Here is a 72,089-nt window from a genome sequence, read left to right on the forward strand (position 1 = left end):
AGTAGTGTAGCATGTTAATGCTTTCCATAAATCCTATCCTGATGCATAGCCTGTCTTTGTTACTACTGTTGTTACCTTTACCTGCAATCCTAAATGCTTGATATAGGATGCTAGTATTCCATCAGTGGCCCTACATTCTTGTCCATCTGCCATGCTATACTATCGGGCCGTGATCACTCGGGACGTGATCGCGGGTATATACTTACATAATAATATGTGATACTTGGTGACCAAAGTCGGGTCGGCTCGTAGAGTACCCGTGAGTGATTCCGGTGTGGGGGCTGAAAGGGCAGGTGGTTCCATCCCGGTAGTGGTGGGCCTGGGTTCCTGACGCCCCCCGACTGTTACTTTGTGGCGGAGCGACAGGGCAGGTTGAGACCACCTAGGAGAGAGGTGGGCCTGGCCCTGGTCGGCGTCCACGGTTACATCAATTCACACGCTTAACGAGATCTTGGTATTTGATCTGAGTCTGGCCACTGGCCTATACGCACTAACCAACTACGCGGGAACAGTTATGGGCACTCGACGTCGTGGTATCAGCTGAAGCCTCCTAGACGCGAACGACTGAGCGGCGCGCACCGGGTTGGACCGCGTAACGCAACTACCTTTGTAATGGAGGTTGCCAGGTCTGCTCACCGGTCACGTACGCAACGTGCAGGTGTGCAATGGGCGATGGGCCCAGACCCCTACGCGCATAGGATTTAGACCGGCGTGCTGAACTCTCTGTTAGGCCTAGGTGGGGCTGTGACGTGTTTATCTTCCGAGGCCGGACATGACCCAGAAAAGTGTGCCCGGCTAGAGTGATCGAGCATGTTGGGTAATGTGGTGCACCCCTACAGGGAAGTTTATCTATTCGAATAGTCGTGTCCCTCGGTAAAAGTATGACCCGGAGTTGTACCTCGACCTTATGATAACTAGAACCGGATACTTAATAAAACACACCCTTTCAAGTGCCAGATACAACCCGGTGATCGCTCTCTAACAGGACGATGAGGAGAGGATCGTCGGGTAGGATTATGCTATGCGATGTTACTTGGTGAACTTACCATATGCTCTCTTCTACATGCTGCAAGATGGAGGCTGCCAGAAGTGTAGTCTTCGATAGGACTAGTTATCCCCCTCTTATTCTAGCATTCTGTAGTTCAGTCCACATATACTACCCCCTTTCATTGATGCCAATGCATATGTATTGTAGTTCCTTGCTTGCGAGTACTTTGGATGAGTACTCACTGTTGCTTTGCTCCCCCCTTTCTATACCTGGTTGTTGTGACCAGGTGTTGGAGTCCAGGAGCCAGACGCCATTGTCGACAACGACTCTTACTACACTGGAGGTGCCTACTACTACGTGCAGGCCGCCGCCGACGATTAGGAGTAGTTTAGGAGGATCCCAGGCAGGAGGCCTGCGCCTCTTTCAATCTGTATCCCAGTTTGTGCTAGCCATCTTATGTCAACTAGTTTAACTTATGTCTGTACTCAGATGTTGTTGCTTCCGCTGACTCGTCTATGATCGAGCTCTTGTATTTGAGCCCTCGAGGCCCCTGGCTTGTAATATGATGCTTGTATGACTTATTTTATTTTTAGCGTTGTGTTGTGATATCTTCCCATGAATCCCTAATCTTGATTGTACATGTTTGCGTGTATGATTAGTGTATGATTGAATCGGGGGCGTCACACCCGCGAGCAGCAACTCTACCCGAGCCGCTCCTGTGCGCCTCCCTGCACGAGCTCCTCGACCTCGCCACCGGCAGCAGCAGCAGCTGCTGCTGCACCCTCTCGGCGCCGCCTGCACCACGTCGACCCCGTCGGAGCTGTGTCAACCCGGCGACCCCAAGGCCGATCTCGCGCCCCCTTCTTCCTTTTCCTCCCTGGTTTCCCTCTCCCTCACCCTTTCTCTATTTCCCCATGGACAGGAGCTCTCTGTCTTGGTCTGAGCTCTCCCACAAGGTCCCTTCACAGTCGTCCTCTACAGCCGCTGCACCGCCGCCTTGCCCGTTGGTCGCCGGAAGCCGCCTTCGTCCGCGGCCACAGAAGCCAGTAGCAGCGCTGCCCCGTCCGAGCTCCTTCGCCCGAGCACCCATGGAGAGGGCCTCCCGAGCCTCCTCGTGCAGCTCCACCTTGAGCTTCCCTGCCCTGGATCTAGCCGCCCCTACTTCTCGTCGCGCCTCCCCGCCTTGGATTTGGTCGTCCCCGCGACGTCCCTGCCGCCAAGTCCACGCCACAGCCTCTGCTTCCTCTTCATCGAGCAGGAGCTCTGCTCGTCCTGCGCGCCTGGAGATCGAGAAGCTGTGTTCGTTCTCGAGGGCGTTGACTAGGCCCACCCGCAAGCCCCACGGCCCAGCTCCCACCTCACCGACCGGGCCGAAGCCCATGGGTGAGCAGCCCCCTCCAGCCCCTCTCCCGTACACTTTTGGCCCAGTCAGATTCGGCCCGATGTGGTTTTTTTTTCCTGCTGCGAATTTAGACATTATCCAGAGAACGTCAATTTTACAGAAAAGTCCTTCATGTTCATGCATTTAATATCTCACAAACCGTGCATCGGATTAAAATGTTTTATATATGTAAAATGCTTAGAATTTCATCTAGTTTCATAACATGCAACTTTCATCCATGTTTGAAATGCTTAAATTGATGTTTGCATTAAATTTGCTCAAATGCCATGCTAAAATGATGTATTTCATAACTAAATAACCATAGCTTTGAATTAAATAAATTATATATGTAACTTGCTTGGAAAAATGCATAGATTAACATGGTGGCATTGCTTTGCATGTTTAACAACTCTAAAATATGGTTTAGGGCAGAACAGTACCATAACCAAAATATGTACATGGGGATTTTCCGGATTTGTTGTTTGTTATATGCAGCCCCATTTAAATTGCTTAGATAGTATACTTTTGTTATGCTTCACCTCTCGTCATGTTTAACAACATTTAATATTGATGGGTAGCATAAACGGGAGTGAACTAAATGATTGAATGTGGTGTTTCGTCAATATGCAACTCGTTGCATATTGAGCTCCACTTAATTTTCAGTATTGTTTGTTGCACTTTGCCATGCCATGACTCATTAAACCGGACATGCATCATACTTGATTGTGCATCATGCCATGTTTATGTGATGGTTGTTTACCCTGTTGTTTGCTTCTTTCCGGTGATGCTTCTTCTTGATAGTTCCGGTTATGTTGCGATTGTGAGGATTTGTTCGACTATGTTGGTTCGTCTACTTCATGGATTCGGTCTTCTTCCTAGCGGGATTTTAGGCAAGATGACCATCACCTTGGATCTCACTACTATCTTTGCTATGTTAGTTGTCTCGATGCTGTCGCTATGTCGCGCTACCCACCACTTGTTTATCAAGCCTCCCAAATTGCCCTGATAGCCTCTAACCTTTTCCACCATCCTAGCAAACCGTTGTTTGGATATGTTACCACTTTTCTCAGCCCCTCTTATAGTGTTGCTAGTTGTAGGTGCAGTTGTAGGTTGTTCCATGTTGGGACATGGATATCATGGGATATCACAATATCTCTTATTTAATTAACGCATCTATATACTTGGTAAAGGGTGGAAGGCTCGGCCTTTTGCCTGGTGTTTTGTTCCACTTTTGTCGCCTTAGTTTCCGTCATACCGGTGTTATGTTCCTTGATTTTGCGTCCCTAACACGATGAGGGTTTATGGGGCCCTCTTGACAGTTCACTTTGAATAAAACTCTTCTAGAAAGGCCCAACATTGGTTTTACCATTTGCCCAACATAATAACTAAACCTGGTAATTAATTAATTAGCATAGGGGGTCGCGTCCCTGAGGATTATTTCAACATAATACAGGGGGCCAGTGTTGATGGTGTTGGTCCCAAAACAGAGCCACTTGCGGTGCCGCCCCTTCACCTGGGGTATTTGGTTGCCGTATGTAGTGTTCATCCGGACGTGGCCTGAGACGAGATACACGCGGCTACTATCATGGTGTCGGCACGCCGGGAGGTCTTGCTGGACTTGTTTTACCATTGTCTAAATGTCTTGTGCACCGGGATCTCGAGTCTGATTGGATGTCCCGCGATGGAGGATTGTCTCCGCGGAACATGAGCTTGTCATGGGCTAAGTTGGGACACCCCTGCAGGGTTTAAACTTTCGAGAGCCATGCCCGCGGTTATGTTGCAGATGGGAATTTTTAATATCCGGTAGTAGAGAACTTGACACTAGATCCGAATTAAAATACACCAACCGCATGCGTAACCGTGACCGTCTCTTTTCGAGTGAGTTCGAGAAGAGAACACGGTGGGTTTATGTTTGACTTGTAAGTAGTTCAGGATCACTTATTGATCATTACTAGTTCACGACCGTTATGCGTAGTGCTTGCTGCAACCTCACCACTATCCATTCCATACCCATTAAGCTTTGCTAGTCTTGATATCCATGGTAATGGGATTGCTGAGTCCTCGTGGCTCACAGATTACTACAACAATAATTGCATGTATGTGTAATGCGATGATCTAATGTGAGAGTGATGCTTGATTGCTTTTGGAGTTCTTCTTCTTCTTCGATCAAGGGATTAGGTTCCGGGTCGGGGAGCCTGGGATTAGCAGGGTGGATGTCGTTCTTCTTTTTTGTTTGATTTCATCTGTAGTCGGATCCTGCTCTTCTGTATGACGATTGCTATGAATTGATGTATTCATGTATTCATGTTGTGTCTTGTGGCGAGTGTAAGTCTTTATCTTGTATTCTCATCTATTCAGTACATGGTATGTTGTAATGATATCCACCTTGCCATGTGATACGTCTCCAACATATCTATAATTTTTGATTGCTCCATGCTATATTATCTACTGTTTTGGACATTATTGGGCTTTATTATCCACTTTTATATTATTTTTGGGAGTAACCTATTAACCGAAGGCCCAACCCAGAATTGCTGTCTTTTTGCCTGTTTTAGGGTTTCGAAGAAAAGAAATATCAAACGGAGTCCAAACGGAATGAAACCTTCGGGAACGTGATTTTCTCAACGAATAAGACCCAGGAGACTTGGACCCTACGTCAAGGCACAAGAGAGGAGGCCACGAGGTAGGGGGCGTGCCTGCCTAACCCAGGCGCGCCCTCCACCCTCGTGGGCCCCCTGTTGCTCCACCGACGTACTCCTTCCTCCTATATATATACACGTACCCCCAAACGATCAAATACGGAGCCAAAACCCTAATACCACGCCGTAACTTTTTGTATGCACGAGATCCCATCTTGGGGCCTGTTCCGGAGCTCCGCCGGAGGGGGCATCAATCACGGAGGGCTTCTACATGAACACCACAGCCCCTCCGATGAAGTGTGAGTAGTTTACCTCAGACCTACGGGTCCATAGTTAGTAGCTAGATGGCTTCTTCTCTCTTTTTGGATCTCAATACAATGTTCTCCCCCTCTCTTGTGGAGATCTATTCGATGTAATCTTCTTTTTGCGGTGTGTTTGTTGAGACCGATGAATTGTGGGTTTATGATCAAGTCTATCTATGAACAATATTTGAATCTTCTCTGAATTCTTTTATGTATGATTGGTTATATTTGCAAGTCTCTTCGAATTATCAGTTTGGTTTGGCCTACTAGATTGATCTTTCTTGCAATGGGAGAAGTGCTTAGCTTTGGGTTCAATCTTGCTGTGTCCTTTCCCAGTGACAGTAGGGGCAGCAAGGCACGTATTGTATTGTTGCCATCGAGGATAACAAGATGGGGTTTTCTTCATATTGCATGAGTCTATCCCTCTACATCATGTCATCTTGCTTAAGGCGTTACTCTGTTTTTAACTTAATACTCTAGATGCATGCTGGATAGCGGTCGATGAGTGGAGTAATAGTAGTAGATGCAGGCAGGAGTCGGTCTACTTGTCTCGGACGTGATGCCTATATACATGATCATGCCTAGATATTCTCATAAATATTCTCAATTCTGTCGATTGCTCAATAGTAATTTGTTCACCCACCGTAGAATACTTATGCTCTTGAGAGAAGCCACTAGTGAAACCTATGGCCCCCGGGTCTATCTGTATCGTATTGATCTCCTACTACTTAATTATTTACTTTGTTATTTACTTTGCCTTTATTTTACTTTGCATCTTTATCACAAAAAAACCAAAAATATCATCTTTATCATATCTATCAGATCTCACTCTCGTAAGTGGCCCTATAGGGATTGACAACCCCTATTTGCGTTGGTTGCGAGGATTTATTTGTTTTGTGCAGGTACGAGGAACTCGCGCGTAGCCTCCTACTGGATTGATACTTTGGTTCTCAAAAACTGAGGGAAATACTTACGCTACTTTGTTGCATCACCCCTTCCTCTTCGGGGAGAACCAACGCAGTGCTCAAGAGGTAGCAAGAAGGATTTCTGGCGCCGTTGCCGGGGAGGTCTACGCGAAAGTCAACATACCAAGTACCCATCACATACCCTTATCTCCCGCATTACATTATTTGCCATTTGCCTCTCATTTTCCTCTCCCCCACTTCACCCTTGCCGTTTTATTCGCCCTCTCTCTTTATCCTCCCTCTCTTTCTCTAGTTGCCTCTTTTTGCCCGTTTGCTTTTTGTTTGCTTGTGTGTTAGTTTGCTTGCTTGTCACGATGGCTCAAGATAACACTAAAATGTGTGACTTCACCAATACCAACAACAATGATTTTATTAGCACTCTGATTGCTCCTCTTATCGATGCTGAATCTTGTGAGATTAATACTGCTTTGCTGAATCTTGTCATGAAAGATCCGTTTTCCGGCCTTCCTAGTGAAGATGTTGCTACCCATCAAATAGCTTTGTTTATTTGTGTGACATGCAAAATAAGAAAGATGTGGATAATGATATTGTTAAATTGAAGCTATTTCCTTTTTCGCTTAGAGATCGTGCTAAAGCTTGGTTTTCGTCTTTGCCTAAAAATAGTATTGATTCATGGAACAAGTGCAAAGATGCTTTTATCTCTAAGTATTTTCCTCCCGCTAAGATCATCTCTCTTAGAAACGATATTATGAACTTTAAGAAACTTGATCATGAACATGTTGCACAAGCTTGGGAGAGAATGAAATTAATGACACATAATTGCCCTACTCATGGTTTAAATTTGTGGATGATTGTTCAGAATTTTTATGCACGATTGAATTTTGCTTATAGAAATCTTTTAGATTCGGCCTCGGGAGGCACTTTTATGGAAATCACTTTAGGAGAAGCTACTAAAATCCTAGATAATATTATGGTTAATTATTCTCAATGGCATACTGAAAGATCTACTAATAAAAAGGTGCATGCGATAGAAGAAAATAATGTTTTGAGTGGAAAGATGGATGAACTTATGAAATTATTTGCTAATAAGAGTGTTTCTTCTGATCCTAATGATATGCCCTTGTCTACTTTGATTGAAAATAATAATGAATCTATGGATGTGAATTTTGTTGGTAGGAACAATTTTGGTAACAACGCGTTTAGAGGAAATTTCAATCCTAGGCCTTATCCTAGTAATCCCTCTAATAATTATGGTAATTCCTACAACAATTCTTATGGAAATTATAATAAGATGCCCTCTGATTTTGAATCTAATATTAAAGAATTTATTACTTCGCAAAAGAATTTTAATGCTATGATTGAAGAAAAATTGCTTAAGATTGATGATTTGGCTAGGAACGTTGATAGGATTTCTCTTGATGTTGATTCTTTGAAACTTAGATCTATTACACCTAAGCATGATATCAATGAGTCTCTCAAAGCCATGATAATTTCCATTGATGAGTGTAAAGAAAGAACCGCTAGGATGCGTGCTAAGAAAGATGCCTTTATAAGAGCGTGTTCTTCTAGTTCCTATGAAAATAAAGATGAAGATCTAAAAGTTATTGATGTATCCCCTATTAAATATTTGTTTTGCAATATGAATCTTGATAATTATGGGACTGAATATGATCCACCTTTACCTAGGAGGCGTTCTAAGAATTCGGAATTTGTAGATCTTGATGCTAAATTTGATAAAAGTGGGATTGAAGAAATTAAAACCCTAGATGTTGCTAAACCCACTATTATAGATTTCAAGGAATTTAACTATGAAAATTTCTCTTTGATTGATTGTATTTCCTTGTTGCAATCCGTGCTAAATTCTCCTCACGCTTATAGTCAAAATAAAGCGTTTACTAAACATATCGTTGATGCCTTGATGCAATCTTATGAAGAAAAACTTGAATTGGAAGTTTCTATCCCTAGAAAACTTTATGGTGAGTGGGAACCAACTATTAAAATTAAAGATCACGAATGCTATGCTTTATGTGATTTGGGTGCTAGTGTTTCCACGATTCCAAAGACTTTGTATGATTTGTTAGGTTTCCGTGATTTTGATGATTGCTCTTTAAACTTGCACCTTGCGGATTCCACTATTAAAAAACCTATGGGAAGAATTAATGATTTTCTTATTGTTGCAAATAGGAATTATGTGCCCATATATTTTATTGTTATTGACATAGATTGCAATCCTTCATGTCCTATTATTCTTGGTAGACCTTTCCTTAGAACGATTGGTGCAATTATTGATATGAAGGAAGGAAATATTAGATTACAATTTCCAATAAGGAAAGGCATGGAACACTTTCCTAGAAATAAAATTAAATTACCTTATTAATCTATTATGAGAGCCACTTATGGATTGCTTACCAAAGATGGCAATACCTAGATCTATTCTTGCTTGTTATGCCTAGCTAGGGGCGTTAAACGATAGCGCTTGTTGGGAAGCAACCCAATTTTATTTTTATTCCTTGATTTTTGCTCCTGTTTAGTAATAAATAATTTATCTATCATCTGTTTTGGTTGTGTTTTTTGTGTTTAATTAGTGTTTGTGCCAAGTAGAACCGTTGGGAAGACTTGGGGAAAGTCTTGTTGAACTTGCTGTAAAAAACAGAAACTTTAGTGCTCACGAGAACTGCTGCCATTTTTATTTGGAAAGTGCTATTTAGTTAATTCTTTTTGAATATGATTAATAGATAAATTCCTCACGTCGAGCAATTTATTTTAGAATTTTTGGGGTTCCAGATCTTGCGCTAGCTACAGATAACTACAGACTTTTGTGTTTTTGACAGATTCTGTTTTTCGTGTGTTGTTTGCTTATTTTGATGAATGTATGGATAGTAAAATAGTTTATAAACCATAGAGAAGTTGTAATACAGTAGTTATAACACCAATATAAATAAAGAATGAGTTAATTACAGTACCTTGAAGTGGTCTTTTATTTTCTTTCGCTAACGGAGCTCACGAGATTTTCTACTTTAAGTTTTGTGTTGTGAAGTTTTCAAGTTTTGGGTAAAGATTTGATGGATTATGGAACAAGGAGTGGCAAGAGCCTAAGCTTGGGGATGCCCATGGCACCCCCAAGATAATATAAGGATACCTAAAAGACAAGGCTTGGGGATGCCCCGGAAGGCATCCCCTCTTTCGTCTACTTCTATCGGTAACTTTACTTGGAGCTATATTTTTATTCGCCACATGATATGTGTTTTGCTTGGAGCATCTTGTATGATTTGAGTCTTTGATTTTTAGTTTACCACAATCATCCTTGCTGTACACAACTTTTGAGAGAGCCATACATGATTTGGAATTTGTTAGAATACTCTATGTGCTTCGCTTATATCTTTTGAATTATATAATTTTTGCTCTAGTACTTCACTTATATCTTTTAGAGCACGGTGGTGGATTTGTTTTATAGAAACTATTGATCTCTCATGCTTCACTTAGATTATCTTGAGAGTCTTGATAGCATGGTAATTTGCTTAAAATCCTAATATGCTAGGTATTCAAGTTAGTAAAATTTTCTTAAGAGTGTTTTGAATACTAAGAGAAGTTTGATGCTTGATAATTGTTTTGAGACATGGAGGTAATAATATCAAAGTCGTGCTAGTTGAGTAGTTGTGAAATTGAGAAATACTTGTGTTGAAGTTTGCAAGTCCCGTAGCATGCACGTATGGTAAACGTTATGCAACAAATTTGAAACATGAGGTGTTATTTGATTGTCTTCCTTATGAGTGGCGGTCGGGGACGAGCGATGGTCTTTTCCTACCAATCTATCCCCCTAGGATCATGAGCGTAGTACCAAGGTTTTTGATGACTTGTAGATTTTTGCAATAAATATGTGAGTTCTTTATGACTAATGTTGAGTCCATGGATTATACGCACTCTCACCCTTCCATCCTTGCTAGCCTCTTCGGTACAGTGCATTGCCCTTTTCTCACATTGAGAGTTGGCGCAAACTTCACCGGTGCATCCAAACCCCGTGATATGATACGCTCTTTCACACATAAACCTCCTTATATCTTTCTCAAAACAGCCACCATACCTACATATTATGGCATTTCCATAGCCATTCCGAGATATATTGCCATGCAACTTTCCATCATTTTGTTCACCATGACACATTCATTATTGTCATATTGCTTAGCATGATCATGTAGTTGACATAGTATTTGTGGCAAAGCCACCGTTCATAATTCTTTCATACACGTCACTCTTGGTCCATTGCATATCCCGGTACACCGCCAGAGGCATTCATATAGAGTCATCCTTTGTTCTAGTATCGAGTTGTAATCATTGAGTTGTAAATAAATAGAAGTGTGATGATCATCATTTTCTAGAGCATTGTCCCAAGTGAGGAATATATAAAAAAGAGAAAGGCCATAAAAAAAGAGAGAAGGCCCAAAAAATGAGAGAAAAGGAGAGAAGGGACAATGTTACTATCCTTTGCCACACTTGTGCTTCAAAGTAGCACCATAATCTTCATGATAGAGAGTCTCTTGTTTTGTCACTTTCATATACTAGTGGGAATTTTTAATTATAGAACTTGGCTTTTATATTCCAACAATGGGCCTCCTCAAGTGCCCTAGGTCTTCGTGAGCAAGCAAGTTGGATGCACACCCACTAGTTTCTTTTGTTGAGCTTTCATATATTTATAGCTCTAGTGCATCCGTTGCATGGCAATCCCTACTCCTTGCATTAACATCAAACGGTGGGCATCTCCATAGCCCATTGATTAGCCTCGTTGATGTGAGACTTTCTACTTTTTCTCTTCTCCACATAACCCCCTCATTATATTCTATTCCACCCATAGTGCTATGTCCATGGTTCGCGCTCATATATTGCGTGAAAGTTTATAGGTTTGAGATCACTAAAGTATGAAACAATTGCTTGGCTTGTCATCGGGGTTGTGCATGATGAGAGCATTCTTGTGTGACGAAAATGAAACATGACTAAACCATATGATTTTGTAGGGATGAACTTTCACTACTAGGGAAAACCTTATACACAGAATCTTAGCAACAGCGCGGTCTAAAAACAGACGCTACTACTAATTAGCAGCAACGAGCTTTAGAAAAGAGCGCTGCTAATGACTGAGTAGCAGTAGCGCTCTAGGTGAAAAGAGTGCTACTACTATAATTGCCACGGTGTTGCCTCCAGGCTAGATATAGTAGTAGCGCCCTTCCCGTGGACGCGCTACTGCTAAAGAACTTAGTAGCAGCGGTTTTTCTCAAAACTCGCTGCTGGTAAGTATGACCGCAACTAATTAAGTTTAGTGCCATACTGCTAAGCGAACAAGGTGTTTACCACCTTAAATATGTTGCTTCTCAACCTATCTCGAGCACTTGGTCTTCATTGAACTATATGTGTATGATTTGTGGTTGCAATATGAATCCTCGCCTATACCTATACAGGTACAGTGAGGATTCATGTTGACTATTTAGATTATACACAAAAAGATCAATGATGACCAATGTATATTTTTGATGTTTTTACTAAACAAAAGAAATAACTGCTTTCATTAGCAGTAGCGGTTTTTCCCAAAACGCGCTGTAGATAAGTTAGCTATAGCGCGTTTTCTATACGTGCGCTACTGCTAGTTCGAGTTAACCACCCCCCGCATCAAAATTTCGCTAAGTCCTCCTTTCCCCCCCACCGGCCTGTTCCCCTACTCCCTGTCGCCGCCGCCCGAGCCCGAGCGCGCCTGCGCTCTCACCGCCACCGCTGCCGCCCGCCCTCAACCTCACCGCCGCCGCTCTCGACCTCACCGCCGCCGCCCTCGACCTCACCACCGCCGCCCTCAACCGAGCCCGCCGAGCCCGCCGCCCAGGACCGCCGCCCTCCCGATCCCGAGCCCGCCCTCGCCGCCCCTCCGTCGCCGAGCACCTCCCCGCCACCGTCTCTCCCTCTGTAAGCCCCCCACCCCTCCCTACCCCCTCTCTCTTTGCTTAGTTAGTAGATGATTTTAGTAGTAGTAGATGTTAATTTAGGGTTCATAGATAATGATTTTTAGAAGTAGTGGATATTAATTACTAGTAGTGATGGTAAACTAGTTGTATAATTAGCAGTAGTACATGTTAATTAGTAGTAGATGTAGTAGTTAGATGTTAATTAGTAGTAGTAGATGTGCTAGTTTCTTTCTATTTATAGTAAGTTTATATTTAGTAAGAACTAGTTGAATTAATAGAACTAGTTTAGTTTTAGTTGAACTAGTTAAGTTTTAGTTGAACTAGTATAGTAAGTAAATTAATAACTAGTTGAACTACTTCATTTTTAGTAAGAACTAGTTTTTTCTTTTTATACTAAGTTTATATTTAGTAAGAACTAGTTGAATTAATAGAACTAGTTGAATTAATAGAACTAGTTGAACATGCCATATTTGGTGTTATTTTTTAGTTTAAGCAATTATTTCATGTTTTGGTTACACCTCCGAGTGGCCTATGTTTTGCCGGAGTGTTGATTAATTTCCATTCCGGCAAATTTCAGGCGCTCGATATGTCCTTTTTTAGCAAAGGTCATGCCGGATTTTTCCGTGAATTCTGGCATGACTTGTGCTAGAATATGTGGGAAATATCGAGTGGTCTGGATTTTCTTTGAAAAATAATGATCTAATTTAGGTTTTTTACTACATATATTTAATTGTACAAGTTTAATCTTTGAATTATGAACGTAGGAAATGTCGTACTCGGACAACGACAGTCTCCCGGGGGAGTGTAGCTGGTGCCACGACGATCGAGGTATGTGCGACAAGTTCGTTGAGCTGGACGAAGATCGGCGCTTCGGCATTAAGCTCGAGGAGACCTTCGATGTTGAAACGGTACGCAACAACGACAAGTGTTTTTTTTCATAATTAAGCATGACTTCAACTATTTCAACGTCTAATTTTCATCTTTTACAATTCGACTAGCTTATCCCATGCCATGCAAGACGCTATGTCTTGGATAGGATGGGTTTTGAAGACCATGAAAATTTTCAAACAAAGAAAATACACCTAAGGACCCATCATGATATCGATTTTGAAGTAAATCTGTATAATTCTCAGAGCGTAACCCATTTTGGTTGTCAAAATTGGAAGCACTTTGCAAAATGTATGGTTCTTATGAGGGTATGATTGTCACCATGGATCTTGGTCATCCTGACATCGAGCAAGACAATATGGACATTTGGGTCCTTGTTGATACGCTTCCGATTCTACCGCAATGTGAGTTTCTCAAACATAGTTATTAACTAATTTATATTGTTTATTTCAAAATAGTTGACAGCTTATTTTGAATCTTCAAAGAATGTGCAGAAGATGGTAGACAAAACCCACTACACTGATGGCTCCGAATTAACTTATACGGAGAAAAACCATCTGATTGCTTATTGTACTTTTTTTGAGAATTACAATACCTATTATCGAACTCCTCCAAATTATGGTGAATACGTGCCACTAGTGCACGTGTTGAACCACGATAACTTCTATGGAGATACCCTGGTAAGATATTTTACTATTACGACATCCGTGCATCTTTTGCATACTTCTAAAACTAGTAAATCATTGCTAACTACGAAGTTATTACTATGTTTTTCAACAGAAAATCCTGATGGATTGTGTGCCTCATCTGATGTATTACAATGGTCGCCTTGAAGTTCTGAACCTACAGCCAGGTCATCCTATGGATCTCACCTGTGCATATCAAATTTCTGAAACCGGTGAACACATGCTAATCAAAGAGTGGAAAAAATGTTTGGACATTCGTAAGGAGGTTCTTGGAAGCAACATTAAGCGAAAGGCAAGAATTGGAGACAGGATAATCTGCATTATCCATAATGGAGAGCGAGGGGCTATCTTGTTTTTTGCTATTTTACCTTAGAGAATATAGTAGGTCCTAAGAGAATGTAGTAGGTCCTATGATGTACAATATGTTTATTATGTGATACAATGTGTTAGAGTTGAAGATGTCAGGAGTACTTGTGATTACGACTAGTGACCAATGATATGATGATGATGATGATAAGTTGTTAATGATATGATGATGATGATATTTATTATATCATCGGGTGAAAGAACCGCGGATTAGTTTCAAGTGGATGTCCGTCCACTTGAAACTAGTCCACACGGTTCTTTCACCCCGTGATGTAATAACTCGTTATGATGTAAAAACAATTTGTAAATTCCTGTTGTATGAAATTTTTTGCAAAGGTGTATGAATACAACATGAAATAAAAAATAAATAAAATACGAAATAATAGTAGCAGCGCGGGCAGAGAGAAGCGCTACTACTAATTACCAGCAGCGCTCCTCCTGGAACTCGCTGCTACTAAGTCGATTTAGCCGTAGCGTGGGTGGAGGCACGCTACTGCTATTCGTTAGCTGTAGCGCCTTATCAGTAGCGCACCACCCCGCGCTACTGATAGGTCTAAAACCTGCGCTGCTGCTAGCCTTTTCCCTAGTAGTGTTTCTTTGGCCATGTTATTTTGAGAAGACATAATTGCTTAGTTAGTATGCTTGAAGTATTATTATTTTTATGTCAATATGAACTTTTGTCTTGAATCTTTCGGATCTGAATATTCATACCACAATTAAGAAGAATTACATTAAAATTATACCAAGTAGCACTCCGCATCAAAAATTCTGTTTTTATCATTTACCTACTCGAGGACGAGCAGGAATTAAGCTTGGGGATGCTTGATACGTCTCCAACGTATCTATAATTTTTGATTGCTCCATGCTATATTATCTATAGTTTTGGACATTATTGGACTTTATTATCCACTTTTATATTATTTTTGGGACTAACCTATTAACCGGAGGCCCAACCCAGAATTGCTGTTTTTTTGCCTGTTTTAGGGTTTCGAAGAAAAGGAATATCAAACGGAGTCCAAATGGAATGAAACCTTCAGGAACGTGATTTTCTCAACGAGTAAGACCCAGGAGACTTGGACCCTACATCAAGGCACAAGAGAGGAGGCCACGAGGTAGGGGGCGCGCCTGCCTACCCCAGGCGCGCCCTCCACCCTCTTGGGCCCTCTGTTGCTCCACCGACGTACTCCTTCCTCCTATATATATTCACATACCCCAAACGATCAAATACGGAGCCAAAACCCTAATACCACCGACGTAACTTTCTGTATCCACGAGATCCCATCTTGGGGCCTGTTCCAGAGCTCCGCCGGAGGGGGCATCGATCACGGAGGGCTTCTACATCAACACCATAGCCCCTTCGATGAAGTGTTAGTAGTTTACCTCAGACCTACGGGTCCATAGTTAGTAGCTAGATGGCTTCTTCTCTCTTTTTGGATCTCAATACAATGTTCTCCCCCTCTCTTGTGGAGATCTATTCGATGTAATCTTCTTTTTGCGGTGTGTTTGTTGAGACCGATGAATTGTGGGTTTATGATCAAGTCTATCTATGAACAATATTTGAATCTTCTCTGAATTCTTTTATGTATGATTGGTTATCTTTGCAAGTCTCTTCGAATTATCAGTTTGGTTTGGCCTACTAGATTGATCTTTCTTGCAATGGGAGAAGTGCTTAGATTTGGGTTCAATCTTGCGGTGTCCTTTCCCAGTGACAGTAGGGGCAGCAAGGCACGTATTGTATTGTTGCCATCGAGGATAACAAGATGGGGTTTTCTTCATATTGCATGGGTCTATCCCTCTACATCATGTCATCTAGCTTAAGGCGTTACTTTGTTTTTAACTTAATACTCTAGATGCATGCTGGATAGCGGTCGATGAGTGGAGTAATAGTAGTAGATGCAGGTAGGAGTCGGTCTACTTGTCTCGGACGTGATGCCTATGTACATGATCATGCCTAGATATTCTCATAACTATGCTCAATTCTGTCAATTGCTCAACAGTAATTTGTTCACCCACCTTAGAATACTTATGCTCTTGAGAGAAGCCACTAGTGAAAACTATGGCCCCCGAGTCTATCTTTATCATACTGATCCCCTACTACTTAATTATTTACTTTTCCTTTATTTTACTTTGCATCTTTATCACAAAAATACCAAAAATATTATCTTTATCATATCTATCAGATCTCACTCTCGTAAGTGGCCCTATAGGGATTGACAACCCCTATTTGCGTTGGTTGCGAGGATTTATTTGTTTTGTGCAGGTACGAGGGACTCGCGTGTAGCCTCCTACTGGATTGATACCTTGGTTCTCAAAAACTGAGGGAAATACTTACGCTACTTTGCTACATCATCCCTTCCTCTTCGGGGAAATCCAACGCAGTGCTCAAGAGGTAGCACTATGCGCTCGAAATGCGGTTGTGCCCCAATCTTGAATTCATCACGTGATTGGGATAGAATCGTATCTTGGGCGCGACAGATAGCTCCCAACGGTTCACTCCACTCGTTCTCACCATACCGCTCCCGTTTCCCTGGAACCAACTAGAAATCCCTGCCAGCAAGCTTTGAAACCGACAAAAGCTCTCCTAAATCATTCGTTCTCCATTATCTTCCCTCCCGCTTTGTAGTCCCCAGTATGCTTGTCAATCTCTACCACACTACCACGTCTAGCCATCTACACTCGGCCTTGTACGTGTACAATAGCAAAAAACTTCCATTCCATGTAACATTAATCTTATCAAGAGCCATTTCCTTACCGTAAAATATACTCATGTATGGTATGCTCATTTTATACTTTTCAAACAGTTTTTTGTGCAGTGTTGTTGGACCAAGGGTTGGTGTTTCTCTGAGTCAATCAATGATTGCATATGCCACTCACTTGGTCTTTGCTAATTTTGTTTGGGCCTTCCCCCTCCACATGGACATGTGTGAACAGTTGGGTTCAATTTGATTTGAAATAGAATGAAAAATATATATTAATTATACATTGTGATAAAGCCTGATTGTAATTAAAATTAAGACCGAGACCAATCAAATAAGGGGTCAATTTAATGTATAATATATGGATCATTTTAATTTTACGCATACTGGAGGCACGCAACCTCCACCTACACCTCTCAAATAGGCAGTGAACCATCAATCTTCTTGGCTCACTCTTATCAATCATAAAATCATTGAGTGAAAATCTAGTATGTGGTAACTCCATTCGACAGTCCTTCATTGATTCGAATATTGTTCCCGGAGTAAGTTGAGATTTTCATGTCCCACTCAATCATTGTCATGTCAACCAATCGAGTAGGGCGGGTGGGCTCCTTCGGGCATTCTTCTTCCATTGCATATTGGATGTATTTATCCATCAATTCAGTGTTAAGACACGTTGTACGCTACTCTAGCATCAAATAATTTTTCCCTACCACGCAACTAAGATCATCCTGGTGGGGACATATCACTGGATCAGCTTGACCACTAGATGTGCAGTCACTATAGCAGAAGTAGAGTTGGTGATGTATGTAGCCGACCAGCCAAGTCGTCTCCTCCTTGTGTGGTCGATCGCCCGTGAACGATTCCTTCTGGATCCCTCAAATGGCTCCTTGCGGTTCCCTCGGACGGTTCGTCCTAGCACTGCAGATGCTATGCCTCTAAGGTATCTGATAGCCCACAAGTATAGGGGATCGTTTGTAGCCTTTTCGATAAATATGAGTGTCGAACCCAACGAGCAGCTAAAGCCAGAACAAATATTCCCTCAAGGCTATCGACCACCGATACAACTCTACGCACACTTAGTGCTTGCTTTACCTAGAACAAGAATAAAACTAGAAGTACTTTGTGAGAATAAAACTACGAATAAATTGCAAGGTAATAAAAGTAGATAGCTTTTGTCAACAAGAAAGTCATTTGTCCCTAGGCAATCAATTACTAGACCGGTAATAATTCTTGCAATTTTACATGAGGGAGAGGCATGAGCTAACATACTCTCTCTACTTGGATCATATGCACTTATGATTGGAACTCTAGCAAGCATCCGCAACTACTAAAGATCATTAAGGTCGTAAAACCCACTTATGCAATAACCCACTTATGCAATAACCCACTTATCCGTGTTCTGGCTTCTGTCACTCCGGCAACCGACAATAAGCAAATTATGAACATATTGCAACACCCTACAGTGGGGACCCCTCACGTTTGCGCAAGATAGAGGGCACCGCAGGACAGCACCATAATAAAATGTACACTCAAACCAACCACGATCATCAATTAGCCCATAGGACAAAACATATCTACTCAAACATCATAGGATAACCACATATCATTCTGAAATAATATATAGTGTTGAGCACCATGTTTACGTAGAGATTACAACAGGGAGAAGGGGTGTTACACTGCTGCATAGAGGGGGAGAAAGTTGGTGTTGACGGTAGCAAGGTTGTTGATGTAGATCGCCGTCACAATCCTTGCCCCGGCGACACTTCGGCGCCACCGGGAGAGAGTGTTGGGGAACGTAGCATGCAATTTCAAAAAAATTCCTACGAACACGCAAGATCTATCTAGGATATGCATAGCAACGAGAGGGGGAGAGTGAGTCCACGTACCCTCGTAGACCGAAAGCGGAAGCGTTAGCTTAACACGGTTGATGTAGTCGAACGTCTTCTCGATTCAACCGATCAAGCACCGAACGTACGGCACATCCGAGTTCTGCACAAGTTCAGCTCGATGACGTCCCTTGAACTCTTGATCCAGCAAAGTGTCGAGGGAGAGTTTCATCAGTACGACGGTGTGGTGACAGTGATGGTGATGTGATCCGCGCAGGGCTTCGCCTAAGCACTACGACAATATGACCGAAGGAGTAAAGGCGGAGGGGGGCACCGCACACGGCTAAGAACAATTGATGTGCTTAGAGGTGCCCCCGCCCCCGTATATAAAGGATGGAGAGGGAGGAGGCTGGCCTAGGCGTGCCCCAAGGGGGGAGGAGTCCTACTAGGACTTCAAGTCCAATTCGGACCCCCTTCCTTTTACTAGAGGGCAAAAGGGGGAAGGAGATGGAGAGGGAGAAGGAAAGGGCGCCGCGCCCCTCCCCTTGTCCACTTCAGACTCCCCATGGTGGGGGTTCCACCTCCTTGTGGGCTGCCCTGCCTCTCCCCTATGGCCCATATGGCCCATTACTTCCCCCGTGGGGTTCCGGTAACCCCCTGGTACTCCGATAAATTCCCGAAACGTTCCGGAACCATTCCGTTGTCCGAATACTATCGTCCGATATATCAATCTTTACCTCTCGACCATTTCGAGACCCCTCGTCATGCCCGTGATCTCATCCAGGACTTCGAACAATCTTCGTTCACCAAAACACATAACTCATAATACAAATCGTCATCGAACGTTAAGCGTGCGGACCCTACGGGTTCAAGAACTATGTAGACATGACAGAGACACATCTCCGGTCAATAACTAATAGCAGAACCTGGATGCTCATATTGGTTCCTACATATTCTACGAAGATATTTATCGGTCAAACCACAATGACAACATACGTTACTCCCTTTGTCATCGGTATGTTACTTTCCCGAGATTCGATCGTCGGTATCTTCATACCTAGTTCAATCTCGTTACCGGCAAGTCTCTTTACTCGTTCCGTAATGCATCATCCGATAACTAACTCATTAGTCACATTGCTTGCAATGCATATCATGATGTGCATTATCGAGAGGGCCTAGAGATATCCCTCTGATACTTGGAGTGACAAATCCTAATCTCGATCTATGCCAACGCAACAAACACCTTGAGAGACACCTATAGAGCATCTTTATAATCACCCAGTTACGTTGTGACGTTTGATAGCACACAAGGTGTTCCTATGGTATTCAGGAGTTGCATAATCTCATAGTCAAAGGAATATGTATAAGTCATGAAGAAAGCAATAGCAATAAAACTGAGCGATCATAATGCTAAGCTAACAGATGGATCTTGTCCATCACATCAATCTCCTAATGATGTGATTCTGTTTATCAAATGACAACACATGTCTATGGTTAGGAACTTAACCATCTTTGATTAACGAGCTAGTATAGTAGAGCCTTTCTAGGGACACGGTGTTTTATCTATGTTACCACACATGTATTAAGTTTTCGGTCAATACAATTCTAGCATGAATAATAAACATTTATCATGATATAAGGAAATATAAAATAACAACTGTATTATTGCCTCTAGGGCATATTTCCTTCAGAGAGGGGGAGAGAGCCCCCCTCCTTCTTCTTCTTCTTCCTTGGCCTCCCCCGAGATGGGAGGAGAGTTCCCCCTCTGGTCCATGGCCTCCATGGCGGCGGAGGGGCAGGAGCCCCCTAGATTGGATCTATCCCCCTGTTCTCTTCTGTTTCGCGTTCCTATTTTCTGGCCCTTCACCGTTTCTTAAATCCTTGAAGATTGATAAGTCCGACTGCGCTGAAATTTTTACATGGTTTTTTCCATAAATTATCTTTCTTGCGCCTGAAGAAGGGCCCCAACTAACTTATGGAGAGGGCACAAGACACCTGGATGCGCCAGGAGGTGCCTGGCGCGCCCTGGTGGGTTGTGGAGGCCGTGGGCCTCCGTTAGCGTTGATTCCACCTCCCAAAAATCACACACACACATATATATATATGTATATATATATTCCAAAACAATTCTCCGTAAATTTTTATCGCGTTTGGACTTCATTTGATATGGATATTCTGCGAAACAAAAAACATGCAACAAACTGGAACTGGCACTGGGCACTGGATCAATAGGTTAGTCCAATAAATCATATAAAATGTTGCCAAAAGTATGTGAAAGTTGTATAATATTGACATGGAACAATAAAAAATTATAGATACGATAGAGATGTATCAGCAACCCCAAGCTTAATTCTTTCTCGTCCTCGAGTAGGTAAATGATAAAAAAGATAATTTTTGATGTGGAATGCTACCTAGCATAATCTTGATCATATGTCTAATCATGGCATGAATATTAAGACATGAGTGATTCAAAGCAATAGCCTATAATTTTACATAAAGACATCAATACTCAGGCATCCCAACAAACAATCATGTCTTTCAAAATATCAATGCTAAAGGATGATATCCCTACAAAATCATATAGTCTTGTCATGCTCTATCTTCTGAACACAAAGTGTTTATCATGAACTACCCCAGTGTCATCCAAGCAATTGGTTCATACTTTTTAACGCGCTTCAGCATTTTCAAATTTCATGCAATACATGAGCGCAAGCCATCGATATAGCACTATGGGTGGAATAGAGTATGATGATAGGGGTAAATATAGAGAAGACAAAAAAGTAAGAAAGTCTCACATCGACGCAGCTAACCAACGTGCTATGAAGATGCCCATCAATTGATATAATTGTGAGGAGTAGGGATTGCCATGCAACAAATGCACTAAGAGCTATAAGTGTATGAAAGCTCAATATGAAAACTAGGTGGGTGTGCATCTAATCCTATAATGAGAAATTCCCACTAGTATATGAAAGTGATAACATAGGAGACTCTCTATATGAAAAACATGGTGCTACTTTGAAGCACAAGTGTGGAATTAGCATGCGCCTTCTCTTCCTTCCTTCTTTATTTTTTTCTTTTTTTTCTTTTCCTTTTTTTATTTTGGTACGGAGTCTCATCCTAACTTGTGGGGGAATCATAGTCTCCATCATCCATTCCTTATTGGGATAATGCTCTAATGATGAAAGTTGATGATCATCACACTTCTATTTACTTACAACTCGATACCTATAACAAAATATGACTCTATATGAATGCCTTTGGTAGTGTACCAGGATGTGCAATGATCTAGCATAACATGTATAAAAAATGATAAATGGTGGTGAGCCACAAATACTATGTCAGCTACATGATCATGCAGAGCAATATGACAATGAATGCTCAAGTCATCAAAACGGAAGCAGTGAAAGTTGCATGGCAATATATCTCAGAATGGCTATGAAAGGCCATAATAGGTAGGTATGGTGGCTATTTTGAGGAAGATATAATAAGGCTTATGTGTGATAGAGCGTATCATATCACGGGGTTTGGATGCACCGGCGAAGTTTGAACCGACTCTCAAGGTGAGAAAGAGCAATGCACGGTACCATAGAGGATAGCAAATTGCGGAAAGGTAAGAGTGCGTATATTCCATGGACTCACATTAGTCATAAAGAACTCATATACTTATTGAAAAAGTTTATTAGCCCTCGAAGAAAAATACTACTATGCATGCCCCTAGGGGGGAGGTCGGTAGGAGTTAACCATCACGCACCCCCGACCTCTACGCGAAGGAAGACAATCAATAATAAATCATGCTCCAACTTCATAGCATAACGAGAGAGTATACGTGCATGCTTTGGGAATCACAAACCTTAACACCGATATCTTACTAAACACGATCATCCACTAGTACCTCCCACATATTCCATCTCTATATCGCAAAACTATTGCAAGGAATCAAACATACCATATTCAATAATCCACAAGTTTTATGTAGGATTTTATGACTAACCATGCAATTGACCAATTCCCGTTGACTCTCTAAATAGATATAAGTGAAGCAAGAGAGTTTAATTCTTTCTACAAAAGACCATACTCTAACAAATATAAGTGAAGCAAAATAGCATTCTACAAATAACGGGTTTCCATGTGAAGAGAAACAGGCAATCCAAACTTCAAATGATATAAGTGAAGCACATGAAGCATTCTATAGAGCCATACTCAAAAGATATAAGTCAAGTGCAATGAGCATTCTATAAATCAACCATGGACTATCTCATACCAGCATGGTGCATAAAACAAAAATGAAAACTAAACACAAAAGATGCTCCAAGATTTACACATATCACATGAACGAAACGAAAACGGAAACATACTGATACTTGTTGAAGAAAGATGGGATGCCTTCAGGGGCATCCCCAAGGTTAGACGCTTGAGTATCCTTCGATATTTACTTGGGGTGCCTTGGGCTCTTGCCTCTTCTCCTTCTCCTCATATCGATACCTCCTCGATCTTTGATCACTTCATTCACACAAAACTCAACAAATAGCCCGATAAGATCAGTTAGTATAATAATGCAAATCACTACTCTAAGTACTATTGAAAACCCATTCATATTTTGTTTTTGCATTGTAGCTACTGTATTATAACTTCTCCATGTCTTATACCACCGATAGAATCGATAGTTTCATCAAAATAAGCAAAACAATGCATCAAAAACATAATCTGTCTTAAACAGGATAGTCTGTAGCAATCTTAACATCTACCATACTTCCGTAATTCCAAAAATTCAGAGAAATTAGGACAAAATAAACAATTTGTATAGCAATACTGTGCAAAAAGCTTCAGAAACTTTCGACGTTCCATTAAAAAATGTAAAATCACGCACTAGAACCAAAGTTTCTGTTTTTGCACCGCACATACCAACAAGCAATCTACTCATCCTAAAGGAAAATCTTGGCACAATAATTTTACAACAGAAAGGATTTGTACAAGGGATAATTATTTTTCAAGAATTTTCCATGAAAAAATTACATTGTTTCCATGAGCATGAACACAAGTGTTCAAGGTCGACCCTCACTTCTAAAATGCATCACCTTTCAATCGCTTCTCTTTTAGAAAAAGGTTTTTAGGTTCCCCTCTATATTTTTTTGTTTTTAAACTTTATAAACGCACTAAACAGAAATAAATGACTCTAAAACTTCCGGGTTGTCTCCCTGGTGGTGCTTTCTTTAAAGCCATTAAGCTAGGCATAAAGTGCTCAAGTAATTGATCCACCCAGATTTCAAGGTATATAAAAGCCAATTTTAATTAGCAATGATTTATAATTTAGTAGTGAGCACAAAGCAACATATATCATGCAATGACGAAGTCTAACTCTCTTCTTATGCATTGACATGTCATACAAGAACAATTCATGCACATCAAGTAATGACTAATACATAGCATAAGTAGTTTCTTGCAATTTTATCGTGTTGGAAACATAGAGAGTCGGAGATGTAGTTCCTATTTTATAATAATTGCAAGTAGGAGTAGCAAACACATGCATATTATATTCATCAAAATTATCATGTGCAAAGGTAAAAGGCAACCCATCAATGTAATCCTCAATAAGTGTAAACTTCTCCGATATAGTGTAGTTGGGAGAATTCAAAAAGATAATAGGACTATCATGTGTGGGTGTAATAGCAACAATTTCATTCTTAACATAAGAAACTATAGAAAGTCCATCTTCATAAGCATAATTCATCTGGGTGTCCCTAATTTGGGACTCATATTACCATGGCAGGGTGCCCCAAGGAACTTCTGACTATGGTTCTTTTTAGTGGAGGGATAATTGCAAGGTAATGCAGAGTTTCAGAGAATGTCCCCGGGTTCAGATAAATGAGGGTGACACTGCACTTTTTTGGTCTGACAACTGGAATCTTGATAATGAAGTTTCTACTCTCCAGTCCAGATTTCTTAGAATATTCTCATATGCTAAGGACCCATGGATTTCTGTTAAGGAGATTTTCAACTCTCAGGACATCCTCCAGCATTTTCACCTTCCATTGTCAGCCCAGGCTTATGAGGATTTGGCTATGTTGCAATTTTTGATGGGCTGTCACAACAGGACAACTGGCACTAAGGATGTGTGGTTTTGGCAAGCCTCCTCCAAAGAGTACAGGCCCAACATGTTCTATTCTCACACTTTTATATCTGAAACCTTTAATCCTTTGACCTGCTGCATATGGAAATCATCTTGTACTATGAAAATTAAGGTGTTTGCCTAGATGCTCATTATGGACAGATTGAATACAAAGATTATGGTGGACAGAAGGCATTGGCACATGGAGGATGGAGTTCACTGTAGGCTCTGCCCCTTGCAGGCAAAGGAAACCAGGGATCGCCTATCTTTTAACTGCAACTTCAGTGTGAGAGTATGGAATTATCTGCAGATTGAGTGGGCATATGGAGATTCAATTTCTGAATTGGTTATTCAGGCTAGGAGACATTTTGATAAGCCATTTTCACTGAAGTGTTCTTCATTCCTGTTGGAATATCTAGATCATCAGAAATGCAAAAGTCTTCAGAAATGAGAGGGCCAGTTTTAATAAATGGAGAGGTGCTTTTAGGCATGATATCAGTCTTATGCAATACATGATAAAATCTGCTTACAAGGATGATCTCCTAAAGTGGATTTCTTTTCTTCCCCCTTAAGGCATAGTGTTGTAAGATCTCTCTTTTTTCGCTTTCTCCAAGATTAGTTTTCTTTGATTACCTCTTGTAATCCCTTTGTTGTATCTGTTACCATCTGTTCTAATAAAGCTTTTGATATGCTGTGGGGGGTTTTGCCCCACAGTTCCCAGTAAAAAAAGCATAATTTAGATTGGCATCATGGCCACAAGCATAGCAAGCATCAATTTCATCAAAAGGGGATATTTCAAATGAATCAATGGGATCAAAGAAATTATCATAGCATTCATTCTTCGGTAAGCATAAAGGGTAATTAAACAATGTATGAGTTGAAGAGTTACTCTCATTAGAAGGTCAGCACGGGTAGCTAATCCGCTCTTCCTCCTTTTGTTCTTCGCTCTCCTCATCATCTTTTTCATCCAATGAGCTCACAGTTTCATCAATTTCTTCTTCCATAGGCTCCTGCAAAATATTAGTCTCTTCTTGGACAACATAGACTTTCTCAATAAACTCATTAATATAAGCACTAGAAGCATAGTTTTCTAGCAATATTTAAGTATGGCAAAATTTTCAGATTCGTAAAGAGTAGTATCATACTTTTCAATCAAAGAAGCAATTTCATAAGCACCCTTAAAAGCAACAAATTATTCAATTTGTTCAACATCATAGTAATTATAAACACGCTTAGCATAAGAAGATAGAATTCCATTATCTCTAAGCTCACATTGATAAGGAAGGTGTTTCTTAGGGTCCTTAGAACAACAAGTAAAATCATGTATTTCACATAAATTCCAAGCATAGCATTGCGTAGTATTAATTTGATGCAGTAAAAGTTTCCCATTTTGAGATAAGCATTGTCACACAAAATGAACATGCTCATCTAATGATTTGCCCTCAACTAAGCTAGTTGGGGTTTCAGCACGAGCACAAAGGGATCGAAGATGATCCAAGTAAAAAGCTTCAGCATTATGATATATTTTGGGTGGTTCTTCAACCATAGGTTTAGTAGGTACAACTAATTTTTTTGGTATTTTTTTGTTTTCTACCCATAAATAAAGATAGAAAACAAGAGCACAAAATAAAAACTAGTTAGTGATAAAGCAAACAAGCACACATGAGAATATTCACCCCACGCTATTGCTCCCCCGCAATGGCGTCAGAAAAAGGTCTTGATAACCCACAAGTGTAGGGATTGCTTGTAGCCTTTTTCGATAAATAAGAGTGTCGAACCCAACGAAGAGCTAAAGGTAGAACAAATATTCCCTTAAGTTCTATCGACCACTGATACAACTCTACGCACACTTAGTGTTTGCTTTACCTAGAACAAGAATAAAACTAGAAGTACTTTGTGAGAATAAAACTACGAATAAATTGCAAGGTAATAAGAGTAGATGACTTTTGTCAACAAGAAAGTCATTTGTTCCTATGCAATTGATAACTAGATCGGTAATCATTATTGCAATTTTACATGAGGGAGAGGCATGAGCTAACATACTTTCTACTTTCTATACTTGGATCATATGCACTTATGATTGGAACTCTAGCAAGCATCCACAACTACTAAAGATCATTAAGGTCTAAAACCCAACCATGGCATTAAGTATCAAGTCCTCTTTACTCCCATACACAATAACCCACTTATCTGTGTTTAGGCTTCTCTCACTCCAGCAACCGACAATAAGCAAATTATGAACATATTGCAACACCCTACAGTGGGGACCCCTCATGTTTGCGCGAGATGGAGGGCACCGTAGGACAACACCATAATAAAATATACACTCAAACCAACCATGATCATCGATTAGCCCATAGGACAAAACATATCTACTCAAACATCATAGGATAACCACATATCATTGGGAAATAATATATAGTGTTGAGCACCATGTTTAAGTAGAGATTACATCAGGGAGAAGGGGTGTTACACCGATGCATAGAGGGGAAGAAAGTTAGTGTTGACGGTAGCAAGGTTGATGATGTAGATCGCCGTCACGATCCTTGCCCCGACGACACTCTGGCACCACCGGGAGAGAGGGGGAGAGATCCCCCCTCCTTCTTCTTCTTCCTTGGCCTCCCCCCTAGATGGGAGGAGAGTTCCCCCTCTGGTCCATGGCCTCCATGGCGGCGAAGGGGCAGGAGCCCCTTCTAGATTGGATCTACCCCTGTTCTCTTCTATTTCGGGTTCCTATTTTCTGGCCCTTCACCGTTTCTTAAATTCCTGGAGATCCATAACTCTGATTGTGCCAAAATATTTACACGTTTTTCCATAAATTATCTTTCTTACGCCCGAAAAGGGCCCCAACCGACTTACGGGGAGGGCACAAGACACCTGGGCGCGCTAGGGGGCGCCTGGCGCACCCTGGTGGGTTGTGTAGGTCGTGGGCCTCCGTTAGCGTTGATTCCACCTCCCAAAGATCACATATATTGCAAAATAATTCTCCGTAAATTTTTATCGCATTAGGACTTTGTTTGATATGGATATTCTGCGAAACAAAAACATGCAACAAACAGGAACTGGCTTTGGGCACTTGATCAATAGGTTAGTCCAATAAATCACATAAAACATTGCCAAAAGTATGTGAAAGTTGTATAATATTGGCATGGAACAATAAACAATTATAGATACGACAGAGACGTATCAGTATCCACACGTACGGGGAGAAACTTTGGATGACAGATTACTAGGTCCGGTCGTGCGGCATGGGGGCGTGGATAGTGGTGGAGGCGGCTGTGTAGGGAGGGAAAAGATCCCCCTAGGAGGTGCGCCCACTCCCCTTTATATAGATGTCCAAGGTGGGCTCAACACTTGAGGCCCGCTAGGAGTCTACGCCAAATTTCCTTTCAGATCCAAACCGAATGGGCTTCAACCCCTTAAGTGTGCGACCCTATAAGTTCACATACACATGGACACGACCCGAGTCGATAGTTGGTGGCGGCTCCTAGCAGAATGTGCCAACTCCCTTGTGTGCCTAAAGTAGTTTGACGAACCTCTACAATGTGTCATATGCAACATTGCTTTTGCCTCATGAGATATGTTGTCGAACTCAAGAAGAGTACTTGTCACCCTTGCGGTATCTCGACCTTTCTTCTCAAAACCGTGATACCAATTCCCGAACTGGGTTAACGCTTAACCCAAGTCGCACGGCCATGCTTTCCGAATTTGATCACCCGAGAGGGGCCAGAGGATATCTCTCCTTATCAGAGGGGCAAATCCCATCTTGATCAACCATGTCTCACGACTCACACAAAAGCTACCTTTATAACTACCCAATTACGGAGTAGCATTAGATAGACCCTAAGTGAGTTGATCCTCATCTCGAGAACGTGTGAGGACATTAGGTCTAGGACATGGCATATACATTGTACTTGAGACTGATAGATGACAATATCTCGCTATGTCTCAAAGTGGGTCCGTCCAACTTGGTGATCTCCATCTCGAGTCCATACTATCTGTTTAGCATCTCTATGCCCATGACTTGTGAAACATAGTCATCAATCGAATCACATACTACCCAAAGGGTATGTGCCTGCATAACCTTATCAACTAGGGACCCTTAGAACAATCATCATTTAATATATAATTTCACAAACAAGTTACATACTTATGGATACATATCACTGATGATGTTTAAGGACAATACAATAGACTCATGAATAAATAGGGAAATATCATCATGACATGATTGCCTCTAGGGCATATCTCCAACATTCAGGATACAACCTCTCATCCTCATCATCTTGTCGAGGCACAGCCTCATCAGGCTGTGCATCATTGTTTGCAACCTTCGTACTACTGGCCTGGCTTACTAGCAGTAGGTTTAGATGGTCTGGGCCTCTGAGGAGTAGAGTTATGTGAGGTCTAAACACCCTTCCCCCTTTTCCTATTCTTTTGGTGGTTGAAGCACTTCGATGTGAATTGTACCGAAACAAGTGCCAGCATTCCATCCAAAAAGGTAACCTAGATGCTAATCGCAAGTTAGTGGGACAAATATTTCCTCACTAATGTTGAAATGTTTGATATAAACAGCATGAGCATGTCTCCATGGATAATCAACACTTAGGGAATTGACAAAATCTTTGAAAGAAATACTTGTTCCCTACCACCTTTGGATAGAAAAAGCTAGAAAGTAGATGCACTTTAGTACCATGCAATATGCCACTCTCTATTCTAACTACCAGGCGAAAAGCAATTGTAACATCCCAAATTTTCAATTTGGAATGTTATACATAGATCATTCTTGCATGTCATATTTCATTGCATTTCGTCTCGCGGTCCTCGAAAATCCTAAGCAACTCAAGGACCCTCGGAGAGAGTTGGGGATTTCCCCGGTATTCAAATTTGATTTTTATCAAATTTTGAAACGAGGATTTTTGGTTTTAATTATTTTTCTCTCCGAAAATATTTCATATTAAAGTATATGAGAGGAGATAATATGACTTCTCCAAAATAATTGAAATATTGGAGGAAAAATATTAAAATCAAATATTTGATTTTATTTGGATTTTATTTGCATTAGAAAAATTGCACGTTTTCAAAATTGCATTTTAGGGCCAAGAAAATGTTCACCTCGTTCTAAATATTCTAATTAGACGGTGAAAATTTGTTTTGTTATTTTTAGATTTTTATTTTATTTTCTAGGAATTATTTTCTGTTCGGCGGAATTGTTTTAAAAAAAGAGCTTCGGGCGCCGACTGGGCCGAAACCCAGCCGGGCCGGCCCATCTCCCGCCGCCGCCGACTCGGACAGAGTCCGAGCTGGACTCCTCCAACGCCGCCGCCTTGCCCCTCCTCCAAGCCACCCCACCCCCGCCCTTTATATACGCCGCCCGAGCCCCCCCACCACCACCACAAACCCCGCCGCCGCCGCCGGCTCCCGAGCCGAGCCGCGCGCCGCCGCCTCCCGCGCCTCGCCGCCGTCGCCGCAAGCCGCCGCCGCCGCCCCGCTGCCCCGCTAGCCCGCCGCCCGAGCCCCGCCTTGTCGGAGCCTCGTCAGAGGTACCACGCCATTTCGTCGCCGCCGGTTTTTTTAAAAGAAAACTAATTCGTTTTTTTTTTTGAAAAAAACCCTAGTTCTTTTTTTAGATCGGTTCGCCGGTTTTTCCCTGTTCTTCTATTTAGCGAACGCCCGTCCGTACGTTTGTTTTAACGAACGGTTTTCGCTCATTAGTTACAAACAACGAACGCTCGTTCGTTAGCCTGTTTGTCAGTTTTCTTTTATCGGATTTTCCCGCGGTTATTTCTGATCGCGATTTCTGATCCGATTTTCGTTCTAGTTTATCTTTTCGCTCGTTTGTCGGAATCAGGCGATTCAAGCGCCTAGATCTTCGTCTCGAGACCCTGTTTTCGTTTAACCAACTTGAACAAGCTTTTGCTACTGTAAAATTTGACCTAGGTCCAGATTAGTAAACGGATCTTGTTTCTTTCGCCGTTTGAGTTTCGTTGCTCCGTTCGTTTTGATTCTTTTTTGCAAACCGGAGTTCTTAAGTTGAACTTTCTGGTTAGACCTTCTTATTGGAGTTTTACCCGTGCTTCCTTGCTTGTTTGCTTATGTATGCTATTGTTTGTTTGCGATAGAATTCCCGAAGTGTGAAGCGTGTTATTTGGAGTCTCTAGGTTATGCGAATCATCAGCAAGGCAAGTAACACTTTGATCATACTCCTTTTTCACCCAGTTTTTATGCATTAGTTCCAATCCTCAAACATTGCATGGTTAGGATGCCATTAACATGTGCGTTGGGAAGTAGTTGATGAGGTAGAACCTATTGCCCTGTTAAATTCAAACCCTTGGGAGTTACTTCTACGCATTGCTTATATTGCTATGCTATGCTCGTAGACGTGGTTTGGGGTGAGTGAAATCCATGACAGATGTGAGATTGTTAATTAATGGTTCAACTTAAGGTGGCAACTTAAATACACATCTGGGTGGATTGAGGCACCTGGAGTACCCAGTGTTGCTTGTATTTTTGGAAATCCCGGAGTACCCGTGTGATCTTTCTATGGACCGCCACCCAGGCTCAAAGGGAACTGAGATGATTCATGCTAGAAACTTTCGTGTGCAGCCACAAGCTATTATGGGCTCTAGCATAGTTGAGTAAGTTACGTGAAGCTCTTGAAGAGGTGGATCAGCAGGTAGTGGGTTGTAGGTTTGGTATGGTCTGCCCGGAGTAGAGAGTTAATGTTTCTGAAAGACTGTGTCTCGGTCATCCGTTTCTCAAACATCATGTAGTGCGAGAAATTCAACGGAGGCGATCGAGTCTTGTGGGGAAAAGTGCGCAAACCTCTGCAGAGTGTATAAACTAATCATGGTTAGCCATGTCCTCGGTTATGGACAATCTTGAGTATCTAGTACTTGGAGTATCTTAAGTATCTCATCACTCTAAATTAATATTGTTGGGTTGTTAATTACCTTAATTGGGATTGAGTTGGAGGAACCTTCTCAATGATGTTTCAACTACCATGATAGTTAAATTAAAATCTATTCCTTTGTTGTAGGAAAAAATTGGCTTTTCGCAAAAACTATAACCATAGAGCTTTCCACCAGCCAAATATGCATGCAGTGATAGCATTATTCTGTTCTTGCTCTATTGTGTTACTTTGCCAGCATATTCCATGTGCTGACCCGTTTTCGGGCTGCAACGTATTATGTTGCAGACTTTTCAGACAAGGAGTAAGGTTCGTTAGGTCGTTGCCGTGCAGCTCAGCTATGCCGTTGGAGTTGATGGACTCACTTATCTTCCAAGCCTTCCGCTGTTATCGTATTAGATGGCCTTAAGCCATATTTATTGTAATAAGTTCTCTTTGGAGACATTCGATATAATAAGTGTGTGATTGCTACTCTGTTATAAATGCTCGAGTACTGTGTGTGTCAGCATTACCGATCTAGCGATGACACTGAAGCACAGAGACTTGACCGTTTGAGGTCGGGTCGCTACAAGATGGTATCAAAGCACACGTTGAGTGTAGGACATGACCACTAAGCTAAAAACCATAGATCACTATTCTCTTCTCATTTCTGACTCCTCTCCATTTTCTACTCTTTAGGATGGCGGATGCAAGGAACAAGTTTGCACAACCGGATGAAGAAGCCCCTTTTGGACGACACCTGAAGGAAGTCACTAGGTACCTGAACATAGGAATACCAAGCTTCACTGGGACATACAACGCCACTTTACCAAAAGAGGAGAGATGGATGATTCAAGTTCAAGTTCCAGGAAGAACCTTCACGCCAGTCACTAAACCCATAGAGTTTTCCTTCGATGCACCAACCTGGAGTTTAGGAAAGAGTATGGCAGCTCACATCACCATGGGACGCATTGGAGAAGTTTACCAAAAGGAGCTTAAGGATACTATCTACCAGATCTGTGTGCGCCGAGATGAGCAATGGGAGATGATCAGCACCAGGAAGGATAGATCAATTGTAGCTTTCATCCAGGAGTTAAACCAGCACATTCGACGCCAGGAGAATCAGATGTGCGCAGGCATGATAGATCTGAAGAAGGCAATGACAATGATCACGGAACTGGAGGAAGAACTCAAGGCTACACGTGAAGATTATGAGGAGGAAATCATTGTACTAGTGGAGAAGAATGACGACCTGATTAAGAAGATCGGAATATTCATGGGAGACCCCACACCAGTAGGAGAAGAGGAAGAACCTAAGGAGATTCACCCAGAAGACTACATCATCAATTCATCATCGACGACACCGACTCCGACCTTAGCGATGATGATTTTGAAGACGAAGCTGGAGCAGATATCATGGAGTCTGCAACCGAGGAATATTTTTAGTAGACCACCAGGTCCATAGTAGTATTCCACCACGTAAATAGAGTAGCCCGAGCACTTTTGCGATAGTTAGACCGATTGTATGCCTTGCTTGATTGATTGAGTGAAATGATTGTGTTTCTCTCAAGTGCATATGGGCAGTGCTTTCTCATTAGACCTCATTCTATTCTAATCTCTCCCCTCTAAACCCATCAGATGCCGTCGAGACATGACCCCGGATTTGCTTTCCCATCGGAGCTCACTCAGTTGATCCAGCAACAAAATACCCTGATGCAGTTGTTAGTTCAGAACCAAGGCAACAACAACAACAACAACAATCCACCACCACCACCACCAGTGGACAACTTAGCCCGTTTTCTGAGGTTGCAGCCGCCGGTGTTTTCCAGTAGCACCGAGCCTATAGTAGCAGATGATTGGCTCCGTAGGATTGGAAGGGAGTTAACCACTGCATGATGTACTGATGCTAAGAAGGTGCATTTTGCCGCACATTAGTTGGATGGACCAGCAGCATCATGGTGGGAGAATTACACTGTCACCTACCCTATAGCCACGGTGACATGGGACCAGTTTCAGCAAGCTTTCCGTACAGCCCATGTCTCAACTGGAGCCATGAATTTGAAGAAGCGTGAGTTTCGCAACTTACGCCAGGGGAATCGTACTGTGGCTCAGTACGCGGATGAGTTTAACAAGTTATCTCGCTATGCCCCTAATGATGTGGCCACAGATGCCGCAAAGCAGGAGAAGTTTATGGAAGGGCTGAATGATGAGACGAGTATGCAGTTGATGGTGGCAACATTCACCAACTACCAGGAGTTGGTAGATAAGGCTCTTATGATTGAAGGGAAGCAGCAGTAGATTGAGAGCCATAGGAGGAAGTATGGACAAGGGAGGTATAACTCAGGAGCCCAGCAGAAGCCTCACCTAACCCCGAATTCGGGAGGACTTGTTCATAACCATGGAGGCCACACCCATAATGGAGGAAGTAGCCATAACCATACTGGTCCAAGGAATGGGAATGGAGCAAGCAACAATTAGAACCGCCCCAATCCAGCCACACCCACCAAGAGAGACCTAAGCCACGTTACTTGTTTCAAGTGCGGGAAGACTGGACACTATGCCACGGAGTGCCCTGAAGGGAAGAATGGAAACGGAAATGGGAGCGCTGGGAAGAAGCCCAATCCATTCAACAAAGGACAAGTGAACCACGTTAACGTGGAGGAGGTTGAAGAGGAGCCTGACGCGGTTATAGGTAAGTTTTTGGTTAAGTCATTTACCACTCTTGTTCTTTTTGATACTGGTGCATCACATTCATACATATCAAGGGAATTCGTGGATAAGTTTAAACTACTGACCCAAACCCTTAGGACCCCTCTGTTAGTAAGCTCACCCGGAGCAGAGTATATGGCTTGTCGATGGTGTGACCAGATACCCTTAACCATTGGCAACCATGTTTTTCCGTCCGACCTAATTATTGGAGTCACAAGGATTGGATGTGATATTAGGCATGGACTGGATGTCAAAGTATGGAGGAAGCATTGACTGTGTTAGTAAGTCAATTTGTCTCACCACCCCGGAGGGAAAAAGGATCAAGTATATATCTAGGCATGCACCCAGAAGTAGTCAAGTAAATACCCTCACGGGAGTTGTTCAGGAGGAAGTGCCTGTAGTAAAGGATTACCCGGATGTTTTCCCAGAGGAGTTACCAGGCATGCCACTGGATCGAGATATCGAGTTTTTGATAGAGCTATTGCCAGGCACATGGCCAATATCCAAGAGACCCTATAGGATGCCCGCGAATGATCTGGAGGAGATTAAGAAACATATCAATGTGTTATTGGAGAAAGGTTACATTCGACGGAGTTCATCACCATGGGGAGCCCCAGTGCTTTTGGCTGAGAAGAAGGATAAGTCCCTAAGAATGGTTGTTGATTATCGGGCCTTGAATGAAGTGACGATTAAGAACAAGTACCCATTGCCGATGATCAATGATATGTTTGACCAGCTGCAAGGAGCTAAGGTGTTTTCGAAGATCGATCTGCGATCAGGATATCATCAGTTGAAGATATGAGAGAAGGATATACCAAAGACAGCCTTCACCACGGTACGGGTTATACGAATATACGGTCATGTCGTTTGGACTGACTAACGCCCCTGCCTATTTCATGAGCATGATGAACAAGGTGTTCATGGAATATTTGGATAAGTTTGTAGTGGTGTTCATTGATGATATAATGGTATATTCGAAGAATGAAGAGGAACACAAGGAGCATTTGCGTTTAGTTCTCGAGAAACTCAGGGAACATCAGTTGTATGCCAAGTTCAACAAATGCGAGTTTTGGTTGAAGGAAGTCGGATTCCTTGGACATGTTATATCAGGAGAAGGTATAGCAGTAGACCCCACCAAGGTTCAGTCAGTCACTGAATGGTTGGCACCCACTTCAGTTAGCAAGATCCGCAGTTTTCTTGGACTCGCGGGATACTATCGGAGATTCATTGAGAATTTTTCCAAGATCGTGAAGCCAATGACGGAATTATTGAAGAAGGATACCAAGTTTAAATGGATGGAAGATTGCGAGGAAAGTTTCCAGGAGTTGAAGAAACGTTTGACTACAGCCCCAGTGCTGACATTACCAGATATAAATAAGGATTTCCAAGTGTATTGTGACGCCTCTCACTTAGGACTTGGAAGTGTGCTCATGCAGGACGGAAGAGTTGTTTCGTATGCCTCACGACAACTAAAACCACACGAGTTAAATTATGCCATGCATGATTTGGAGCTAGCAGCCGTAGTGCATGCGTTGAAAACTTGGAGACATTACCTTATTGGAAATCATTGTGATGTGTACACGGATCATAAGAGTTTGAAGTACATTTTCACCCAGAAGGAACTGAACCTTAGGCAGAGAAGATGGTTGGATCTTATAAAGGATTATGACATGAAGCTGCACTATCATCCAGGAAAGGCCAATGTCATAGCAGACGCTTTGAGCCGGAAGAGTTATGCTAATACCCTAGAGAGCATGGGATTGCCGAAGGAGTTAGCAGAGGATCTCCGGGAACTTCGATTGGAGATTGTTCCTAGAGGTTTTGTCGCAACAATGGAGGTACCGTCTACATTGTTGGGGAAAATTCGAGAAGCTCAGAAGGATGACAAAGAGATTGCCGAGATAAAGGAGAAAATGACCGAAGGAAAGGCCAAAGGTTTTTGTGAGGATGAGCACGACACCTTATGGTTTGAGGACCGTGTTTATGTGCCCAATAACACAGAAATCAGGAAGTTAATACTTCAGGAGGCTCGTGACTCACCATACTCGATACACCCCGGAAACACCAAGATGTATTTGGATTTGAAGGAATGTTTCTGGTGGACAGGGATGAAGAAGGATATCGCCGAGTATGTGGCCGTATGTGATGTATGTCAGAGAGTGAAGGCAGAGCATCAAAAGCCAGCAGGATTGTTACAGCCTATGCCGATACCCGAATGGAAGTGGGATAAACTTGGCATGGATTTTATCACCGGATTGCCCAAGACCAAATCAGGCTATGACTCTATATGGGTAGTAGTTGACCGCTTGACCAAAGTGGCACACTTTATCCTAGTGAAAACGACTTATACCACTGCAAAGTTGGCCAAGATATATATGACCAGGATCGTATGTCTGCATGGAGTTCCTAGGACCATCGTACGGATAGAGGAACATATTTTACTTCAAAGTTTTGGCATCAGCTGCACCAGACTTTGGGAACGAGATTGGAGTTCAGTACAACATTTCACCCATAGACGGATGGACAGACCGAGAGAGTCAACCAGATTCTGGAGGACATGTTGAGAGCCTGTGCGCTAGATTATGGGTCTAGTTGGGATGACAATCTGCCTTACGCAGAGTTCTCATACAACAATAGTTACCAAGCTAGTCTGAAGATGGCACCATTCAAAGCCTTGTATGGGCGAAGGTGCAGAACATCGTTGATGTGGGTTTAAGTTGGAGACCGACAGTTGTTTGGACCAGACTTGATCAAAGAGTCTGAGGAAAAGGTTAAATTGATTCGAGATAGATTGAAGATAGCTTAGTCCAGACAGAAGAGTTATGTAGATTCGAAACGCAAGGAGGTAACCTACGAAATTGGAGATAGAGCATATCTGCGAGTATCACCTTTGCGAGGAGTGAAACGTTTTGGAGTTAAAGGAAAGTTAGCCCCGAGATTTGTAGGACCGTATCGTGTTTTGGAACGGATGGGAGAAGTTGCCTACAAGTTGGAGTTACCTGAAGGACTGTCAGGAGTTCACGATGTGTTTCACGTTTCCCAGCTGAAGAAGTGTCATGCTGAGATGACCGACATACCACTAAGAGATACCGTACCCTTGGAGGCGATTCAGTTGGACAATGACTTGACTTATGAGGAGAAGCCAGTCAAGATTTTAGAGTTTGCCAGTCGAGTCACCCGTAGCAAGGTCATTAAGTTTTGCAAAGTTCAGTGGAGCCATCATACCGAGGATGAAGCCACCTGGGAACGAGAGGATGATCTTCGCAAAGACCACCCACACCTATTTTCTAGCCAACCCGAATCTCGAGGGCGAGATTCATCTTAAGGGGGGTAGGTTTGTAACATCCCAAATTTTCAATTTGGAATGTTATACACAGATCATTCTTGCATGTCATATTTCATTGCATTTCGTCTCGCGGTCCTCGAAAATCCTAAGCAACTCAAGGACCCTCGGAGAGAGTTGGGGATTTCCCTGGTATTAAATTTGATTTTTATCAAATTTTGAAACGAGGATTTTTGGTTTTAATTATTTTTTTCTCCGAAAATATTTCATATTAAAGTATATGAGAGGAGATAATATGACTTCTACAAAATAATTGAAATATTGGAGGAAAAATATTAAAATCAAATATTTGATTTTATTTGCATTAGAAAAATTACACGTTTTCAAAATTTCATTTTAGGGCCAAGAAAATGTTCACCTTGTTCTAAATATTCTAATTAGACGGTGAAAATTTGTTTTGACAATTGTAGATTTTTATTTTATTTTCTAGGAATTTTTTTCTCTTCGACGGAATTATTTAAAAAAACAGCTTCGTGCGCCGACTAGGCCGAAACCCAGCCAGGCCGGCCCATCTCCCGCCGCCGCCGTCTCCCACGCGGAGCCGCGCGCGCCGCCGCCGCCGACTCGGACAAAGTCCGAGCCGAACTCCTCCACCGCCGTCGCCTTGCCCCTCCTCCAAGCCACCCCGCCCCGCCCTTTATATACGCCGCCCGAGCCCCCCCCCCCCCCGCCACTACCACAAACCCTGCCGCCGCCGCCCGCTCCCGAGCCAAGCCGCGCGCCGCCGTCGCTGCAAGCTGCCACCGCTGCCCCGCTAGCCCGCCGCCCGAGCCCCGCCTCGCCGGAGGTACCACGCCGTTTCGTCACCGCCGTTTTTTTAAAAGAAAACCAATTCGTTTTTTTGAAAAAAAAACCTAGTTCGTTTTTTAGATCGGTTCGCCGGTTTTTCCTGGTTCTTCTATTTAGCGGACGCTCGTCCGTACATTCGTTTTAACGAATGGTTTTCGCTCATCAGTTACAGACAACGAACGCTAGTTCGTTAGCCTGTTCGTCAGTTTTCTTTTCTCGGATTTTCCCGCGGTTATTTCTGATCGCGATTTCTGATCCGATTTTCGTTCTAGTTTATCTTTTCGCTCGTTTGTCGGAATCAGGCGATTCAAGCGCCTAGATCTTCGTCTCGAGACCCTCTTTTCATTTAACCAACTTGAACAAGCTTTTGCTACTGTAAAATTTGACCTAGGTCCAGATTAGTAAACGGATCTTGTTTCTTTCGCCGTTTGAGTTTCGTTGCTCCGTTCGTTTTGATTCTTTTTTGCAAACCGGAGTTCTTAAGTTGAACTTTCTGGTTAGACCTTCTTATTGGAGTTTTACCCATCCTTCTTTGCTTGTTTGCTTATGTATGCTATTGTTTGTTTGCGGTAGAATTCCCGGAGTGCAAAGCGTGTTATTTGGAGTCTCTAGGTTACGCGGATCGTCAGCAAGGCAAGTAACACTTTGATCATACTCCTTTATCACCCAGTTTTTATGCATTAGTTCCAATCCTCAAACATTGCATGGTTAGGATGCCATTAACATGTGGGTTGGGAAGTAGTTGATGAGGTAGAACCTATTGCCCTGTTACATTCAAACCCTTGGGAGTTACTTCTACGCGTTGCTTATATTGCTACGCTATGCTCGTAGACGTGGTTTGGGGTGCGTGAAATCCATGACAGATGTGAGATTGTTAATTAATGGTTTAACTTAAGGTGGAAACTTAAATACACATCTGGGTGGATTGAGGCACCTGGAGTACCCAGTGTTGCTTGTATTTTTGGAAATCCCGGAGTACCCGTGTGATCTTTCTATGGACCGCCACCCAGGCTCAAAGGGAACTGAGATGATTCATGCTAGAAACTTTCGTGTGCAGCCACAAGCTTAAATCCTAGCCCTATATTTTCTAGTTAGATCATACATTCCAGGGATTTAAAACTTACCTAACTGGAATCCGTGAGTTCTGTAATCCCGGTTCAACCCAATCTTCACCACAGTCGATGGGCTCGAGGAGGGGGAAGGGGGTAACGCTCGCCATTGCCCTGCACCTTCCCTCAAGTAGTCTCTTAAGCTCCCGCAGCTCCCCTCAAGCAGCCACAACTTCCCTCAAGATCCTCTCAAGCAAGCGAAGACAAAAGGTGGATGCGGTGCATCCGTCGATTGGTCGACGACATATCATCAAGGGCAAGCTAGATTGGGCGATTATGATGGACTAGATAGGGAGGGGGTAAGGTAGATGCGGCGGAGGTGCAACACAAATGTTCATCGATCGCCCTACCGACGAACGGATTCGGCACGACAGGCATGGCGGCGCCTACGGCTATCTCGGGAGCTTCTCAGGGTAGGACGGTTAGAAATTGAGAGAGGGAGGAGGGGGAGATGACCAAGCCTTAGGCCGGTCCCACTTGTCATAAGCTACCCTAGCCCCACCTGTTATTAGAGGCCCTGGCTGTAACACCCTCGATGCGACTATAGCTCCCACGTGTCGAGGCACAACTTAGAGACATAATCGCATTGAAGGCATATGTCGCAAGTAAGGTAATCTTTACACATCCCATGTAATATAATAATAAAGGGGAGATAACATAGTTGGCTTACACTCGCCACGTCAATCAAGGTACATAAATAACATTACATCATCCAAAACACTCATGGCCCGACTACGGCGCCAAAATAAAAGATAACCCAACATGCGACATGGTCCCGATCACCCCCAACTGGGCACCACTACTGATCATCAGGAAAGGAAACATAGTAACGTTGAGAGTACTCGTCGAACTCCCACTTGAGCTCGAGCGCGTCACCTGGAGCGGAATCATCAGGCCCTGCATCTGGTGTAATAGTAAACGGTGAGCCACAGGGACTCAGCAATCTCGCACCCTCGCGATCAAGACTATTAAAGCTTATAGGAAAGGCAAGGTAAATATAAGTGGAGCTGCAGCAAGCGACTAGCATATATGGTGGCTATCCTGTTCGCAAAAGAGAGCGAGAAGAGGAGGCAAAGCGCGAGCGAGAAACTAGAGAACAACCTGCGCAAGCATTACTCCAACACCGTGTCCACTTCCCGGACTCCGCCGAGAAGAGGTCATCACGGTAACACACTCAGTTGATTCATTTTAATTAAGTTAAGGTTCAAGTTATCTACAACCGGACATTAACAAATTCCCATCTGCCCATAACCGCATGCACGACTTTCGAAAGTTCAAATCCCTGCAGGGGAGTCCCAACTTAGCCCATGACAATCTCTCACGGTCAACGAAGGAATAGACCTCCTCCCAAGACGTTCCGATCAGACTCGGTATCTCGGTTATTCAAGACACTTCGACAGGTTAAAACAAGACCAGCAACACCGCCCGAATGTGCCGACAAATCCCGATAGGAGCTGCACATATCTCGTTCTCAGGGCACACTCGGATGAGCCAGACATCGGGTAGGCCAGCCCAGAGTTGCCCTGGTAGCCCCGGACATCGCTCGGTTGGACCAACACTTAGAGGAGCACTGGCCCGGGGAGGCTAAATAAGATGACCCTCGGGCTCCGGAAACCCAAGGGAAAAAGAGGCTAGGTGGCAAATGGTAAAACCAAGGTTGGGCATTGCTGGAAAAGCTTTAATCAAGGTGAACTATCAAGGGGTTCCCATTATAACTCAACCGCGTAAGGAACGCAAAATCCGGGAACATAACACCGATATGACGGAAACTAGGGCGGCAAGAGTGGAACAAAACACTAGGCAAGAGGCCGAGCCTTCCACCCTTTACCAAGTATATAGATGCATTAAGATAACAAGATAATATAATGATATCCCAACAAGTAAATAAATGTACCAACAAGGAACGGCCTCCAATCTTCACCTGCAACTAGCAACGCTATAAGAGGGGCTGAGCAAAGCGGTAACATAGCCAATCAACGGTTTGCATAGGACATGGTGGGTTAGAGGTTTGACATGGCAATTTGGGAGGCTTGAAAGCAAGTGGTAGGCATCGTAGCATTGGCATAGCAAAAGAGCGAGCATCTAGCAAAGCAAAGATAGTAGTGATTTCGAGGGTATGATCATCTTGCCTGCAAAGTTGTCAGAGTTGACTGGATCCTCGAAAGCAAACTCAACGGGCTCCTCGTTAGCGAACTCGTCTCCCGGCTCTACCCAAACAAGACAAACAAGCAACAAGGACACAATCAACCACGTGCAAGGATCAAACAATATGATGCAAGGATGGTATGCTATGCGGGATGCGATGCGGGATGCATATGCAAGAATTGACAAGGGATGCATGAACCTGACCTCAACTTGGAAATCCAAGTGTTCCACTGGAAAGATGAGATGAAATCACTTGAAAACGATATAAAGACCACCGGAATCGGAGTTACGGTTTGGAAATGGCAAGCAAAACAAATATGACACCGGTCTGCGATTTACAGCAAGTAGCCATCTAAATGCATTGAGATGAACATGCTACAGCACCCAAACATGACAACAAAATACATGGCAGGGTTGCACTCAAGATGCTTAACAAAAGTCTAGTATTGAGCTACGGCCAATTCATCCATTAACAGGTTCAAACAAGCATGGCAAAAATGCATATGGCAAACAGATCTCAGACTTAGTGAAATTAACACTTGTCTGGAATTTCAGATCAGGTAGCTCTCTTCGGAGCAACAAAACTACATGCTACAGGACCTGAACATGGCAAAGTAAAGCATGGCATGGAGCTACTCAAAGAGCTTAACAAAAGTCCCTTAGTGACCTTGAGCCAAAAGGGATTAGAAAATACAATTGCAAGCATGTGAACATGGCAAAAACATAATCAGTTCACAGACAGTGAAAACTGGAGCATGCTGAAAACAGATATCAAGTAGGCATGTTTACGAGCTCGATGCACTCGCTACGGAGCAAGTCATGACAAGATAAGCATACACCCATCAAGAATACACAAAATGCAAGCTAGACATGGCAAGAACAATAGCATAGCATGCACGGATCAACTACAACATCCTCGGCAAAATTGCAAACAAGTTGACAATCTGCCCAGATTCACAAAGTAGCAAAAGTAGAGCTCGATTGACTCAAGCTAGGGTGCTCCATAATTGCAAACAAAGACATGGATGGATAGAGCACTACAAGCTTAGCAAAACATCCTTACTGATCATCCTCAAAAGAGGCACAGATCACTCGGAAACAACATGAACATATGGCCATATGAAATAAACAGATCAAGGACTTAGTGAAAACTAAGTCCCTGAAATCAGCACTACCAAGTGCCTCACTTTGCAAGCTTGCACTAGTCACCACACACATCACAAAAATACATGGGTTGCACCTCTGGAAAGATGACAAAACCCTTAACAAAACATATGTAGAGCTCATGGGCATATCATGCACACAATAATCATGGCAAAAATGACAAATATGCAAATGGAGTAGCAGATCTGACAATTATCTCAAGTAGACCTCTTCTAACAGCATTTCGGGCATCAAGATGAACTCAAATGAAAATGATGCAATGGAATGAAATGATTTACTCTCTGAGATGAACATTTTGATATGCTATATGCCCAAATCGGAGCTACGGATGCAAAGATACGATGCTATGAACATGAGCACATGGATCTGAAATCTCAGGACTTGGGAAAAAAACGGGGTCAACCCTAATATTTCCAGATCTGGATCGGGGCACACGGATCGAGGTTCGACGCCGTCCTCGCCGGAGTTGAAGACGACGGCGGCCGGAGATGGTGGAGCTGCCGGGGACAGGGGAGGCGGTGGCTGGCGAGAAGCAGCGCGGCTGTCGGCGCCGTTGAACGCGGGCGGCGGCGAGGCGAGGCTCGGCGGCCGGAGCGGGGCGGCTGCCGGCGCCGGTGAACGCGGACGGCGGCGAGGCGAGGTTCGGCGGCGCGCGCGGTGGATCGAGCGGCGGGGTAGGCGAGGAGGCGCGGGCGTGGATCGGAGGCGGCTTGGGCCGGGGGGCCGGCTCCGGGCTCCCGCGGGCCGCGGTGGTGGGCGACGTGGTGGCGACAGGTGGCGGCGCCTCAGTGGCCGCGGGCGGCGGCGGCTTTTCCGGCCGGATCGGACATGTCCGGCGCGGTGCGAGCGGATTTTTAGGGTTAGGGACGAGGGGGAGATCCGGATTCGGAGGAGGGGTCTATTTATAGGCATAGATGGAGCTAGGAGAGTCCAAATGAGGTTCGGTTTTCGGACACACGATCGTGATCGAACGCTCTAGATGATGGAAAAGGGTTTGGTGGGTTTTGGGCCAAATTAGAGGGGTGTTGGGCTGCAACACACACGAGGCCTTTTTAGTCCCTCGGTTAACCGTTGGAGTATCAAACGAAGTCCAAATAATACGAAACTTGACAGGCGGTCTACCGGTAGTAAACCAAGGCCGCTTGGCAAGTCTCGGTCCAATCCAGAAATGTTTAATCCCCACACACGAAAGAAAGCTAGAAATGACCACCGGAGGAGAAAGAAGCGCCGGAATGCAAAACGGACAACGGGGAAAATGCTCGAATGCATGAGACAAACACGTATGCAAATGCAATGCACATGAAGACATGATATGAGATGCATGACAACGACAACAACACACGGAGACAAAAACCCGAATCCGAGAAAATAAAATAACTTAAGACGGAAACGGCAAGAGTTGGAGTACAAATAGGGAAAGATACATCCGGGGTGTTACACTGGCCCACCTCTCAGGATTCAACACGACCCCACTCGTCAGGAAGTAAATGTCAAGGTGCTTGACCCGACGATAGTGCACCCGTTTGGCATTTGTGATGTTGGGCTAAGGAGAGAAGCGGAAAAATGAGGAGAGTTAAATAGGTGGGGCAAAACTGAGCACAATCAACGAAAGAGAGGCATGCAAATAGAAACCCCAAAAGAAAACGTATGTTAGTTGGATGGTTGGGTGAGTGGCCTTATTTCTGGTCCGCTAGGGTAAATGGAATATTCTATTAGATATTGTTCCATCAATAATGAGATATATGATCCACCAAAATAAATTGCTAATGCATGATGCCAAGAAGTATACCGCTACAACTATTTAGAGGTAATTGCACCCTAGATACATAAACTTGGCCAGTGGGAACAAACTAGTACAAAAATTTCAAAAAACATTCACCACGGGTATACAAACTTGGTCTTTGGATTCATACCAGGTAAAAATAACTCCTGGATCAACACATGTCATGTTCTTTCTTTTAATTTTGTTGTTGTGTATATCAGTCCTACTTCGCCAAGTGATCTCCAGTAGAGTGGTCGTCCGCTAGCAACCGGCTGCTTGTAGTAGCCTTGGTCGGCTATGTGAGACTCATTGTGCAAGAGTGGTCAGGCAACCCCCCCCCCCCGACCCTTGTGTTGCACGGTGTGCCCATAGGGAAGCCCGTGCAGGAGGCCATGGATGACGACCTTGTAGTGAGCCCATGTCATTGACAACGTCATATCCTGTTGATGCGACCAACGTCAGCTAGCAGCCTTGAGACCCTGGTCGTCAGCTTCGCATCATCTCATCAACCAAACGAGCTTTCCCGCTGAATGAATTGGCTACATCTATCCACAATCGTCGCTGCTGCTCTATTCTTCTCCTCCTCTGGCCAAGCACCGCCGCACGTGATCTCTTCCACCAGTGGGCCCCCGGTCCTCCTCCCTGCCTCCTCAACTCCCCATAGTCCCAGAAGCCATTGAAACCTTCCTAGGACAGTTGCATCATGATGGATGGCACTGCCATGCGTCAACTTGGTGGCGCAGACTGCAGCGATCGCACACACTACAACATTAGGGTTGGACCTACGTGTTGTGGTAGGAGCGCATGTCATGCGCGTGGCGAGTCGGTGCCTGGGCCACTACATCTTCACATACCCCTCATCTCTCTCCCCTCCCTAACATTGCCACCATCTCTCATGCAATGGCATGCGCTTTGCCACCTGCTGCACCTTCGCATTTTGTGTGTGCGTCATCCTAGGGCGGTCACGCGAACGATCAGAAAACATATCCTTGCTAAAACCAATCCAATCCATGAAAAGCATCGTATTGTAACACTTGTTAAAAAAAGTGTTGTGAATTCTATTGAGTTGCACAGGAGTAGATAAAAGCTCTTAATCTATTAAGGGCTTCTCTATCATGCACGCGCGCGAGAGCGGGGGCCCTCTGCTTTTCCTCTCACCTCTGAAGTCCAAAAAAAGCTTGTCGTGCATCCAAGCGACCACAATGACGACGAGCCCTTTGACGGTCCGCTCGGTGTGCTCAACCACACCTTCTCCCTGCCTAGCTGCCAGCTCCACTTTGACGCCGGCGAGCGCTGGGCCGTTCTCAGCTCCGCCAGCTATGACAACGACCCCAACGTCGATGAAGTGGACCTTGAGTTCCTCACCATCCACAAGATCGACCACTCATTGGGCCAGCGGCACGACGACAGAGTGTGGCGTCTCTGTACACCATGGGGAATGAGGAGAGGGCTACAGCCGCAAAAATAGTATACAAGGGTTTTTCATCATATTAAAAAAAAAGCACATATGTCGAGCCAAGATTGATTTGTACTCCCTCAGCCCGAAAGATACTTGTTGGAGTAATGGATGTATCTAGACGTATTTTAGATCTACATATATTTATTTTTATTCATTTTTATGACAAATAATTTCGGACGGAGGGAGTACATGATATGAACCCAAAAGCCAAGTTCGTGTACCCGCAGTAAACATTTTTTAAAAGTTTTTGTACCAAATTATGTATCTGGAGTGCAATCATCTCAACTACTTACGGTCTAGTGATTTTCAATCCTAGCATTACCTAAGGCATACGACAAATGTATTTTTTTTTGAACTGACCTTACGTGTACTTGTGAGCATAACTCTGGCCCTTTCGTTCATCGAACCTGGACACCTTCCTTCGGATGCACAGAACCTAGACAGAGATGTCAGTATGCTCCATTTCAGGATCCCAGAACCAATAATGGCAATGGTAACCGTCAACATATAAACACACATGAGCGGACAGTGTACTCTCATTGGTTAATTCATCCCCCATAAAGCTTCTATCAGTCAGGATAGCGTCCGCATGAGCAGCGTAATCCCAAGGCATTAAGGTTTGCGTAGATCTCAGTAGATTAATTGCAACCATGCACAACCTTTTCTCCCGTTCTTTTATTTGTTTGTTTTTATCTTTCTTCATTGGGATGGCTGTAGGAGCTAGTAGAAGCGATATAATCTGTAAATCTTTGTTATAGAGTACAGTAAATCAGCGTATGAGATTATTATAAATAGCGCGCAAAAGGGGGAACCGCATTCTGTGATAGCCAATTAATTGTAGTCACTTTGTTTATGGAGGATTTGCATTAGCTCACTATATTTATGTGGTGTTTGATTTGGAATTTGGCCAAACTTCAAAAGCCAAAGTTATGCCTAAAAAAACACTACGTATATATACCTGGTCCAAAACAAGGTTGTGGCTTTCTTGCGAGTAGTTCATAATTCGTCGAAGATTGCAAGGACTGCTTATACATAGTACATGCAAGGAAAAACAAGTGTATTTACATTCATATAGGGTCTCGTTATCGTACCATCGGAAGTCATTCCACCTTATTTGGGCCGCATTTGCAACTTTCGGCTTGAGCAGTGTGGCGGGCTAGCTTATATTAGCATAATCTTCTTTCCTGATCAGGTGTGTCTTAGATCTTGTTGGCACGATTACACCGATGTGGAACTTTTCGATTAGCTAGTGAACTAATAAATTTCGACAAACCCTGGACTCATTTTTAGGGATGTGCCACTAGTCTAGTACGCGTGGATATTTGCTCTTCTCTTTGGTAAGTCATCCATGACATGTCTTCTTTTGGGTATGATGACACATTGGCTTTTTATGTCTTGGTAGTCTGTCAAAAGCTAGTGGTATGGCAATGCCTAATCGGCAAGTGGGGGCATCATTACTTCGACGAAAATACCCTAGGTCTTCATTGGTTAGGCCTAGTAATGGCGACTTATTGAAGGCACCAATTGCGTGGAGTTGTGCAGAATCTGCTATCTCGGGTGCAGATCAATGGTGTGGGCTTCAGTGGTTGGATCAGAAACAATGGCACATATGACCATTATCACTACAGGTGATGTATGCTAACGCTCGTTACGACTTACGACATGATCACAATTGACTATTTCTATTATACTTAAAAAAGGTTGGTGATGTGAATCCTTAGTGTCCCAAGTCCCGATAAGGTTGTCCTGTTGTTGCAGAGGCCAAGAATAATTTTTTATCATCTTGACCGTGGTGCGTTAATAAAGTTCATGTTGTTTAAATTTTTACAAAGATGGCTTTGCATGAAATGTCTTCCCATATTTTGCATGGGCCTAATTAGTTGTATGTGCTTGTTGTCATCATAAAGGTGGAAGCACCCGGATAGCTAACGTCATTTTATGAAGCAAAACATGTATGTGAGAGAACTCAAATTTCATTATGTCTATTAGAAATTGATTGTACATCCACTTCTGAACCCAAGCGAGCTACTTCACTAATTAGGAATGTGTTAATGTTTTTCATGCTCTGCAAGGAATGAGTCACTTGACGCAAGAAATCTTGAACTGCTTTGAATATGTACTCCCACTCCTCATGCACCACATAGTTGAATTGGTTATACCTCCTTATCATTTTTAGTATACTTACATTGATAATTACTCCGTACCCCAACGCGAGTTCCATGAGAAATTACATTTGAGATCACATATTGTATACTCTTAACATGTAAACCGCATTTTTGTACGCAAAACGATATATTACATAAACTAAGGGCTTGGACGATTTTTCTCATGAAAATTTTATTGAGCTATATTAGAATAATTAAGAAGGTATATTGAGAATCATAAAGAGGTATAAGTAATACTCCTTTTGTAAAGAAATATAAGAGCGTTTAGATAAATGATCTAAATGCTCTTATCTTTACATATGAAGTATATTTGTTTAAGAGGTATATTTGAATGTGGGAGTACATAAATTCAGAAGTTTTGCTCTTCAAGCCTGGTCAGGGAAGAAGACACTGCTAATATAAGCTAGTCTGTCACACTGCTCAAGCAGAAAGTTGCAAACGCGGTCCAAATAAGGTGGCATGAATTCCATGCAGACGATAATGAGACCCTATAAATGTATATATGCCTGCTTGTATGTAAAAGTAGTCCTTGCAATCTTCGAAGAATTATGAAAAAGGGTAATATATTAATCACAAGAAAGCCACGGCCATGTTTTGGACCAGGTACATATGCATACAGTGTTTTGTTAGGCTTAACTTTGGCTTTTGAAGTTTGGCCAAACTCCAAACCAAACGCGACATAACTATAGCAAATCCCCCATGAACAAAATGAATACAATTAATATATACTCCCTCTATAAAAAATATAAAAGCGTTTAGATCACTAAGAGTATATGTATATATGTATGTGCAACCAGTGGCAGAGGTAGAGGGTGGACAGGGTGGGCCACGGCTCACCTTGAGATTAGGAAATGACATTTATACCATAGCAAAAAGTCGTAAATAAATAAAAGAAAAATTAAATTTACATGCACAATTGCACTGTTGGCCCACCCTGGCCCACTGTGCTAGGGTCCGCCACCATGTGCAACCCTTAAATCATATTCTCAAAATGCACTAAAATGCGGGAGCTCCTGTACGCCGCTGGCTGCGGCAAAGTGCCCGCCCTTCGCACATGAGAGGCTAGCCTGGGCCGGCCCATTTACAGTTGCACGCGGCGGCATCCCGAGATGAAAAATCGCAAAAAAGAAAAACCAGTAGCGCTACAGCTGGAACTCAAACCGGTGACCTCGTACTAATTGGCCCGATGTGCAAACCACTCCCACATACACGCTCTCATGTTCAATTCGCAGCGCAACATTTAAAGACACATGCGGCAGACAAAACTGGAACATTAATTCGCAAAAAATCCCCAAAACTACAGTCCATGTATTGGGTCGAACCGAGCACCTACAACTGAATTTTTCGAAATTACGAATATTTTCTTCAAAACAAAAACATTTTCTGGATTTTCTAACAAATTTTGTAAAACATAAACATTTTCATGATGTGAACAAATTTGGAAAGAGGGAACATTTCTTGAATTTTTGAACCAAAAATAAAAATGTTTACATTTTTTTCAAACTTCCAGAACATTTTTTTGAAACTCCTGAAAAAATAAAAACATGAACAATTTTTTAAATTTGTGAACAATTTTTTAAAACGGGAACATTTTTTGAAGATTGTCAAAAATTTGGAAAAAAATCAAACATTTTCTGTAAAACAAGAACATTTTTTGAAAATTCCAGAACAATTTTCGAAGATTTCAAAAATGCAAATAATGTTTTAAAAAATGAACATTTTTGGAATTTGTGAACAATTTTCAAAAAATGCGAAAAAGTTTTTAAAAGAGGAACATTTTTAAAATTTATGAACAATTTTTTAAAAGACGAACATTTTTTGAAATTATGATTTTTTTTAAAACTGGAACATTTTTTGAAATTTTCAAGAATTCTCGAAAGATGGTCTTTAAAAAACTAAACTTGAAAAATAAAATAAAGGAAAACGCAAAAAAACAAACAGAAAAAAATAAGAAAGAAGAAAAAGAAACAGAAAAGCGGAAAAAGAAGAAAAGAAAAGAAAAACCAAGAAGTAGCACGGTAATCCATCAGTAATGGGCCGGCCCATGTAGCTCACTCGCTCCTGTTTCCTGTGCGTTCCTTTGACAATTTGCCGCAATTAGCGTCAAATAGGATATTCCCTAAAATGCTACTTCCTCCGTCCCATAATATAAGAGCGTTTTTTACACTATACTAGTGTATAAAACGTTCTTACATTATAGGATGACGTTTATCAATGACTATCAATATCGACTAAAAGTAAGTATTTCCAACTAGTATAAGCTATGAAGTCCCTCTTAGATAGTTGGACGTTCTGTTTGCTTCTTAAGCTAATGAGCTAACAATGGTGGCGTTCTGTCGACACCTGCTGACATTTCTTGACCACTCCACCGCGATATACACTTCGATCGCATGCACAGCGTTACATTGCTTACAACGAAATCGCAGATCATTACCACTGACATGCATCCACCCACCTCTCACCAACTGCAGATGCCAACGGCGCCGACGCCCCGCCTCAGACCGAAGCGGGCCACGGCGCCCCTCGATGCGGCCGCGAGAGCCCGCCTCGCCGCTCTCCCCAGAAGCGACGACAGCAGCGGCAGCGAGCACGAGGCGGCCGCACTCTCCAGCCTCATCAATGATTACCTCCTCGAGACGGACGCGACAGTCCCGTCGGCCACCCTCGCGGTGGAAGGCTCCTCTGATCTGGATGACGAGCCTAACGGCGACACCAGCTCAACGGCGGCGGCCGACATGCTTGCGGAGATCAAGGACAATCTTGACCCAACCGGTAGCAGTGCTGACGAGCTACGCCGCCGGCTCGTCTTTGCCGTGGCGGATGCCATGCGAGGGTTGGATGATCTGCGGCCGAACCAGTCGGCTTTCCGGCGCGCCGTGATGTCCCGCCTGCGCGAGCGTGGCCACGACGCCGGCCTGTGCAAGGTGCGTTGGGACAAGTCGAGTGGCGTGACCGCCGGGAGCTACGAATACATCGACATCGTCGCTGGCGGGGACGAGACAAGGTACATCGTGGATGTCGGCTTCGCGACGGAGTTTGAGGTCGCACGGTCGACCGAGGAGTACGAGGCAGTTCGGACGGCACTACCGGAAGTGCTGATCGCGCGCCCGGAGCACCTCAGGCAGGTTGTGAAGCTTGCAGCGTCCGCAGCACGGCGCTCGCTCAAGAGCAGCGGCCTCAGTGTGCCGCCCTGGAGGAAGAGGCGGTTCATGATGACCAAATGGCTCGGGCCCTACAAGCGGACGGTTAACTCTATTCCGGCACCAGCGGGTACGGCATTAGGCAGCAGTGGCGTGGTGGCCGTCTGCCGGACCATAGTTGGCTTCGCCCCTCAGACTACCTTGGGGACGTCGTCAGGCTTTTGGGGGTGAGGTGTGGTTGGAATTTGAAAAATGCTAGTATGTAAAGTTTGCAGATTGCATGGTAGATCGCTAGGGGTTTGATTTAGAGAAATAGAAATGCACATATTTATTGGAGTATTAAATTGTTTTTTAAGGAACGAGTATTAATTTGTTAGGTCACTAGATATTTGTTGTCTTGTTGATACTTTGCTTTCCTTAATCTTGTAATATTTATATAGTTCTTATATAAAACTAGTAAAAAGGCACATGTGTTGCAATGGAAAAAAAAATCATAATCTCTAATGGCCATGAACATATTTTGTTGCATCACCGAGATCCACTATCACTCTCAATTTCATGAAATTATGAAAAAAATTAAATCATAAACATTTTTTAAACTCGTGAACATATTTGAAATCATGAACATTTTTCAGATTCGTGAACACTTTTACAAATTTTCGAACATTTTATACTATTTGCAAAAATAAAATATAGATTGTGAACATTGTTTAAGCAATTTTCTTGAATTGGCGAACATTTTTTTGGAAATCGATGGACCAATTTTTAAATTTATGAAGATTTTTTTGATTTAGCGAACATTTTTTGAAATGCATGATCATTTTTTGAATCAGCGAACATTTTATGAATGAATAAACTATTTTGTAAGTCACAAACAATTTTCGAATTTTTAGGATATTTTTTCATTCATGAATATTTTTTGAATTGGCAAAATTTTGTTCAATCTCATTAACATTGTTTAATACGCAAACTTTTTTGAAAAACATGATTTCTTTTATTTCCCAAAAAATTGTTTTCAAGATTTCAAACATTTTTTGAATAAGCAAACATTTTTTATAAAATCACGAACATATTTTGAATCCACAAAATTTTATGATTTATTAAACATTTTATTTCAAAATTCTATTTTTTAAAAAATTTGGAACTTTTTGAAGTCCCAATTTATTTAAACTAGAAATAAAATAAAAAATAAAAACAGGCCGCCCGGACATTGGCCGTGCCAAACGGGCGCGACACGTCTTCTCCCAACGAGCAGAGCACAATATAGGAGGTCTTTACTGCATGGGCCGGCCCGGGTGGGGATTCCCTTGTGTAAAACATTTTTTATCACTTATAGACGACATTGGTGGTTAATATTTAGTAACTTTAGGAGCAGAAACAATAACCCCTTTATTATTAGGTATAGATTAAGAACGAGCGAAATATTTTTTTTAGGCCAATGATAGGTGTTGGCGCGTCGGCCGAAATTTCGGCCAATCGCACCTGGTACATCTGAGTAGCCGTCCATATCTTATCCTTGTCCCATACGCAAGCCCATCATACTCGCTCTGTGTTTCCTTCATGGTCACCGCACACCTCGCCGCCCTCGAGCTCATCAACGTGGCTCGCATAGACGCAATAGCGCCCCCTCGCTTGCAGCACTGCCTTGCCCCGCTCGCCCGCACTCAAGGCCTTGCCGCCCGCATGCTCACTGTCGTCGCTTGTAGAAACAACAACCGCCCCCTTATAGCTTCCCAAATGCCGTATGCAGCCCCTATTTGCGGGTTGGAGCTCCGACACATACCGGTTGCAGCTCGCCGTCGTCGGTCACCGTTGGATGCAGCTCCACCAGCGGCTGCAGCTCGCTGGCCACCAGTTGTAGCACCGTCTGTGCTGGTTGCAGCTCCCGACCTTGCTGGTTGTAGCAAAATCCGATGACGATTGCAACAAAAATGTAGCCACCGCCGTCACGGGTCGCATTGTCAACGTGAATGGTTGTAGCAACTCTCACCGCTGGTCATAGAAAAAGCCGACGAAGGTCGTCATTGTTGCCGGTCGCATCATCAACGTGAATAGTTGTAGCAATTCTCATCGCTGGTCGTAACAAAAGCTGACAAAGGTAGAAGCAAAATCGTCGCCGTCATCGAGGGTTGCAGGTTGCGACATCGACATGAATGGTTATAGCATTTCCCATCGCCGGCCATAGCAAAGACCGATGAGGTTGAAGCAAAAATTATCATTATCGCTATCGACATGAATTGCTACAGCTATTCCCATCGCCGGTCGTAGCAAAAGGTGGCGACAATTGCAACACCGAAACTCGTCAGTTGTAGCTTTGCTCGTTGGTTGAATAAGGAGAGAAGAAAGAAGCAACAAGGCAAGAGGAAGAAGAAAAAACAGAGAAAAAAAGAAAAAAGAAGTTGTGCAAAAGAGATAAGAAAGGGGATATCTCGCTTGAGCCCACGAACGCACCTGGCACAGTTGCTTCCGCGTAAAAAGGCAAGCAAGCGAGGGGCAATCAGCCGAATGCTCGGCCGGTCATCCGGAGGTAAACGTTCCCCCTTTGTTAAGCGAAATATTTTGTCTGTTTCTCTACTCTCATGCCACATCATGCATGCTTCGTCTTGCTCTCACCATTTCCTCATCCCCATCTTCTGTTCGCTCGCTCTGTAGTCCGAAGGTGAGGGGGCGAGGAACTCGACTGCCCCCTAAGTCATTTATATTCTATGTATATTGCTGGTTTCTGGTGTGTACCATGTGCTTGGCCAATAATGAGGCTACCGTGTCCGGATCCGCTCCTAGTTTATCTCCCTTCCTTTGCCCCCAGGTAATTCGTGTTTCCTAGGGGTCGACAAAAAGCTCATAGCTCGCCAGTTTAATGAGAGCCCGCTAATGCGGCCCATTAAGCTCATCGCGTTGCATTTAGCTCACTATGCTGAGCAAGCTTAATGAACAAGCTAATGAGCTTCATGATCAGCTCGTTAGTTGGGCACACAAATGATTATTATCTTAAGTGGCATTCTTTCGTGGTGGTGTAGTGTAGCCCATCTATTCCATTTAATGAAATCAACCTAAACCCATAAGAGGCGTATGTATGGTTTGTCCCAGAACTTGGCAATTCATGTGTGGGCAAGTTGTTAAAGAATTTGACTGCATGTTCAATATTTATGGTAAAGCTGGTTAAAAAGCGCTCACAAGTGTGATGAGCTTCAAACAAACGAAGTCAATCGGTTTTCTTGTTTGTTAAGCTTACAACGATTAGCGTGCACGAGCAGGTCGTTAATCCACCCTGGTGATGGCGACGTGGCGGATGAACTAAGGAATTTGGGAGTGGTCTCTATGCTAGATTCCCGTTGCCATATCCATGGTGAATCATTTGTCTAATTTATTCTCACTGCCTAATAATACCCCGATCATCTGGTTCCCTAGTCAGTTTTGGTTACCCAAGATTACTCCAGTCAATATGTAGTACCCAACTCTTCATTATCGTTGCTTGTCTACCTAGTGGCTACAGGAGAGAGAATAGGTTTTGGCACATGGATCCAAGTTTGCATATGGTATTGACACGTCTCCGTCGTATCTATAATTTTTTATTGTTTTATGCTAATATTCTACATCTTTCATATACTTTTGGCAACATTTTATATTATTTTTGGGACTAACATATTGATCTAGTGTCCACTGCTAGTTCTTGTTTGTTGCATGTTTTTTGTTTCGCAGAATATCCATATCAAACGAAGTCCAAACGTGATAAAAACTTACGGGAATTTATTTTGGAATATATGTGATTTTTGTGAAGAAGAATCAACACAAGATGGTGCCTGAGGTGGCCACGAGGCATCAGGGCGCGCCCAGGGGGTGGTCGCGCCCTGGTGGCTTGTGAGCACCTCATAAGTCGGTTTCCCCCTTCTTTCGCCACAAGAAAGATAATATCCAAAAAACATGTTAAATTTTAGCCCAATCGGAGTTAAGAATCTCCGGATATTTAAGAAATGATTTTCGGCCAAAAAACAGGAACGTGAAAGAGAAGAGAACAGAGAGGGAGATCCAATCCGGAGGGGCTCTCGCCCCTCCGCCGCCGTGGCGGCCATGGACCAGAGGGGGAACTCTCCTCCTATCTAGGGGGAGGCCAAGGAAGAAGAAGGAGGGGGGCTCTCTCCCCCTCTCTACCGGTGACGCTAGAACGCCGTCGGGGCAACCATCGTGACGACGATCTACACCAACCACTTATATTGTTATCCAATGATGTATGGTCATCCTATAATGTTTGAATAGATTCGTTTTGTCCTATGGGTTGATTGATGATCGTGATTGGTTTGAGTTGTATATTTTATTTTGGTCTTGTCCTATGTGTCGTGAAACCGTATGGGATTACCACTGTAGGATGTTGCAATACGTTCATGATTCGCTTATAGTGGATGGCGAGAGTGACAGAAGATTATACCCGAGTAAGGGGGTTGTAGTGTATGGGAGTAAAGATGACTTGTTACTTAATGCTATGGTTGTGTTTTCACCTTAATGATCTTTGGGAGTTTCGGATGCTTGCTAGAGTTCCAATCATAAGTGCATATGATCCAAGTACGAAAAGTATGTTAGCTCATGTCTATCCCTCATATAAAATTACAATAATGATTACCGGTCTAGTTATCGATTGCGTAGGTACAAAACCTTCTCTTATGTTACAAAAAGCTTTCTACTAAATAAATAACTTTTATTATCTTGAAAATTACTCATAGTTTTATTCTCGCTAAGTACCTCTAGTTTTATCCTTGCAAACTTATCCCTACACCTACAAAATAGTTTCATACTTGTTCTAGTAAAAGCGAACATTAAGTGTGTGTAGAGTTGTATCGGTGGTCGATAGAACATGAAGATAGTATAAATCCTACCTTTAGCTACTCGTTGTGTTCGACACTCTTATTTATCAAAAAGCTACAATTGATCCCCTATACTTGTGGGTTATCAAGACCTTTTTCTGGTGTCGTTGCCAGGGAGCAATAGCGTGGGGTGAATATTCTCATATGTGCTTGTTTGGTTTATCACTAAGAAGTTTTTATTTTTATGTTCTAAGTTGTTCTCTATCTTTACTTATGGATATGGAACATACAAAAAGAATTAGTTGTACTTGCGCTACTCATGGATATGGGGAACCTCCTAAAACCCTCGATGCTCGTTATGTGAAAAATATTAGACACTACTTTGATAGTCCTGAGAAAACCGGTTCAACTTGAGAATGGGAGACACATTGGATCAACGTGAATATTTTAGGGATTATCGCTTGACTTAAAAAGGGAAACTCTTATGGGATCAAATTGATTATTTGCAATGGTATGCTTGCAATTTATGCTTGATATATGATTATACTTGTTGCTCTAGGATAAAGGCTCCACACCTTCCCTTTTCATGTGAATTTAATGACAATGAAACCTTGCCTTCTTATGCTAATTAATGGCATATATGATTATTATGATGTGGAACAAATAGAAGAATTTGTTGCTATTAAGGGTGCTTATGAAATTGAATCTTTGTTTGAAAAGTATGAAGATTGTGATGATGTTGTCTATAGATTTGAAAATTTTGCTATGCTTAAATATTTCTATGAGAATTACAAATACAATGCCGATATTGATGCATTTATTGAGAAAGTCTCCGCTGTCCAAGAAGAGACAAATATTTTTCAGGAATCTATGGAAGAAGAAATTGATGACACTATGAGCTCATTAGATGAAAAGGATGACAAGGGGAGCGAAGAACAAAAGAAGGAAGAGCAGATTAGCTACCCGTGCCCACTTTCTAATGAGAGTAACTCTTCAACATACACATTATTTAATTTCCCTTCATGCTTACCGAAGTATGAATGCCATGATGATTGCTATGATCCCGTTGATTTGTTTGAAATATCCCTTTTTGATGAACTTGACGCTTGCTATGCTTGTGGCCATGATGCCAATTTGAATGATACTTATGGAGATGAACTTGTTATAGTTCCTTATGTTAAACATGGAATTGTTGCTATTGCACTCATGCATGATAGTCCTATTGTAATTTTGAATTCTCCTAACTACACTATATCGGAGAAGTTTGCGCTTATTAAGGATTATATTGATGGGTTGCATTTTACCATTGCACATGATAGTTTTGATGAATAATATATGCATGTGCTTGTGATACATCTCCAACGATCTATAATTTTTGATTGTTCCATGCTATTATATTATCCATATAAGATGTTTTATATGCATTTATATGGTGTTTTATATGATTTTTGGGACTAACCTATTAACCTAGAGCCCAGTGCCAGTTTCTATTTTTTCCTTGTTTTTGAGTTTTACTGAAAAGGAATACCAAACGGAGTCCAATTGATGTGCCAATTTTTGATAATTTTTTATGGACCAAAAGAAGCCCCCGGAGTAAAAGAGTTGGGCCAGAAGAGTCCCGGGCCGTTCACGAGGGTGGGGGTGCGCCCTACCCCCTTGGGCGCGCCGCCCTATCTCGCGGATGACTCGGGCACCTCCTTGACTTGTTCCCGACGCGAAAAATTCCTATAAATACAGAAACCGCCAGAAAATAACCTAGATCGGGAGTTCCGCCGCCGCAAGCCTCCGTAGCCACAGAAAACCAATCTAGATCCGTTCTGGCACCCTGCCGAAGGGGGGAATCCCTCTCTAGTGGACATCTTCATCAACCCGACACTCTCCATGATGAGGAGGGTGTAGTTCACCCACGGGGCTGAGGGTATGTACTAGTAGCTATGTGTTTGATCTCTCTCGCTCTCATGTTCTTGATTCAGCACGATCTTGATGTATCGCGAGCTTTGCTATTATAGTTGGATCTTATGATGTTTCTCCCCCTCTACTCTCTTGTAATGGATTGAGTTCTCCCTTTGAAGTTATATTATCGGATTGAGTCTTTAAGGATTTGAGAACACTTGATGTATGTCTTGCATGTGCTTATATGTGGTGACAACGCGATATTCACGTGATCCACTTGATGTATGTTGGTGATCAACTTGCGAGTTCCATGACCTTGTTATGCATAGGGGTTGGCACACGTTTTCGTCTTGACACTCCGATAGAAACTTAGGGGCACTCTTTGAAGTTCTTTGTGTTGCTTGAATAGATGAATCTGAGATTGTGTGATGCATATCGTATAATCATACCCACGAATACTTGAGGTGACTGATATGTCCATTTTGCATTATGCTTTTATATCGATATTTATTGCATTATGGGCTGTTATTACACATTATGTCACAATACTTATGCCTATTCTCTCTTATTTTACAAGGTTTACACGAAGAGGGAGAATGCCGGCAGCTGGAATTCTGGGCTGGAAAAGGAGCAAATATTAGAGACCTATTCTGCACAACTCCAAAAGTCCCGAAACTCCAGGGAGTCATTTTTAGAATATATAAAAAATATTAGGCGAAGGAAGCACCAGAGGGGGGCCACCCACCATCCACAAGGGTGGGGGTGCGCCCTACCCCCCGGGCACGCCCCCTGTCTCGTGGGCCCCCTGGCAGGCCTCCGGTGCCCATCTTTGGCTATATGAAGTCTTTCGCCCTGGAAAAAATCATAAGCAAGCTTTCGGGATGAAGCACCGCCGCCACGAGGCAGAACCTTGGCGGAACCAATCTAGGGCCCCGGCGGAGCTGTTCTGCCGGGGAAACATCCCTCCGGGAGGGGGAAATCATCACCATCGTCATCACCATCGATCCTCTCATCGGGAGGGGGTCAATCTCCATCAACATCTTCACCAGCATCATATCATCTCAAACCCTAGTTCATCTCTTGTATCCAATCTTTGTCTCAAAACCTCATATTGGTACCTGTGGGTTGCTAGTAGTGTTGATTACTCCTTGTAGTTGATGCTAGTTGGTTTATTCGGTGGAAGATCATATGTTCAGATCCTTTATGCATATTAATACCCCTCTGATTATGAACATGAATATGATTTGTGGGTAGTTACATTTGTTCCTGAGGACATGGGAGAAGTCTTGCTATAAGTAGTCATGTGAATTTGGTATTCATTCGATATTTTGATGAGATGTATGTTGTCTTTCCTCCAGTGGTGTCATGTGAACATCGACTACATGACACTTCACCATTATTTGGGCCTAGGGGAAGGCATTGGGAAGTAATAAGTAAATGATGGATTGCTAGTGATAGAAGCTTAAACCCTAGTTTTGTGTTGCTTCATAAGGGGCTGATTTGGATCCATATGTTTCATGCTATGGTTAGGTTTACCTTAATACTTAATACTTCTTTTGTAGTTGCGGATGCTTGCAAGAGGGGTTAATCATAAGTGGGATGCTTGTCCAAGGAAGGGCAGTACCCGAGCACCGGTCCACCCACATATCAAATTATCAAAGTAACGAACATAAATCATATGAGCGTGATGAAAACTAGCTTGATGATAATTCTCATGTGTCCTCGGGAGCGTTTTCCTTTATATAAGAGTTTGTCCAGACTTGTCCTTTGCTACAAAATGGATTGGGCCATCTTGCTGCACCTTATTTACTTTTATTACTTGTTACCCGTTACCAATTACCTTATCACAAAACTACCGGTTACCGGTAATTTCAGTGCTTGCAGAGAATACCTTACTGAAAATTGCTTATCAAGACTCTTTTCTGACGCCGTTGCCGGGGAGTGAATCGCCTTTGGCAGGTGGAATTTGGTAAGGAAAATTTTATATAGTGTGCTGAAATTTACTGTCACTTGTTACTATGGAAAGTAATCCTTTGAGGCGCTTGTTCGGGGTATCTTCACCCCGACCAGTAGAGCAAAGAGTTGCTCCTCAACCTATTGAACCTACTGAAAATGTTTATTTTGAAGTTCCTTCGGGTATGATAGAGAAACTGCTAGCTAATCCTTTTTACAGGAGATGGAACATTGCATCCCGACTTGCACTTAATCTATGTGGATGAAGTTTGTGGATTATTTAATCTTGCAGGTATGCCCGAGGATGTTATCAAGAAGAAGGTCTTCCCTTTATCTTTGAAGGTAAAGGCATTGACATGGTTTAGGCTATGTGATGATATTGGATCATGGAACTACAACCGATTGAAATTGGAATTTCATCAGAAGTTTTATCCTATGCATCTGGTTCATCGTGATAGCAATTATATATATAATTTCTGGCCTTGCGAAGGATAAAGCATCGCTCAAGCTTGGGGGAGGCTTAAGTCAATGTTATATTCATGCCCCAATCATGAGCTCCCAACAGAAATTATTCTGGTTTCTAGATGGTTATTCTGGTTTCTCTCAAATAGCTGTGTCAAAAGAGGATCAGAAAAAGACCACTTTTACTTGCCCTTTTGGTACCTTTGCTTATAGACGTATGCCTTTTGGTTTATGTAATGCACCTGCTACCTTTCAAAGATGCATGACTGATATATTCTCTGACTTTTGTGAAAAGATTGTTGAGGTTTTCATGGATGATTTTTCTGTATATGGAACTTCTTTTGATGATTGCTTAAGCAACCTTGATCGAGTTTTGCAGAAATGTGAAGAAACTAATCTTGTCTTGAATTGGGAGAAGTACCACTTTATGGTTAATGAAGGCATTTTCTTGGGGCATAAAATTTCTGAAAGAGGTATTGAAGTTGATAAAGCTAAAGTTGATGCTATTGAAAAGATGCCGTGTCCTCAAGATATTAAAGGTATAACAAGTTTCCTTGGTCATGCCGGTTTTATAGGAGGTTCATTAAAGACTTCTCAAAAATTTCCAGGCCTCTGACTAATCTCTTACAAAAAGATGTTCCTTCTGTCTTTGATGATGATTGTGTAGAAGCATTTGAAATACTTAAGAAAGCTTTGATTTCCGCACCTATTGTTCAGCCTCCTGATTGGAATTTACCCTTTGAAATTATGTGTGATGCTAGTGATTATGCTGTAGGGGTTGTTCTAGGAAAAAGAGTTGATAAGAAATTAAATGTTATCCAATATGCTAGTAAAACTCTAGACAGTGCCCAGAGAAATTATGCTACTACTGAAAAGGAATTTTTAGCAATTGTATTTGCTTGTGATAAGTTCAGACCTTATATTGTTGATTCTAAAGTAACTGTTCACACTGATCATGTTGCTATTAAATATTTTATGGAAAAGAAAGATGCTAAACCTAGACTTATAAGATGGGTTCTCCTACTACAAGAATTTGATTTGCATATTATTAATAGAAAAGGAGCTGAGAACCCCGTTGCAGACAACTTGTCTAGGTTAGAGAATGTTCTTGATGACCCACTACCTATTGATGATAGCTTTCCTGATGAATAATTAGCAGTCATAAATGCTTCTCGTACTGCTCCATGGTATGTTGATTATGCTGATTACATTGTTGCTAAATTTATACCACCTCGTTTCACATACCAACAAAAGAAAAAGTTTTTCTATGATTTAAGACATTACTTCTGGGATGACCCACACCTTTATAAAGAAGGAGTAGATGGGGTTATTAGACGTTGTGTACCTGAGCATGAACAGGAACATATCCTACACAAGTGTCACTCCGAGGCTTATGGAGGACACCATGCTGGAGATAGAACTGCACATAAGGTATTGCAATCCGGTTTTTATTGGCCTACTCTCTTCAAGGATGCCCGTAAGTTTGTATTGTCTTGTGATGAATGTCAAAGAATTGGTAATATTAGTAGACGTCAAGAAATGCCTATGTATTATTCACTTGTTATTGAACCATTTGATGTTTGGGGATTTGATTATATGGGACCGTTCCCTTCCTCTAATGGGTATACACATATTTTAGTTGCTGTTGATTACGTTACTAAGTGGGTAGAAGCTATTCCAACTAGTAGTGCTGATCATAACACCTCTATTAAGATGCTTAAAGAAGTTACTTTTCCGAGGTTTGGAGTCCCTAGATATTTAATGACTGATGTGGTTCATATTTTATTCATGGTGCTTTTCGTAAAATGCTTGCTAAGTATGATGTTAATCATAGAATTGCATCTCCATATCATCCACAGTCTAGTGGTCAAGTAGAACTGAGTAATAGAGAGCTTAAATTAATTTTGTAAAAGACTGTTAATAGATCTAGAAAGAATTGGTCCAAGAAACTTGGTGATGCATTATGGGCCTATAGAACTGCATATAAAAATCCTATGGGTATGTCTCCATATAAAATGGTTTATGGAAAAGCATGTCATTTACCTCTCAAACTAGAACATAAGGCATATTGGGCCATTAAAGATCTCAATTATGATTTCAAACTTGCCGGTGAGAAGAGACTATTTGACATTACCTCACTTGATGAGTGGAGAACCCAGGCCTATGAGAATGCCAAACTATTTAAAGAAAAAGTTAAAAGATGGCATGACAAAAGGATACAGAAACGTGAGTTTAATGTAGATGATTATGTATTGTTATACAACTCTCGTTTAAGATTTTTTGCAGGAAAACTCCTCTCTAAATGGGAAGGTCCTTACGTTATCGAGGAGGTCTATCGTTCCGGTGCCATAAAAATCAACAACTTTGAAGGCACGAATCCAAGGGCGGTGAACGGTCAAAGAATCAAACATTATATATTAGATAATCCTATAAATGTTGAAACTAATGTTATTGAAACCGTAACCCCGGAGGAGTATATAAGGGACACTTTCTAGAATGTTTCAGCCTCCGAAAAGGAAGAGGTATGTGGTACGGTAAGTAAACCGACTCCAAAACAGTTCTAATAGCAATTTTTCTCCGTTTTGGAATATTTTTTTTTGACCTGGAAGACTACAGGGCTTACACCCCACAACATTTTATTGCAACTGACAAAAAATATACAAAAGGTTCCTCGAGGAAAGGAACAAAACAGAAAAGAAAGACTATACAAGCTAGGATAAGCTAAGCACTAAAAGCTAAAAAGAAGAAAGAAAAGAGTACATGTGAGAAACACCTCAAGGAGGTAGGAAATCAATCCATTTGATCAAAGCATCTCTATGTTTGGTCTTGATCCTGTGTGCTAGGAGAGAGATGTCATGAGTTTTGGAATATTTAAGAAAATAGGAAAATAAGAAGCAGTCCGGAAAGGACACGAGGCATCCACGAGGGTGGAGGGTGCGCCCCCTGCCTCGAGGGCACCTCATGTACCCTCCGGACTCATTTTCTTGCACGATACTTCTTGTGGTCGGTAAAAATTCATTATATAATCTCCCGAAGGTTTTGACCACCGTACAATGCAAATATCCTCTGTTTTTGTTTCGAGCTGTTTCTGCTGCAGATTTAGAGCAAGATGCCATCTCAAGACTCCGACGGAGAGAGCTATGTCTCACATCTCATTGCTGACCCAAAGACCTATGGGGACCTATCTCCTTGTGGTTGAACTACGGATGATGAGGAGGAGGATCATTTGAGGAGGATCAACGATTCAAGTTAGGAGGAGGAGGATGTTCCTCTACCTCAACCTGGGGATATGCACGTGAAGTTCAAGAAGTCTAGTCTCCCTAAGAGGGCTAAACTGTCTAACAACCGATCTATTCCTTCTCGTTTTTGGCAGAAAAGCAAAGGAGATTTATGTGACAAGATCTTGAAGCTGGAATCGGAGGTCGATGATTTAAAGGAGGAGATCGCTCTTCTCAATTACAATATGAAAAAGCTGAAGGCACAATTGTCATCATGATCACCATCTCTTCCACCTCCGAAGAAAGATACATAAATACATGGGTATGGGCACTCCCCTTGGCAACTGCCAAGCTTGGGGGAGTGCCCCGACATCGTATCACCATCACACTTTTATCTTTACCGGTTTTTTCTTAGTTCGATCCTTTTGGTAATATCTTGATCTAGTAGAATAAAGTTTTTAGTATCATCTAGTTTTGAGTTTTGCTTTATGATCTTTCTATGTAATCGAGTCCGTGAGATATATACAATAAAGAGTACTTTTAAGTCAAGGGCTTGATTATCTTGCTATGATCTTGAGGGAATAAAAATAAAAGAGAAGAGAAAGAATAAAAATAATTAAAGAGATCATAAGGATCTTATGGAGAGTAATGACTTCACATATAAAGAGTATGATGAATAACAGTTGTTGAGAGTTGAAAAACATAGTTTTGGTCATCGTTGCAATTAATAGGAAGTAATAAAGAAAGAGAGGTTCTCACATATAAATATACTATCTTGGACATCTTTTATGATTGTGAGCACTCATTAAAATATGACATGCTAAAAAGTTGATGTTGGACAAGGAAGACAACGTAATGGGTTATGTTTTCTTATATCTGAGATAAAGTATATTGTCATGGATCATCCAACATGTTGAGCTTGCCTTTCCCTCTCATGCTAGCCAAATTCTTTGCACCAAGTAGAGATACTACTTGTGCTTCCAAATATCCTTAAACCCAGTTTTGCCATGAGAGTCCACCATATCTACCTATGGATTGAGTAAGATCCTTCAAGTAAGTTGTCATTGTTGCAAGCAATAAAAAATGCTCTCTAAATATGTATGATTTATTAGTGTGGAGAAAATAAGCTTTATACGATCTTGTGGTGTGGAAGAAATAAAAGCGACGGACTGCATAATAAAGGTCCATATCACAAGTGGCAATATAAAGTGACGTTCTTTTGCATTAATATTTCGGGCATCCAACCATAAAAACACATGACAACCTCTGCTTCCCTCTATGAAGGGCCTATCTTTTATTCTTGTCTTATACTTCATACAAGAGTCATGGTGATCTTCACCTTTCCTTTTTACATTTTATCCTTTGGCAAGCACTGTGTGTTGGAAAGATCCTGATATATATAGGTAATTGGACGTGAGTTTTCATGAACTATTATTGTTGACATTACCCTTGAGGTAAAAGGTTGGGAGGCAAAACTATAAGCCCCTATCTTTCTCTATGTCTGATTAAAACTTCATACCCATAAATATTGCGTGAGTGTTAGCAATTGCGAAAGACTAAATGATAGTTGAGTATGTGGACTTGCTAAAAAGCTCTTATATTGACTCTTTCCGATGTTATGATAAATTGCAATTACTTCAATGATTGAGATTATAGTCTGTTAGTTTTCAATGAAGTTTCTGATTCATACTTGAAATTGTGAATGAATTGTTACTTTAGCATAAGAAATCATATGAATATATATATATATATATTGTTGTTCTAAGAATGATCATGATGCCCTCATGTCCATATTTTATTTTATCGACACCTCTATCTCTAAACATGTGGACATATTTTTCGATATCGGCTTCCGCATGAGGACAAGCGAGGTCTAAGCTATGGGGATTTGATACGTCCATTTTGCATCATGCTTTTATATCGATATTTATTGCATTATGGGCTGTTATTACACATTATGTCACAATACTTATGCTTATTCTCTCATTTTACAAGGTTTACACGAAGAGGGAGAATGCCGCCACCTGGAATTCTGGGCTGGAAAAGGAGCAAATATTAGAGACCTATTCTGCACAACTCCAAAAGTCCTGAAACTCCACGGGAGTCATTTTTAGAATATATAAAAAATATTGGGCGAAGGAAGCACCAGAGGGGGGCCACCCACCATTCACGAGGGTGGGGGCGCGCCCTGCTCCCTGGGAGCGCCCCCTGTCTCATGGGCACCCTGGCAGGCCTCCGGTGCCCATCTTTGGCTATATGAAGTCTTTCGCCCTGGAAAAAATCATAAGCAAGCTTTCGGGACGAAGCACCGCCGCCACGAGGCGGAACCTTGGTGGAACCAATCTAGGGCTCCGGCGAAGCTGTTCTGCCGGGGAAACATCCCTCCGGGAGGGGGAAATCATCACCATCGATCCTCTCATCGGGAGGGGGTCAATATCCATCAATATCTTCACCAACACCATCTCATCTCAAACCCTAGTTCATCTCTTGTATCCAATCTTTGTCTCAATACCTCAGATTGGTACCTGTGGGTTGCTAGTAGTGTTGATTACTCCTTGTAGTTGATGCTAGTTGGTTTATTCGGTGGAAGATCATATGTTCAGATCCTTTATGCATATTAATACCCCTCTGATTATGAACATGAATATGATTTGTGAGTAGTTACGTTTGTTCCTGAGGACATGGGAGAAGTCTTGCTATAAGTAGTCATGTGAATTTGTATTCGTTCGATATTTTGATGAGATGTATGTTGTCTTTCCTCTAGTGGTGTCATGTGAACGTAGACTACATGACACTTCACCATTATTTGGGCCTAGGGGAAGGCATTGTGAAGTAATAAGTAGATGATGGGTTGCTAGAGTGACAGAAGCTTAAACCCTAGTTTATTCGTTGCTTCGTAAGGGGCTGATTTGGATCCATATGTTGCATGCTATGGTTAGGTTTACCTTAATACTTCACTTGTAGTTGCGGATGCTTGCAAGAGGGGTTAATCATAAGTGGGATGCTTGTCCAAGGAAGGGCAATACCCAAGCACCGGTCCACACACATACCAAATTATCAAAGTAACGAACGCGAATCATATGAGCGTGATGAAAGTTAGCTTGACAATAATTCCCATGTGTCCTCGGGAGCGTTTTCCTTTATATAAGAGTTTGTCCAGGATTGTCCTTTGTTACAAAAAGGATTGGGCCATCTTGCTGCACCTTATTCACTTTTATTACTTGTTACCCGTTACCAATTACCTTATCACAAAACTACCTGTTGCCGATAATGTCAGTGCTTCTAGAGAATACCTTACTGAAAATTGCTTATCATTTCCTTCTGCTCCTCGTTGGGTTCTACACTCTTACTTATCGAAAGGACTACGATAGATCCCCTATACTTGTGGGTCATCAGTGACATTGGAGTATCTAGGTGACATTAGGGTTTTGGTTGATTTGTGTCTTAAGGTGTTATTCTAGTATGAACTCTAGGATAGATCGAACGGAAAAAATAGCTTCGTGTTATTTTACTATGGACTCTTGAATAGGTCGATCAGAAAGGATAACTTTGGGGTGGTTTTGTACCCTACAATAATCTCTTAGTTTGTACTCCGCTATTAGTGACTTTGGAGTGACTCTTTGTTGCATGTTGAGGGATTGTTATATGATCCAATTATGTTATTATTGTTGAGAGAACTTGCACTAGTGAAAGTATGAACCCTAGGCCTTGTTTCGAAGCATTGCAATACCGTTTACGCTCACTTTTACCACTTGCTAACTTGCTGTTTTTATATTTTTCAGATTACAAAAACCTATATCTACCGTCCATATTGCACTTGTGTCACCATCTCTTCGCCGAACCAGTGCACCTATACAATTTACCATTGTATTGGGTGTGTTGGAGACACAAGAGACTCTTTGTTATTTGGTTGCAGGGTTGTTTGAGAGAGACCATCTTCATCCTATGCCTCCCACGGATTGATAAACCTTAGATCATCCACTTTAGGGAAATTTGCTACTGTCCTACAAACCTCTGCACTTGGAGGCCCAACAACGTCTACAAGAAGAAGGTTGTGTAGTAGACATCAAGCTATTTTCTGGCGCCGTTGCCGGGGAGGTTACCGCTTGAAGGTATATCTTTAGATCTTGCAATCAAATCTTTTAGTTTCTTGTTTTATCACTAGTACAATCTATAAAAGAAAACTACAAAAATGGAATTAAGGTTGCCTCATATGCTTCATCTTTTTAATATCTTTCGTGAAAATAAGGATTCCGATAATTGTGCCAAAGTGCTAGAAGAAGAATGTATTAAAATGTTTGGCACTAAATCTTTGAATGATGAGCATGATTGCAATGTTGTTAGTACGAACTCTTTGAATATCCATAGTACTAATGATGATTGCACTAGTCATGATGAAAATATCTCATATAAGCATGTCAACTTTTGTGGAGTGCATAGAGTTTGCAAGTACACACCAAATAGGGAATATAGATTTTGCAAGAGGCATAAGTATTTACAAACTAAATGGTTGCAAGAAAGGCTAGATGTTTTTGCTGAAAATTTAAATTTTCTTAGCCATCCTTGTGAACTTTGCAATGAACGTGGTCATTTAAATATCCAATGCAAATTGTTTCATGATAGAATCGTGTCCAAAAATTGTGATGTCTTGATTTCCCTTGCACATCATAATGAACTTAGTTTGCTTGTGGGTTATGAAGAAATGAAACGTATAACTAAGGATCTTCCAGAATTTGTCCTTGATAAAGTTCTTGATTTTGATCTAGAAGAAATTTATATGTATTGTGCGATGAATTGCATTGAAAATCCTTATATTGCCAATTACATAAAGACAAGAAAACAAATAGAAGATCAAGAGAATACTAATGAAAGGGAAGAGACTTCCCAATATCCTCCTATTATTTATTATGATGAATCATGTAACGAGGAGGAGCCTTCTATTCAACCAATCTCATTAATAAGGAGTTCCAAAAGGCGGATTAAACCCACACATAATGTGAAGAACAAAAAGAAAATACGGAGAAGCAAAGATAAAAAGGTATCCCTCCCAAATGATGTTGCTCCTATTACTCATTGTGATGATGATAATTGCTATACTATTGGTGCTATCCATACTATTAATGATGAGAGTGATTATGCTTATGATATGAAAAGGCCCAAGCTTGGGGATGCTATGTATGATGGGAATGACATGTTTGAAAATTTATTTGCTGCAATTAATCTTTGTCCCAAGCTTGGGGATGCTATGTTTCATGAATATGATATATTTAACCTCCCGAGTTTTGATATGCAAATTTATTATGATGATAGCATGCCTCCTATTTATGATGGTTATATTGATGAAAGTGGGTTTGGAAGAGTGTCAACTTTAGGAAGTAATGATCCCACTATTTTGGAGGGTGTTGAATCTTATTGTGACAATTATGAAAGTGGATTTGGAGAGATCATGACTTTATTTAGTAATGATTCCACTATGTTGGAAGAGGTTTCAATTGATTATGATGAGAGCAAAGTTGCTACTTATGACGATTATTGTGATGACACTTATGCTATAAAAAGTAGTGATGATTATATTTATAAAACTTGTCATGATTATTATTACCCTTTTTCTGAACATTACTCTTTTAATGTGGAAACAATTTATAGTATTCGAGTTTCTTATGATACTCCCACTATTCCGAATGAGAAGATTTTTGCTTATGTGGAGAATAGTAAATTTTCTATGCTTGTAGATCATGAAAAGAATGTTTTATGTGATGGTTATATTGTTGAATTCATTCATGATGCTACTAAAATTTATTATGAGGGAGGAATATATGCTTGTAGGAATTGCAATAATATCAAGTTTCCTCTCTATGTGCTTAAAATCTTGAAGTTATGCTTGTTTTACCTTCCTATGCAAGTTGATTCTTGTTCCCATAAGTTGTTTGCTCACAAAATACCTATGCATAGGAAGTGGGTTAGGCTTAAATGTGATTTTCATATTCTTCATGATGCTCTCTTTATGTTTCAATTCTTATCTTTTATGTGAGCATCATTGAAATCATCATGCCTAGCTAGGGGCGTTAAACGATAGCGCTTGTTGGGAGGCAACCCAATTTTAATTTTGTTCTTTACTTTTCGTTCCTGTTTAGTAATAAATAAATCATCTAGCCCCTGTTATGATTGTGTTTTTATGTTTTAATTAGTTTTTGTGCCTAGTAAAGCCTTTAGGATCTTCTTGGCTGATTATTGTTTGATCTTGCTGATAAAAACAGAAAGCATGCACTCAGGAAAATAATCTTTATTTTTTACCACAGAGCGATAAAATACCAATTCCAACTGCAGTAGATCAATATACAAATTATTTAGGTCGTCCTGATTTTTCAGAATTTTTGGAGTTACAGAAGTATTCGAAACCTCCAGATTTCTACATACTATTCTGTTTTTGAAACATTCTGTTTTCATTGTGTTGTTTGCTTATTTTGATGAATCTATGAGTAGTATCGGAGGGTATGAACCATAGAGAAGTTAGAATACAGTATATATTACACTAATATGAATTTAGAATGAGTTCACAACAGTACCTAAGTGGTGATTTATTTTCTTATACTAACGGAGCTTACGAGTTTTCTGTTAAGTTTTGTGTTGTGAAGTTTTCAAGTTTTGGGTAAAGATCCGATGGACTATGGAATAAGGAGTGGCAAGAGCCTAAGCTTGGGGATGACCAAGGAACCCCAAGGTAATATTCAAGGACAACCAATAGCCTAAGCTTGGGGATGCCCCAAATGGTATCCCCTCTTTCGTCTTCGTGCATCGGTAACTTTACTTGAGGCTATATTTTTATTCACCACATGATATGTGTTTTGCTTGGAGTGTCATTTTATTTTATTTTGTTTTGCTTGCTGTGTGAATAATATACCAAGATCTGAAATTCTTAAATATTAGAGAGTCTTCACATAGTTGCATAATTATTAGACTACTCATTGATCTTCACTTATATCTTTCGGAGTAGTTTGTCATTTGCTCTAGTGCTTCACTTATATCCTTTTAGAGCACGGCGGTGGTTTTATTTTATAGAAATCATTGATCTCTCATGCTTCACTTATATTATTTTGAGAGTCTTTTATAACAACATGGTAATTTGCTTTGGTTATGAAATTAGTCCTAATATGATAGGCATCCAAGATGGGTATAATAAAAACTTCCATATAAAGTGCATTGAATACTATGAGAAGTTTGATTCCTCATGATTGTTTTGAGATATGAAGATGGTGATATTAGAGTCATGCTAGTTGAGTAGTTGTGAATTTGAGAGATACTTGTGTTAAAGTATGTGATCCCCATAGCATGCACGTATGGTGAACCATTATGTTATGAAGTCAGAGCATGATTTAGTTTTTTGATTGTCTTCCTTATGAGTGGCGGTCGGGGACAAGCGATGGTCTTTTCCTACCAATCTATCCCCCTAGGAGCATGCGCGTAGTACTTTGTTTCGATGACTAATAGATTTTTGTAATAAGTATGTGAGTTCTTTATGACTAATGTTGAGTCCATGGATTATACGCACTCTCACCCTTCCACTATTGCTAGCCTCTCTAGTACCGCGCAGCTTTCGCCGGTACCATAAACCCACCATTTACCTTCCTCAAAACAGCCACCATACCTACCTATTATTGCTTTGCATGATCATGTAGTTGACATTTTATTTGTGGCAAAGCCACCGATCATAATTCTTTCATACATGTCACTCTTGATTCATTGCACATCCCGGTACACCGCCATAGGCATTCTCATAGAGTCATATTTTGTTCTAAATATCGAGTTGTAATTCTTGAGTTGTAAGTAAATAAAAGTGTGATGATCATCATTATTAGAGCATTGTCCCATGTGAGGAAAGGATGATGGAGACTATGATTCCCCCACAAGTCGGGATGAGACTCCGGACAAAAAAAAGAGGCCATAAAAAAAGAGAAAAGGCCCAAATAAAAAATATATAAAAAAACAAAAAAAGAGAGAAAAAGAGAGAAGGGGCAATGCTACTATCCTTTTACCACACTTGTGCTTGAAAGTAGCACCACGATCTTCATGATAGAGAGTCTCCTATTTTGTCACTTTCATATACCAGTGGGAATTTTTCATTATAGAACTTGGCTTGTATATTCCAATGATGGGCTTCCTCAAAATGCCCTAGGTCTTCGTGAGCAAGCGAGTTGGATGCACACCCACTTGGTTTCTTTTTGAGCTTTCATATACTTATAGCTCTAGTGCATCCATTGCATGGCAATCCCTACTCACTCACATTGATATCTATTGATGGGCATCTCCATAGCCCATTGATATGCCTAGTTGATGTGAGACT

General features: G+C 41.9%; 2 protein-coding genes across 3 annotated transcripts; both read left to right on the forward strand.

The window, feature by feature from the left end:
- Positions 1 to 1,650: 1,650 nt before the first annotated feature.
- Positions 1,651 to 46,130, forward strand: LOC147976090 (uncharacterized). The gene is made up of 3 exons (XM_087520723.1): positions 1,651 to 1,832; positions 1,911 to 2,371; positions 45,829 to 46,130. The coding sequence occupies exons 1-3, from the start codon at positions 1,651 to 1,653 to the stop codon at positions 46,128 to 46,130; spliced, it is 945 nt and encodes a 314-aa protein (XP_087376849.1).
- Positions 46,131 to 46,633: 503 nt separating this feature from the next.
- Positions 46,634 to 51,804, forward strand: LOC147976091 (uncharacterized). 2 transcript variants are annotated; one of them, XM_087519723.1, is made up of 2 exons: positions 46,634 to 46,738; positions 50,758 to 51,804. In XM_087519723.1, the coding sequence occupies exon 2, from the start codon at positions 50,758 to 50,760 to the stop codon at positions 51,655 to 51,657; it is 900 nt and encodes a 299-aa protein (XP_087375849.1). In that variant the 5' UTR covers positions 46,634 to 46,738; the 3' UTR covers positions 51,658 to 51,804. The 2 variants fall into 2 exon arrangements, with proteins under 2 accessions (XP_087375849.1, XP_087375848.1); XM_087519722.1 differs by lacking the exon at positions 46,634 to 46,738 and having other exon boundaries at positions 50,130 to 51,804.
- The last annotated feature ends 20,285 nt before the right edge of the window (positions 51,805 to 72,089 follow it).

This window comes from Triticum urartu, chromosome 4A (genome assembly GCF_056163025.1).
Source record: "Triticum urartu cultivar PI428250 chromosome 4A, HENAU_Tu73, whole genome shotgun sequence".
Lineage (NCBI taxonomy): Eukaryota > Viridiplantae > Streptophyta > Magnoliopsida > Poales > Poaceae > Triticum > Triticum urartu.

What these genes read in the sequence shown, in the direction of transcription:
- LOC147976091 (XM_087519722.1), top strand. Translation starts at nt 50,677, where the DNA reads ATGCACAGCGTTACATTGCTTACAACGAAATCGCAGATCATTACCACT.
- LOC147976090 (XM_087520723.1), top strand. Translation starts at nt 1,651, where the DNA reads ATGATTGAATCGGGGGCGTCACACCCGCGAGCAGCAACTCTACCCGAG. An exon ending in GTCAACCCGGCGACCCCAAG is followed by an intron (nt 1,833 to 1,910) that starts GCCGATCTCGCG and finishes CCCCATGGACAG; the next exon opens with GAGCTCTCTGTCTTGGTCTG. An exon ending in GACCGGGCCGAAGCCCATGG is followed by an intron (nt 2,372 to 45,828) that starts GTGAGCAGCCCC and finishes TCACCTCTGAAG; the next exon opens with TCCAAAAAAAGCTTGTCGTG.